At 42.5% G+C, this 72089-nt stretch overlaps 2 protein-coding genes across 8 annotated transcripts; both read right to left on the bottom strand.

The window, feature by feature from the left end:
* Positions 1 to 20019: 20019 nt before the first annotated feature.
* LOC308583428 (uncharacterized protein) lies at positions 20020 to 35542 on the bottom strand. Of its 7 annotated transcripts, XR_014006205.1 has the most exons (6): positions 34987 to 35542; positions 30038 to 30091; positions 28465 to 28646; positions 25259 to 25300; positions 23668 to 23718; positions 22636 to 22834 (listed from the first exon to the last, which is right to left on the bottom strand). XR_014006205.1 is itself a non-coding variant. In XM_081187385.1 (5 exons), the coding sequence occupies exons 1-5, from the start codon at positions 34987 to 34989 to the stop codon at positions 22502 to 22504; spliced, it is 483 nt and encodes a 160-aa protein (XP_081043511.1). In that variant the 5' UTR covers positions 34990 to 35542; the 3' UTR covers positions 20020 to 22501. The 7 variants fall into 7 exon arrangements, 3 of the variants coding, with proteins under 3 accessions (XP_081043511.1, XP_081043510.1, XP_081043512.1); XM_081187385.1 differs by lacking the exon at positions 28465 to 28646 and having other exon boundaries at positions 20020 to 22834; XM_081187384.1 differs by lacking the exons at positions 28465 to 28646; positions 34987 to 35542 and adding an exon at positions 32238 to 33110 and having other exon boundaries at positions 20020 to 22834.
* A 2588-nt stretch (positions 35543 to 38130) lies between these two features.
* Positions 38131 to 61730, bottom strand: LOC308583742 (hormonally up-regulated neu tumor-associated kinase-like). Its single transcript, XM_081187957.1, has 9 exons — positions 61393 to 61730; positions 60355 to 60647; positions 58108 to 58163; positions 56536 to 56674; positions 53915 to 54042; positions 51184 to 51319; positions 49804 to 49981; positions 41742 to 41964; positions 38131 to 40019 (listed from the first exon to the last, which is right to left on the bottom strand). The coding sequence occupies exons 1-9, from the start codon at positions 61636 to 61638 to the stop codon at positions 39253 to 39255; spliced, it is 2166 nt and encodes a 721-aa protein (XP_081044083.1). The 5' UTR covers positions 61639 to 61730; the 3' UTR covers positions 38131 to 39252.
* Between the last annotated feature and the right edge of the window lie 10359 nt (positions 61731 to 72089).

Genomic DNA, 72089 nt, shown 5'->3' with positions numbered 1-72089 from the left:
CCATTTTAAGTGAAGCATTCCCCTCCTCTTTCCTTAAAATGTGACTGGAATTTAAATACTTTGAATCCAAATTGCTTCTTCCAGAACCTTTGTGAGAACCAGTGTGGTGTAGTGGTTGAGAGCGGTAGTCTTGTAATCTGGGGAACCGGGTTCTCGTCTCCGCTCCTCCACATGCAGCTGCTGGGTGACCTTGGGCCAGTCACACTTCTCTGAAGTCTCTCAGCCCCACTCACCTCACAGAGTGTTTGTTGTGGGGGAGGAAGGGAAAGGAGAATGTTAGCCGCTTTGAGACTCCTTAAAGGGAGTGAAAGGCGGGATATCAAATCCAAACTCTTCTTCTTCTTCTTCTTTGTCTGCACAACAGTGCTCCCCAAGCCAAGCCAAGTTGGGGCTTCAGCTATGCAGGGCTCTTTTCAAGCACCAACTATCAACCGATCATGGATGCTTGGAAGCACCAGAAATCAGCTGAGTTGGGGATTCAAAACACTTTGCCAAGGACCCCCCCCCCTCCATGTATGTGTTGAAACCATTTGCAAAGAGGAATAAAGGTTTTAGGACACTTCTAGACTGTCACTATTTTGGTGTGGGGGGTGATTCAGCCACACAGCAGCACATTAAGTTTGCTCATATACGGTTGACTTGGGGTGTTTTGCACAAGAAACCCGCTCCCCCAAACGTTCAGACGTCTTGTGATAAAATGTGCTGGAAACAACTGCTTTGAAAGCAACGTTTAGTTTTGAAGCCTTGTCATTTAACCTCTCCACAAACAAATCAGGATGAATGCTCACAGAGCTACCATTTCCAGAGATCCCCATGAAGAACGACGGACTGTTAAACCACTCTGACAACTGTAGCTCTGGCAAGGGGGATAAGTGTCTCCTAGCAGCTCTCAGCACCCATAACAAACTACAGTTCCCAGAATGCTTTGGGGGAAGCCATGATTGTTTAAAGTGGTTAAATGCTGGGTGTGAATGTGACTTAAGCTGCCGTAGTGACCACCAATTAAATAGAATTATATTAGAAACTGCAGATCAATTTCTTGTGAAATACCTGGCGTTCATTTCAGAATGTGGAAAGAGCTTCACCCGTAAATCAGACTTCAAGAGGCATCGAAAGCCATCACAACCAGGGTTCAAATTTCAGTGAGAGTTTAAATGATGAATCGAGACCTCATGAAGGTGAGAACGCACAGCGGATGGAATCCATGTAACTTCTTCAACTATGCTAAGAAGGTCGCATCCATACAATACTCTTAAAGCTTCCCCCCAAGGAATCCTGGGAACTTCAGTTCTTAAGGGAGCTGGCAATTGTAGGTCTATGAAGTACAAACTACTTTTCCCATCATTCTTTGGATGAAGCCATGGCAACAGTTATAAATGTATGGTGTGAATGTGATCTCAATCTCAGCATCCATCTTTTTGGCATCACAGGAGCCACCCAGAGGCTACATTCCACAAACCTTCAAATACACACACATAATCCATGCTTTGAGAGGGTTCTTGGGTCTGTATCATAGTATTTTAAATGTATCATAGTATTTTAATATTCTTTTGGAAGCCGCCCAGAGTGGCTGGGGAAACCCAGCCAGATGGGCGGGGTATAAATAATAAATTATTATTATTATTATTATTATTATTATTATTATTATTATTATTATTATTATTATTATTATTTGTAATCAATGGGGTATTTATGATTGAGGTATAAACTATAAACCATTATGTACATATAAATTTGCCACTGCCACCATGGAAAGAGCACTATAGTTGATTAGATATAGCCTACTGTACCGAATACCTCTAGAAAGGATAAAGGTATCCCCCCGCCCTTCTCACCAGCCTGCTAGATTTCAGCTCTCACCTCATAACTATAAATAATAGCTCTGGGGTTAGTTTTGTTTCAGACAGAGACAGAGAAAGACAGGAATTAGGAAAAACAAAGTATTTCTCTCCCCCCCCCCTTGTGTCACTGGCAAACTACAGCTCTGTTGTGGTCAGTGGTAGGATGTGCAAAGTAATGTTTTGAGATTCCATAAGGGCCTGTTTTGTATTTCAAGCAGACTAGTATCATGTGTGGTTCAATTGGCTACGGTAGAGTAATGACTGCTACAAGGTGGGTGGAACAAGGGGGAAGAAATGGTGTGTGTGTGTATCTACATAATTAAGAATAAGACAGAAACTATGAACAGACCCCACCCTGTTGGTTTAAGAAATGTATGTGCACATAAAGAGGACATCTGTAGGGGCAAAAGGTCAGCTGGGTTTGTCTTTCTCCAGACTTTCTGAAGCAGCCATTGAGTACATTTTTCAACCACAGTCTGAACTTTAGCCGCTTTAGGAGACTTTTAAATGGCAACTTTTGTGGGAGGAATTCAATACTGCTGTGGCTTTTTCTCCATGTATTTGCAGGAAAATCTGAACAATAAAAAAGTTCCTATTGTAAAAGAAGAAGTTAGTCAATGCCTTGGGGTATTGTTTGTTTTAACCTACCATTTTTTCCTCCTTTCCTCCTTGATATATTTTAGAAGGGTGGAGGAATAGTGCCCTTTGTGGATTTCAAAGGTCTTTTTGTCTTGTTTAATTTATGGAACTTGATAAGGGGTTTGATGAAATCACTGGGGTATCACTCATCTATCTCAGTTGCCCAAGGTCTGGTCTTCTAAGAAGTGTAATGAAAACTTCCCAAAGCACATGATTTTTATTCTAATTTTTTATTTTATATTCTACAGGATTTTTCTCCTACATGATATTGACAAGCTGGAACATGTGCAGAGGAGAGCAACCAAGATGATCAAGGGTCTGGAAACCAAGCTTCATGAGGAATGGTTGAGGGAGCTGGGTATGGTTAGCCTGAGTATGGAGACTGAGAGGAGATATGATAGCTATCTCAAGGGCTGTCGCATGGAAGATGGAGCATTGAATTTTTATTTTTTTTGTATAACTAATATGAGGATGATTTTGATGCATGTTATTGTTAGATTTTTGACTGAATGATTTTTTTGTAAGTTATTCAACAGTCCTGGATGAAAGTGTGAGTATAAAGAATGGGGGGGGGGGAAATAAAAATAAAATAAATAAAATAGATAAAAATATTGGGGGAAAAACATGGAAGATGGAGCATGCTTGTTTTCTCCTGCGCTGATGATAAAATGCATTCAACCTAAACATCAGGAATAGCTAATGTTCTAGGAGGCTAGAATACAGGCTATGCAATACAATGCTTCAAGATTATGTTGGTTTGCAAATATTAACAGTGCTTCACCTTCAAAAGAGTTAAATGGCTTTCCTAAGCAGAGAAAAAAAATATGGGAGGAAAGCAAGACTTTGAATAAAAATGAATCTCCAGGAATCTCCTCAGCTTACTCCAAGCTACACTAAAATCAAATCTAGCCATATCATAGGGGTTTTTTTTGTTATATTGTTCCATTCATAATGTTTTTTCATATGGGATTTCAGCCTTAACTTTTAAAATAATTCTAGTTCAGGCTGAAAAACAGAATCTCCAGAATGAAAAGCCAACAAATTGAACTCCCCTGGGTTGAAAATTTCTCTCTTAATTATTTTTGTTTTAATCTAAGGTTGTTAACTGATGACAATTTCTCTTTGTTCATTTCTCTCCCCCCCCCCCCCCGAGAAAGCAGAAGGGTTTTTGTGAGTGGAAAAATATAGCAAATATTTCCCGCCCAGCTGTTGTCAAGATGAATTTCAGATGAGAAGAAATGTCTATTCTGCTTTTACACAGTAAGTGATTCCCGACAAGTTTATATTAATGACAAGAAAATGGTTTTCAAGTACTTTGGAATAGGATGGTTATAATTATGTGTCTATGAAATGATGAGTTCCAAATTTTTGGGTAACTTTTTTTGTATGCTGTTGTTTGAATAAATAATATACTTGGTAGAAGGGATAGCAGCATATCCTGTTCCTCAAGGTCTTGTCCTCCCACCTGGCCAGCCTGTGGAGCAACCATGTGGTGATTGGGCCACAGGATGGTGTTTCTGAGGAAAACTTTCCTCAGGTCAAATCTTAGGTGGGTCAGATACATTCCATAGATTTTTATATCAATATCAGCTATTTATGATTTGGCATGCATTTTTCTTTCTTTCTTGATGACTTTTGTTCTGTTAGGGTGGCCACTCACACATTACCAAAAAAGATGTGTGTCACCAAAAAGAGAAGACCAGTTTATATAAAAGATGTAAATGACAATCTGTATGTATATGAAGGGTCGACTTAACCGTTGGTGCTAGGGGTGCATGGCATGGTGCCGGGCTCTCAGGGGCGCCAGGCCAAGAGTCCGGGGCCGAGCGTTGGAGTCCGGGGAAGAGCTGCCGACAGCCGAGTGGAGCTGAGCCTGTCAGAGTGCTGCAGGTGGCTCTTCCCTGGACTCCAACGCTGACCCCCCGAACTCATGCCGAGCCACTGCTCTGCTCTGCCCCACTTGGCTGTTGGCTCTTGCCTGTCGGCACTCCTATTCATCAGGTTTTGTTGCTGTCGTTGGTGTGTGGCAGATCCTGTCAGAGATGTTTCCTCCGCTGCCGCTTGCATTCCCCATCGTTATGCGCTGGCACCCCACATTGGACAGTGCTAAGAGCATGCGCCAACAGCACAAAAGCCAGCAAAGGAACCCGCAGCTCGGCGCACGCAACAGGATGTGTCGCACAGCCCCCACAACGTTACACGATGCTCCAGGTGCAGCATGCGCAGCCGAAACAGTTAGCTGCCATGCAGCTGGGGGGTGGCGGCGGGTGGACAGTGTGGCCACTGTGCTGCTTGACATTTTGCCCCCCCCCCAGCATGGAACCCACAAACACCTTTGTACGCCCCTGTGCGTGGGGCACTGGCACCCCGTTGGTTGGAACTGTGAGTCCCTGCATCCTGTAACCGTTCTAAAGGTAAACAACCATTTCCTTTAAAAAAGGTCAACAATTTTGGGGGTTCTCTCCCTAAAAAGAAGTCAACAACTTTGGTGTTCCCCCTAAAAAAAAGGTTGACAACTCTAGGCAATCTGGGGTGCCAGGCGGATCTTTGCACCCCAGCACTGCATTTGCTTAAGATGGCCCTGTGTATATGTATAAACTTAAAAATAGATTAATTTAAATAGAAATATAATGTATCTTATAATCTCATAGGGTGAAGGGTAAGTAAGAAAACAACACAACAACAACAATGGCCAAGAGGCCTATGCACTAGCTCAGTCTGCTATCCAGATCCTACCTATTGATGGACAATTTCAATGCCCCTGCTCTCCCTTCATATTTGTAAGTAATTTCCTCCCAAAAGAGACCAGGGCAGTTCTTTGTCTTCAGATAGAAGACTCCTTCAAATACAAGCTTGTCCTTTGTGAAGTAGGGTATGTGTCCATACTATCTATCCATGCATCCATCCATGTTGACATATCCCTATTCTGCTTTAGATTAATACATTTCCCTTTTCACAAACCGATCTCTAGAGAAATATCACATGTAAATTTCTTTTGACTATTGACTAGGCATCAGGAGTCCAAGTCAAAATATTGGTTTTGACCTATAAAGCCCAATATAGGTCCATGCTGTATAATAGCCCTAAAATTCAGTGCTGTGGAGGGAACACCTTTCTCCAGGTAGGCATGGGCTTCCCATCTAATAAATGCAAGTAGTGTGATATAAAATACTTGGGTTCTGGAGATACTGTGCAGCAGGGCCTGATATATTCAGCAATATAATAAACTTGAAGCAAATAAAGACCAGATAAACTTATAGAAGACCCATCCTCACCAAAAAGAAAAGAAATAAAAACCCTGAAAGCTACTTAGGAACAAGGGTGTGTCATTGCCAAATACAAAAACCTGACATTGTGAGAGGCTAGCAATGAACTAGAAAGATGTGGCTTGCTTTTCCCTGTAATATTGTTCTCCCAAAATGTTTGGATTTTGATCTTTCTACTGGGTTACGGCGTCTTTCCCCTGTTAACCACATTTGCCCTGGTTTGCTGGGCGCAGTAAGTGAGATTAGCTTAGTTCCCATCAGTGGCGTAGCGTGGGTTCTCAGCACCTGGGGCAAGGCAAGTAATTTGCGCCCCCTAACCCGTGGATTTTAGCACTCGAGTCTCTTCTGCGCCCCCCAGATGTTGCGCCAGGTGCAGCAGGCCCCCCCTGCACCCCCCACGCTACGCCACTGCTCCCACCACAAGTCTTCAGGACAGCCATCCGAAGACTGGCGCAGGGAGAAGGTCTCTCCGCCCCACCACCAGGCTTCGGAGCATCCTTCCAAAGCCTGGCGGCGGGAGGAGGTCTCTCCGCCCCACCGCCAGCCTTCGGAGGAGGTCCGAGGACAGTGGGGTTCCTGCTTCCTCGAGGAGGGCCGGCCAAACGCGCCCCCCCAAATGTTGCGCCCGGTGCGGCCGGCACCCCTGGCACCCCCCACGCTACGCCACTGGTTCCCATGCATTAGTGCATCTAAACCACAACAAACTCCCTAAAAACAGCAAGAGTAGGGTTTGGAGGGGGAATTTTTTTTGTTCTATGAACCCCACCATTTGTTCAAATGCTTACTTCCTCTTCCCCATGCCTTGTACTCCTGCTTATCCACAACAACAAATAACTATCTAGTTTGCACCCTCTGTTTGGGTTCTCATTCTCCTTGCCATCCCTTGATATTTCCTCCTGCAATCCTTGCCAGATCTACAGTATGATCCCTATTGTCATCCACACATGGTCCTTGTTAGCACTTCATTGCTCCACTTCACAAGGCCCACTATCTGGCAGGTTAGTTTAATGCTGTCAGTGAAAAGTGTCTCTTGTTTTATGCAACTATGGAGTCCGCTTACAGAGAAGATGCCATACAGAATAGCAAAGTCTCTGACAGAAAATCTGTTGGAGCAGCACCTTCTTGGCAATGTGTTTACCACATTTTTCTATACCTGCTTTCAATTTATTGCAAGCCATCATTTTTTACAATGTTATTCAATGTACCTTTCCCAGTATACTGCCAGTGATTACATCTTCACTATTTATGCCTTTCCAGATGACTTTTCCCCATCCTACAAATGCACAGTTGTGATGTGGTTGTTTTGTGGGATCCAGATAGACTTTCCCCATAGAGGGATGGCAGACAAATCAAGTCCAGCCCACATTTAAAGGGGAACCTACCTAATTCGCACTTTCCAAAACAATATGCAAACCAAAACACAGACATCCTTTTGAAATTTGCACCTCTCTGAATTTTGCAATGCAGTTCTCCAGCCAAGTAATACGTTAAAAAAAAAGCCTACTACTAGGGCAAAAGCATACACAAAAATGCACATACTGGTGAAAATAACATACAAAACTGCATATTGGGGGAATTACTTTGCAGAACCATGTATTTTAGGAGAAATCTGACCTAAAATGTTGGTGAATTTTCATTTTAGAAAACTTTTTGCAAACTGATGTAGAGAACCAGATTTAAGATGGGGGAAATAAGAAATTGAGAGCAACCAAAATTGACACATTTGCCCGTCCTTATCTCAATATAATGCTGCTTCTCTTATAGGCACCTTGCATTTTCCTGGTACTTGTTACAATAATGCCCATTACAATGATGGATGGAACATAGAATGCCAGTGCACTTGCATTTGGAGTGCCTGCAATGTACCTCTTCCCCACTCACCAATGCCTGTGGCATTTACAAAATCAAAAGTATCACAATCATTTTTTAAAAGTTTCTTTTTTTTAATAAAAAAGAACACTTTTTAGAAGCTGAGTTTTCTCCTTGTGTAGCTCTTTACATTTTTATTTTAAAATGATAACACAGAAAACATTCCCCCTCCCACCACAGAAAAGCTGTATACTTTCATGAACTATCCTTACTTCTTTTCCTTTCTTCACAACCCATCAACACAGAGAGAGAGAGAGACACTGTCATGAAGTGGCAATGCGACGGGGATGAGGAAGAGGATCCTGGTATAGCTGGAACGGGGACACACTGGGGCAAGCTGGGTTTGGGGAAGGAGAGGTTGGCATAGGAAGTACTTACCGGATGACGGAGAACCACGAGGGGATGGGAGTCAGTGCACAGGAACTAGAGAAGCAGGACCCATCACCAGAGCCAGAGGGGTCCATATCTCCACAAACATGATGGGCTCTGAGGTGTAGAGAGCAGTGGGAGGGGTGCTCTAGGAAGCTGAGGCAGGCAAGGGCCCACAGCTCTGCTCCCTAGCTGGCCAGGTGGGGCTTGCTAGCTGTGGGAGGAAGTGTGTGATTCCTCAGCTGGAGTAGGCTTGGAACAGGTGAGGGTCACCTGCCTCGTCAAGCCCAGATGCTGCAATCAGCAGGCAAACTTTAAAGCAAAAGCAGAGCTGAGGTGCTATGCTGGCTCAGCTTCTTATGTTGGTTGGACCACAGCTTGGATGTTCCAGGGAGCTCTTCAGGGCTGTGATTGTGTGAGACTGACCTCCAGGCGCCCTGGCCCTGGATCACCTGCAGAGGTGGGAACGTCTGGACTGCATTTGCTGGCCTGCTGGACTGTGTATTAGCATCTACTGTGGGATAGTACACTCCAGTGGGGCTTGCCACCAGTTAAGAACTTTGGAGTCTCGTTGATTTCAATGGGAGAACTGAGCATGAAAGTTAAGTATTTTCTTTGTCCATCAAAGAAAAGTTAATGTGTTTTCTTTGTCCATCACACATGCCCTCTCTATTTTTAAAAAGTGGAAACGCTTCACATTCTACCACACTGCAAAGTGCTTTGCTGCCTTCTATGCACGTTCGTACCTCACTTGTGACTCCCTAGACTGCAACTGTTTTCTCCTTTTGCTTTAACTTCCATACCTGAAACCGTCTCCTTCCTGAAACATGCTGTATTGCACATATTCAAAGCACAGGTGTTTAAACTTATACATGAAACCTGAGCAGAATTGCACTGTCACACCATTCCCACTTTTAAGTTCTCTTTCATCAAAGCAAGAAGCCAGTTCTTTAGAGTGTCTAGATCAAGGGTTCGGTATTCACTGATTCGTGTGTGAATAAAGAGATGAAAAGCAGCCTTCATGGCAGCAGGTGGCTCAGGAAGCCAAAATGGTGTACACTATCATCTTCAGAAATAACCAGACTTTCCCTATTGTGTGTGTGCATTATCTCTTGTCATTAAGGTGTGAATATCTCACAATGTCAGATGATTCTGAGCAGAAGATTGGTCCAGTTTTTCTTTGTATGGCGCAAGAATCACTTGGAGATTAAACACTTGTAAATCCACAAACATGTGGTAAACAAAGCACTGGAGAGCTGTCAGTTACCTTTCAAACACTCTGCAGGGCTCCCCTTCTTTTCATTTCAACACACTCACATCAAAAGACACCTTGCCAGAGCTTACAGCAAGCCCTTTCTTAAATCAAACCTTCCCCTCGGTCAGGAATGAAGAACCTTTTGCAGGTTGAAGTTCACATCCTCACATAGCTAATCTTCTGGGGACTGCACACTAGTGGTGGGCAGGAGACGGAGTGGATGGGGACCTGATTAACTATTCCTGGTCCCTTTTGTGGATCTCTGGTATGGGGCCTGATAACAACATCTGCGCTTCACATCCTTAGTGCCACACATCTGGTTTTCAGGCTTTCAGCTTAGGCAGAAACATAATAGTTGCTACTTCTTAATCCAACCCACAACACACCTCCTTTCTTGTTGGATTTACATTGGCTTAACAATCGTGTCTTCCTTCAAAGAACTCTGGGATAAGGTTGCTTAGAACTTTCTGCTCTGAACAGATTAGCAGTCCCCAACATTCCCTGCTGGGCATGACTGTCAAAACAATTTTAAGTCACCATAAGGACTAACTCAAGTGAAGGGCTACACTTGAAGGGCTACACTTGAAGGGCTAAACTTGGCTACACATTCCTTCCCCCATTCACATATAAAATGGGGGAAAGTGAAAATTTCAACTCCGTCAAATGGAGGAAGGGAAGGACAATCTTTCATTGTGGGTACCTCCAGACGGTCAGTATTTCACAGGAAGAATTCACGTAAATACCAATAAATTGAGGTTTGCACAATTGAAGTGCTCTGCTGCCCTAGCACAACAAATCTACTTCAAAAAGAAGTGGAATTTTGCATTTATGAAAGCGATGGGGAACTGCATTGAAAAGTGTAGTATGAACAAACGATTAATGGAAAGATGTCGAAACCTCATACAAGCAAATCAAAATGAAGACTCACTTTCGTATAATCTCCCTAAAAACAAACAAATAAACACTGGCTATAATCTAACCTTGATGAAAGCTTTGTGCAAGCAAACTGGGATGGATGTTTGATAAATAGGTCACCTACAAGAGCCCTCTACATAGTCCATTGCCCCAGAATTTCTCCCAAGCTTAGGATGATAGATTGTGGGGGGGAGATCATGTGGGAGGGCTCAGCTCCCTTTATGCACCCATACCTTTTAATATTAAAATTAGACCCTCACCTTGCCCACCATACCTTATATATGAATTAAACAAACATAACTAGCTCCATCATATTTAGTTGGCTTCATAGATATGCATAACAACTGCAGGACTCAAAAGCAGGAGAAAGCAAGGTTGCTCCGTCTTCCATGTGACAGCCCTTGAGATATTCGAAGATGGCTATCATATCTCTTCTCAGTCTCTTCTTTTCCAGGCTATGTTCCTCAGAAGGTTTGGTTTCCAGACCCTTGATCATCTTGGTTGCCCTCCTCTGCACATGTTCCAGCTTGTCAACATCCTTCTTAAATTGTGGCGCCTTCCATTAATCCCACTGCAGTGCAGATGTGCTGTAAATCTGGCAAAAAAAGATAGCTTCTGCTAGTATGAGCCCTTATTCTATTTCCACAGCTCTTCAAATAGCTTTATACAAAGAAACATAAAAAAGAACATGGTGCCACTATCTATGCCTTGAGAGTAAAACTTGGCTACAAGTACTCAACCCCTCCTTTCTTACAGTGACTTTCTCCCCTCTAGTGGGGTCAAAGGGAAAATGGGGGGGGGGTGTGGACGACAACAACAGAGCAGAAGCTTAGTAGGCATGTGGCATTTCCTCAAGTCATAGTATGGGTTCGCCATCTGAAATCAATAAATAGCAGTTTGGGAGGAATTCTTCAGAAAAATCAGCCATGAAGTTGACAGTCCTGATGTACTCAAACAATTCTTACAGCTGTGGAGTCCTTAAAGTCAATGAGCTCCAGGCAAAATGACAGTGGGTTCTGGAATCTCTCCCGTAGCAGTGTCTGGGCATCAGAATAGAATGTTTACTTGACAATGTTAATTCATTAATCATTGTAGATACTTTTGTTGCACCCGCTTTGAAGCTCGCCACAACTTTTCTTTTCCTTTTCAGATGAAATGTGGTCAATTACAGCAATACATAGTCAGAAGGATCTGTCCCACGTTATGTCTATTTCTTAAGTTCATCAGCCCCCAAGCTCTCAGTTCTCATTTATTTCTCAGTTCCATAGGACTTAAAGAAATGATGCATGTCTTTGAGGGGATATAGATCTTGATGAACCAGCAGCAATCTGCAGTTGCTAGTATATATGATCTCCCAATGCCCACAAGTGGGTACTACTGAAGCACCAGTGGTATGTTAAGATGAGTGTGCTATTTTAAGCATGTTACTGGAACAAGGCGCTTGGAAGAAGCAATAAACATGTGCCTAAAGTAGGGCTGGATGAATCTGTCACAATTTTGACTTCTTTCAGTTTTTCCTTTTTCTAGTCTTACTTCCAGTCCTCCATACTTCCAATTCTTGTGAACATTCAACAGCACTTTACTGTGAATTTCTCCCAATGGACAATTTTGGTATGCAACCTTGCCTAAAATACACATTTTTGTAAAGCAATTTCCCATTTGATATGTTATTTTCACACACATATGCACATCTTAATGCACATTTTGCCCTTTTGTATGCATTTTATATAAATTGCTTGACTGGAGAACTGCATAGCAAAATTCAGACAAGTGCAACTTTTGAAGGTTGGCTGTATTACGGGTCGTGAATTGTTTTGCAAAGTGTGACTTAGGTAGGTTTTCCTTTAAATATGAACTGGACTTGATTTGTCTGCCATCCCTATAGGAAGAAAGTATATCTGGATCCCCCACAACAACCATGCATTTGTAGGATGGGAAAAAGTCACTACAGGCCTATCAGAAAATTGGGGGTAGCACTGATCAGATGTTTTGGAGGCGCAACTGGATTGTCCTCTCTCACTTGGCCTTCCTACTAATCAACTCATCAGCACAAATGGTGGCTTTCTGAAAGGGCTACGTGCATTAAGCTATGCATTCAACCTTGGTTTGGGTATTGCTAGTTCGTATGTGTGGTACGATTGCTTGTATGCAACCCATTCAGCCAAGAAAATTATGTTTGCCAAGAAGCAATATGCTGTTTGTGGGGGGAAACCTCACCTTTCCCTCCCCCTCTTATCTGGCTGCTTGGTTAAACCTCCAACTTCTGCTTAAAAATCTCCAAGGAAGAAGAGTCCACCACCTCTTGTGGGATTCTGTTCCAGTAAAAATACAGTAATAACAACTGGTTGTCATTCACGGCTCCTAAAATCGCTGACTGAGGTGGCCATCTCACTCTGCTAATGGTAGGGCAGGCCTGGCCCTGATTTCTATATCCAGCAGACCTTCCAAGTGTCCCTTATTTAGAGAAGCCTTCCCGGTTTCTGATTTGAACCCAGAATGTCCCACTTTTCCTTAGGATGTCCCTATTTTCATTGGATAAATGTTGGAAAGTTTGGAGTTTTCCAGCCGACGAGCCATCTGAAGGCAATCCTGTATAGGGAACTTTTTAAATGTTGTTTTTTTAAAAAAAATATGTTGCAAGCTGCCCAGAGTGGCTGGGGTAACTCAATAAGATGCGTGGGGTATAAACAGTAAAATTATCATTATGGAATGGGACATTCCTATTTTCATCAGAGAAAAGTTGGGGGGTATGTATTCATACGGTTTTATTTAGTGATACAACTACAGCCATTAATTTAAAACAGCACTGAAGTTCTCCTGCAACCTAAATGTAGCTTTTGGATTTATACACGCTGAATGATTGAAATCTCTTGATAATGTCCTAAATTTCCTTTTTGAATGTTCAAACCATTTGATTTTATAGGAGGGTTCTATATACTGCGCTCGCTGTCCTGTGTGCCTTCTTTTGCAATTCTTGGAGTCCAAGGAGGCTGTTTTCCATCAATTTTAAAGTTCTTTTTATCTCTATTTGCTGACATTTTAACTCGCTATGTAATGCTTGATATAGCTGTGTTTGCAAAAGACTGGCAGCCACAGGCGGAAGTTCAGTCTGCGGCATCTGCCCACCATCTTGCTGCGCAGCTGCTAATTACCTTGACGTGCAAATTTGCCAGAAAGACGTTATTAAAGTATTTCCAAGGGCCAGATCTGTTTCCTTCCCTAGGAGAGAGAGAATGCTGAAATTATCTTGACAAAACCTCTAGCTTTGAGTGCATCTGGCTTCTCTTGAACAGTCTTCAACCAGAGCCATGTCAACCAAGCTATGTTCCAAGTTATGAACCAAGCTTTGTTCGTTGGGCTTTGAAGAGTCTGCAACTTTCTTACAACTGCTTAGCACATGATTAGGTTTGCACACTGATATCACTCTCGAGTATAAAATCAAATGACCTTAGATGCTTGCCATCATGTTGGATGAATGCTCATGCCACAGGAACTAGCCAATGACTGGGGCGTCCGTCTTGCTGCAATGATGCCACAGGCACTCAACACATTCGGTAAAGTTTCTTACACTGAATGAAAGGCCCGTGTACAAATTTTGTCATGTGTGAACTCTTTCACTATGTGTGTGAACTGGCCATGAGTGTAACTAGTTTGGTAGTCATTCGTGACTGTATATGTGTCACATAGCAGCCAATTAGTAATATCCTTATCCTTTGAGCTTCCATGGAATACACAGCCACATAACACACACACAAAACTTCACATTAGGCTGCAAGGTGGCTGAAAACTCGCCACACACCAATACCGTAGATTCCGGCATATAAGATGACTTTTTAACACTGGAAAATCCTCTAAAAATTGCGGGTCCTCTTATACTCTGGGTATGGGTTCGCTGGGCAGCGGCAGTGGGCGGCCGGCTCTGCGCTGGGAGGAAGCTGCCTGGCAAAGCTGCCCAGTGATGCTAAGCCAGCTTCGCTGGGCGGCTTCCTCCCAGGGTGGAGCAGAGCCCACCGCCCACTGCTGCTGTGGCGGCAGCTTCACTGGGCAGCAGCAGTGGGCGGCGGGCTCTGCACTGGGAGGAAGCCGCCCAGCGAAGCCGGCTTAGCATCACTGGGCAGCTTCCTCCTGGCGCGGAGCCTGCAGCCAATTTGGGGGGTTGTCTTATATGCCCAGTCGCCTAATACGCTGGAATCTACGGTACATTGACCAAGCAATTCTAGCTTTCGATACAGTCTGATTTCCACCGGTATTTTCTGAGATACTTATTTTTCAGGATCGTTGGAGAAATAAGTATCCTGGAATACAGTAGGGTTTATTCCAAGTAAGTGTGCATGTGATAGTAGCCCTACAATGCAATGCTATGGTTGTGTACTCAGAGTAAGTCCCATTTAGTTCAATGAGGCATGCTTCTGAGTAGGTGTGCATGAGATTGCAGCCTTAAGCAGCTAATGAAGAGCTCTGGGACAAGAACAGAGGAAGCCTTTCATCTCTATTAAATAATGCACTTCAGAAATAGTAACCTGTAAATATTACTTAATATACTTTAGAAATATTCTGTTGTTTTGGGCTTAAAAAGAAATTCTCTCTCTCTCTCTCTCTCTCTCTCTGTGTGTGTGTGTGTGTGTGTGTATGTTTGATAGTGTAGAGAATTCTGTCTCCCTTTCTGTCTTAGGTTCAATGGCGTGAGTATGGCTTTTATGCCAAGAATAATCTAGAATTTGAAATCAGATTGAGCATTTTCTTGCTATTGAATCAACAACACAAGCAGCCTGGAATTTTACCTTTTGGGCCATTGTTACCTATTTTGACAGTTTACAGTTGCTCACTTATAAAAGGGAGAAGTATTTTGCATCTATATCTCTAGACTATATTTGTACCAGTCCTTTGTCACGCTGGCAATGGACTCTGCATGCTCCAGGGCTAGGGAAACATAGGCAGGAAGCAGGCTGAGCCAAGTGGGCTTGTAGTGATGGATTGAAGTGAGCTGAGTTTGCAGCAGTGGGTGGGATGAGCAAGAGGGGTGATACTGCGGTATGGGCAAGGGAGCAGAAGGTGGAGGCGGTGAGGGAGCTGGGCTGGTGGCAGCAGCCCAGGTCAAGCAATAACAGGGGCTCAGGGAAGTTATGGAGGTTTGACGAGGAGTAAGGGGAGGGGGGACTTTGGTGAAGAGTAGTGGGGGAGGGGCTTGGGGGGTAACAAAGTGAGAAGGTGCATCAGCCCCTGGTCAACTGATATCAGAAGTGAAGCTGAAATGTTCTCAGTTGATTGTGGCAAAAAAGTTTGACCTCGCTCTGCAAGGCATCTTGAACTATGATAGCCAACCGACCAGTCATATGAGGCGCTCACTCTCGTGCACACATGCACACACATTCTATTAGATGACATTCCCCTTCTTGCTATGGATTAACTGGCACGAACATAAAGGTCTACATCTGTATTAAAGATGTTGCTGATTACTAAATGAATAATGCAGACAACTGTCATAGCCTGGTGAGTTAGTGCTTTATGTGCATATACATCAATATTTTCTTCACATCAAGGACTGGCTGAGCATCCTAGATTAACCCTTGAAACAGAGAACCATTTTACCATAGCAAATTTGGGTCAAGAATACCCTTCAGTGAATCTTCACTAGTTACTATTCTCTTATTAATGGTAATTTACCAGCACAGGCTATGCAGTGCTTATTGTCAAGCAATTTACTCGTATTTAAGGAGGCTACTCTTGAACGTAATGGCAAATAAATTAATCCTTTGTCCACACAAACCACTGTGCATACAGTCAATTTTCTCTTGAGCGCTTTAGCACTGCTGTCATTTAAATATATATAAAAGCACCAGTGATTATTGTCAAGTGGGTGAGAAAGAGAGGAAGGGGCCAGCTGCAAACCCGTCACATGGTATTCTAACACCCCAAAGGTTCTAAGAGAAACAGGCATTTGGCTCAACCCTGCATGGAATTTTCTTGAAAGCAAGCGCCTGGATGTGGGTGTTGTGCTGGCAGGTTTGCCAGCCTTTGAATGTCTTGTTAGCTGTGGTGATGCAGGCCAACAGATGTACAGTTTTGGGGCTGCCAATTATACAGCTGGAAAGAGAGTTTTGCAATTATTTGCGTTTGGCAAATATCCAAGCAGATCCTACCAATTTTATAGGAACTTGCACATACACGTATGGCCAGAATCCAAAGCACTGTGATACCAGTTGTGTGCGTCATCCAGTTTTGTACAGCAAACTCCTTATGAAATGTAAGGTTTTTTAAGGTTTTTTAAAAAGTACTTTGTGGTAACTTGCCATGGGGGTCAGCTGCTTTAAAAAAGCATAATAATAATAATAATAATAATAATAATAATAATACCACTGGGATAAGAGTTTATCCATACCTTTTGCTTTGCTTTTTCCAGGTATGGATCCACACTTTAAAGCTCTGTGTCTGAGTGCCTTTTCCCCCTGTGAAAACTCATTCTTTAAAGCTGAATTGGAGCAAATGGAAATTTAGGTTTCCTGCAGATCCTCGTTTGCTGCGATTGAGCCTTCAAGAGAGCGTTTTCACAGAGAAACTTAAGTGCAAAATAGGAGGGTGCACTCAGACACAGAGCTTTAAAGTGCAGACTATGCCTGGATAAGTCCTAACACAGGCCCCTTTAATGCACATAAACAGATTTTTGGAGTCCAAGATGATGAGGAAGACCAGTCTTGAACATAGTGTAGAGCTTCCCTTAGTAGTGTAGTGGCCTTATTAATTGCAATGTAGTGATTTCAGGTGAACGAATGTAGATACCAATTCTTCTTTACATATGCTGGAAGCTTCCTTAGATTGCATAGGTTTACAGTTTGGTAAGGTTTTTGTGCTTTGGTCAATCTAAAGAGCACATAATATTTTAAAAATGTATTTGCTGTTCTCAATTCTAAAGAATTATTCTTTCATTGGCTCAGGGTGGGGAACATTCCATCATGGGGAACCTTGGGGGGTTGTGTGCGAGTGGTGGGTGGGGCCACAGGCAAAAGTGGGCAAAAAAAAAAGTAGATCACATTCACCCAGTGCTATACCAGCTGCACTGGCTCCCGGTGGAGTACAGGATCAGGTTTAAGGTGCTGGTTTTAACCTTTAAAGCCCTATACAGCCTAGGACCCTCGTACCTACGGGACCGCCTCTCCTGGTATGTCCCACAGAGGAACTTACGGTCTTCAAATAAAAACATCCTGAAGGTCCCAGGCCACAGAGAGGTTAGGCTGGCCTCAATTAGAGCCAGGGCTTTTTCAGCTGCAGCTCCAGTCTGGTGGAACACTCTGTCACAAGAGACTAGGGCTCTGCGGGACCTGACATCTTTCTGCAGGGCCTGCAAGACCAGGCCTTTGGCCAAGGCACAGCCTTTGGTAATTCTTCACAGAACTCTAGCCCAATGGTTGTCATCAATTTGATCTGAACTGATTTTATAATGAATTGATTTTAGAATGCTGTATTATTTTACTGTTGTTAGCCGCTCTGAGCCTGGCTTCGGCTGGGGAGGGCGGGATATAAATAATTTATTATTTATTATTATTATTATTAGTTGAAGCAATTGATGTGACTCTTACCTTCATACAGTAGGCTATTCCAGTCATGCAAAAGTCAGTAGTTTATACGTGTCCCTGCCCACATCTCTCCATCATTCAGCCAGGCGTTGCTATAGTTTCTCATCCCTTTTCAGCCAGGCTTAGTGAAGGGTGTGGCCTGGGAAAAAGGTGTATCCTAAAGAGAGCGCTGAGAACCAAATATAAAGACCTAGAGGGCTGCGTTTGAGCCCTGGGCCTGAGGTTCCTCACCTTTGCATTGGATCTTCCTGCATCTGACAAAGTGCACACAGGAACCATAGATCAGATCTACCTCTCTGGGGGCAGACAGAGAGAGCTTCAGCGTTTAGAAAAGGAGGCCCAATCTTGGATTCCTCGCTCCTTTCTACTACCAGCGTCTCTTAATCCCAGCACTGGAGCTCCAGCACCAGAAGCTCCATAAAGGCAGCATTCTGGGGCTGTTTCAGGAAGCAGGTTGGATCCAAAGGATCCTAAGGCATTACAACCCCATGGCATGCCCCAAACTAGAGAGATAGCTAGTTAGCCTTTTTCTAATGGGAGGGAAACAAAAAAAGGCATAGGAATGTGAAGTGTTTCTCTGTAATCACTTCTGCCCTGCTAGCTTGAGCTCATCAGGGTGTTGGATAGACCTACTTTTATATTTATACTACCACCGTGGGATTGTACTGTCCATACATTAATGTACCTGCTGCTTCTTTTGCATTGTTGTTGTTATTGCATTGATTTTTTTTTTTGTAACCGGCCTTGAAATCCTAGATAAATGTTTAAAGAAAACCAGTAAGTATTGGTTTTTGAGCTCCTGTAATATACTTTGGTTATCCTCAATTAAACAATGCAGTACTATGTTGATATTATCAGTCTTAAATGTGACAACTCAGCTCAACTCAACTGGGGAAATGCATTAACACCAAAATATTTAGTTCACATCATGATTCTCTCCTGCTCAAAGTTATGTCTTTTTTAGCATCTCGGAGCAGTGATGAATTATGAATGCAGTTCATCAGAAACCTGATGAGTTGCATTAGTCTGCAGTTATTATATCCTTCAGAAACATAAGTCAGGCATTGCTCTGGTTTTCATGTGTGCAATGTCAAGGAATCTCAAGTTTCATATCACGGTAGAATTATAACAAACATACAGGGAGCAATGAAACAAGACCAGTGTCATATACAAGTAGGGATGTGGGAGAAATTTGATTCATTTCACATTTAAAGGTGAGCCTAACTAATGTGAAATAATGTGTGAACTGAAACACTGCCATTCTTCAAAATTGGCACTTCTCTGAATTTTGCAATTCAGTTTACCAGATAAGTAATGCGTACAAAAATGCATATGCTGTGGTGAAGTGTGCATTAGTGAAAATAGCATACAGAAATACATTATATTAGGGGAAACTGTTCTGCAGAGATGCATATTCAGCCTCTGAACTTAATGAATCTGCTGGTGAACTTTTTTGAGAACTTTCTAAAAATAAGTGCAAATCACTGTGATAATGTGGAGAACCTAACCTGGAAAAAAGAGAAACAGAGAGAAACCATAACTGACAGATTCACCCATCCCTACCAGGTTTCCCTCAGTGGAAAAAATAAAAATAAATTCTGAATTGAGGAGTTCAACAATATTCTGAAATCCAAAAATTGTTGCTTCAAGAATAATTCCTAAAGACCTGTAAACTCCAATTTTAGTTGCAAGGCAATATATGCTCTAACTAAAAGCCCACTATAGCTCCCTTTTCTCCCCTGAACAACCCAATGACAAGGCACAAACCCTGAGGGCATTTCACTGTTTGTGGGCGGAATTCAATAATATGCAGACAAACTCAGTTTACACAATAAACATTGATTTGGTGCGCTTGTGCAACAAACCCACTTTCCACGAAATCAGACTTTTTGTAATAAAGAAAGGGGAAATGCACTGGAAGTTGTGGAATAACACATGCTTGTTGCAACATTGTCTAACTTTGATGCAAACAAATAAGAATGAATTCTCAATAAATTTCCATTATCATCTAACCTTCTTGCATATTTTGTGTAAATAAATCATGATTAATGCTGTGTAAACAGGTTATCTGAAAGTGACCTGAACGTGTAAGGAAAGTAATCCTTTATTAATTAATGTGTTTGTTTGGCTTGGAAATCCTATACTTGACTACATATAGACTATGAACACTTCAAAAGCCTGTAGATCATATTTAACAATAAGACTATGGTGTTTTTTAATAATATGTGTGTTTTATTGAATCAAATATTAGTTATTTTCAAATGCTGTCTTTGTCTTGCCCAATCTCAGGGTGGAGCATTCTGAAGCCCATAACTGCAACCCAGTGATAGATAAAAACACTTAATAGAACAAAGACACACAAATCTGCTAGAAACAGATTACTGAATCTTTAGCACATTTCATGTGGAAATAAATCCCACTGAGATCAATGTGATTCAGTGCATTTCAGTTTAGGATTGGGCTAGAGTTCACCTTGATTTCAACAGAACTGAAGTGTACTAGACTTTTCCTGGAAAATACACTTTGATCATTTATTATGATTTTTCTTGGTAGAAAGACCCGGATTCCACAAAAGTGTAAATGTGTGGTATAACATTTATGGTAAATGGCTTTCTGTATCCACCAAGAGAGTTTCATTTCCTGCCAATGACCCACCACCTCCCCTCTCATTTTCTATTTCAGGACTGCCACTCTGGAACATAGGAAACTTCCCTTATACTGAGTCAGGCTGCTGGCCCATTTCCCACAGTGCCCGAGACAGTGACAAGCATTTATTTCATTTGCAGACTGCTTTTCATTCGAAAATCAGAACAGTTTACAAAATCGGATAAAACAATAACATACAACCATCTCAGTGTCTCACTAAAATTAGAAAATACTTATAATCACGATACAAGTAGCAGACACAGGGCAGAGCACCTAGTGTCTGGAGGGTCCTAAAGTCTAGATCAGGCTTCCTCAACCTTGGCCCTCCAGATGTTTTTGACCTACAACTCCTATGGTCCCTAGCTAGCAGGACCAGTGGTCAGGGATGATGGGAACTGTAGTCTCAAAACATCTGGAGGGCCAAGGTTGAGGAAGCCTGGTCCAGATGAATAGATGCATCCTAAGGTGACAAGAGAGCACTAACGATGTTTACACACCTGCAAAGGCAGGAAGACAAAATGTGACTCTATACAGCTAGATGCATGAATACAGCTTGTTTGTTTTTACAGGTCAACCTTTATTGTCCTTTTCTCCTCTTCCCCATTTTTGTGAGAGAAGAATCCCAAAGGTTTTGTGTACATGCAAATACCCAAGCTCATAAGTTACTTTTTGTATGCAAGTAACTATATCCAGTGCTAGCCAAGCAAAATAATTGTCATGCAAGAACATCCCCTGCTGTCCCCTCCCCATTGCAGTCCCTTGCGGCCCCTGCTAAAAGCATCCCATGAGTAAAGCTGCGCTGCACTGGGAGAGGCAGTTTGCAGTAGTGGGATTCTTCCTCCTTAGTGTGACTCTACTGGATACCCAATGCAAGGCATATACAAGGAGAGGGAAAGTAAGCCTTTGCAGTGCTCCAGTGCATGTTCAAGATTTGCAGCCTACAGCATGTTGGGCATGTTGGTGCATTGACAATCTGTTACAAGAGAATGGGCAGAAATGTTACATCTTGGAAAGTTGCAAGGGCAATTTCTGGAGACGAAAACCATACCATTGGAAGCAAATATGTGCTTAATAAAACATTTGGAGTCTGTTAGTTTTAGTGTGTTTTTTGCTTGTTATGAGTACACGAGGTTCTAACGTTCTCCTAAACCCTTCTTAGCAAAATAAGGGTTATTTTGCTTTCCACTGCACACTAAGTTCCCACCCTCATCTGAGACATGTGTTGATTGGCAAGGATTCTACCTTAATGTGCTGAGAAAGAAATGATTTCCTGCAGGGCTAGATCTCACCTGCAGGCTGCTCGTCATTTCAGAAAAGAAAGAGGAAGCTGGAAAAGCTATGACAGCCTGGATATGCCTTGGGGGCAATTACATTGCCAACCCTGATCTCATGGTTCTAAATACACTTAGGCATAGGTAAAGGTGTCTAGAGGCCTCCCCACTTGTTAACTGAACTGAAATAATGATTATGGTGTTATGTACCCTGAGCTGATGGGATAGATTAGGAGTCTATCAAATAATAAAGACATCACAGAGTTTCTTAGTTCACATTGCCAGTGAAAGTATTTCATATCTATGATTGTACACACATAAATTTCAACAAAGAACTGTAGAAATGTGGAATGGGAAGAGCGAGGAGGTATGAGTCTATTACTGATGAAGAACACAAGAGAACTTTCTGAAAGTTTCTCATAAAATGACTGGCTGCCAAAGTACACCCCCCCCCCCAGTTGCCAGCCCTGCAGCAAAGGGGGATGTACAGATTGTGGTAACTTGTTGCAAAAGGACTTGTCTGCAGACCACCTTGGTCAACTCCTGCTTTACTGCTGCTTCAAAATGGCTGCTGACCACGGTATGAATATTCGCCTCCTTTTCAGTTTCTGCAGATCATGAAAGTGGGTTAATATCACTTGTGGAATTAAAACAACGAACAATTTGTTTTAAGAAAATAATTCGGGAGCGGTAGCTCAAGCCACTCATTAGGTGATTTGACTGTCGTTAAGCACCGAGGAGGAATGAGAGGAGGGGAAGAACCAAACTTGCTTCAGGGTGACACCAGGTCACAGGAAAACACAGCTGAAGCTCCCCAGCCCTGTTATAATGACACACAAGGGAGCAAGCACCAAATTAGCTAGGCAGCGGACCTTGAGATGTAGTTGAGCGGCCAAAGGGATCCTGGGACAGGCTGAGCAGATTCTGTTTGTGTCCAAAGAAAACTGACACAGGCAACACATCTGCTGATCATTAAAGAACGCTCAATGTGGCTGAAAGGCTCAATAATATATTTTAAATTGTACGAACAAATTGTCACTGGCTCTTGCTTTCTCTTCACGACAGTGAGTAACAATAAACTTCCAGCCAAGGTCAGCACAGCCAGTGTTTCATTCAGGAAAGAAGAACGGGCCTTCAACATATTTTCCGTTAACAGACCAATTGTATCGCCCAGTATGAGAATCATTAAAGCCTGGCAATGGAAAAAAGAAGGGTTGTTGTTGTTGTTATGGCACATTTAACTTCCTGACTTTAAAAACAACTAACTAAATGGAACCTAAAGTTTCTGCTCTAGCTGGCTAGGCATTACATAGTGTTGTATGGAATTGCCATGTGTGTAAGAGAAAGTCATCAATTCAGTAGGATTTTAGTAACTCCACCCTTACCCTTGGAGAATTGCTGAATCCAGAAAACTGAAAGAAACAGCAGGTGTGCCCCAGAGACCAGCAGGGTCTCATAATTGGAAATTGGTTTCATAAGGTTTGCTCTCTTCTTGTCCAGTAGATGAGAATGGGGAAATCGATCAGTCAGAATTACAGCAAAAGCAATTCTTACACGAAACAGCTGAAAACAGCATTGTATTATAGTTAAGCTGGAAAGGTGACTTCTTCTGGTTTGACTGTTGTCCTGTTTTGTGTGCAGGGAACTCGAGAACTAGATCAGGGACAGTGCTTCCAATTGCCCATACAAAGACATTCATGTGTACAATCACTAAAGGAACACTTGCATAAGGCACAGCCTATCACCTTCTCCCTGAGCCCTGATTCTCGAACTTCATTTTAGAAATCTGACCAGTAAATTCTTTAACGGGCCAACAAATGATTATATACATGGCTTGAATCAGATCAGAGACATCACACACTATATTCTGCTGTACTGTCCTTTATATGATTCACCCAGGGATAGATTCTTCTGTTTATTTCAGAAAGTCAGTCAGATGGTTTCAAAATTAGATGGCTGCTGGCCAATGAGACATTTTAAGTTATGAAAATTTGCAGCTCTGAAAATATATATGTTTTGACTTACCCTTGGACTGTCTTGGTTGTTTGGCAGGATTTGTACTGTAATGGCCACTGGCTATAAACAATAATAATAATAAAAACTTAGGCTGTGTACATGCAACATATTATTCTAAACTCATTGGAGCCCTGAGTACTTCCACATAGTCCACACAAAATCTAGATCTGTTGTATATTCTTTCCCCCTGAAAAGCACTTCCTGAGAAACTATTCCTTTCCAAAAACGCAAGCTCACTGCAGATTGATTCTGCATGACTCCACTGTTTGCCCCTTTGAAAGCAGATGTAACCAATGGGTGTATGCCAAGATGGCAATTACCACTTCCTTCCTCATTGACAGAGAACACATGTAGGGAGGAAAAGGTGCGGATCTATCCGCTTGTCCCATGCCTAGAAAGCATGGGGCCATACAATTCCCCCCCCCTTCCATTGCTTTCTAGGCATGGGTCTGAGAGGTTTTGCCTTTGGCCTGCCACTTTCATCCAAAAACCTGCTCTTTAGGACTAAAGTGGAACAAACTGCAATATGCAGAAAACCCAATTGCCATTCTGTTCTGATTTAATGCTAGAAAAATGCAACCTGTGCTGCTGATAGAAGTGGTGTGACTCATGCAACACGTTGGCAATTAATATACACAGAATAATAAATTATACATTGTTTATCAAGCTTCTGAGAAAAATACAAAACATTGAACAAAGCCACAGAGACTTGCAAACTACCCAACCTTGCAGGTAGCACACACCCAAGATAGTTTTCTGGGCTTCTTCAGTGGTCTAATCTCAAAGTCTTGATACGTATATTGATATTCAGTCTTATAGAGAATACTCTTTCTTGGCTTAAGCTTAAGAGACTACCTGCAAGCCCCAGTAAAAGGGCCCCATCGGGGCGAACAGTGGCCTCTTGATTACTTGGACTGCCAGGGCAAAACAGGTGCAAAACGCCGGCACCCTGTCGTCTACAACTTCATTAACATCTATCTACAACTCCACTAGCATCTCTGGGTATTGCGAATAACACCAAACTTACCTTTTGTTGGTATCTTCATGAACTTATCTAAAAGACTGAGTTAAGCATTTGAAAAATCTATTGAAACTAGACGTTATAAGTTCATCTTAGGTTGGGTAGTTCGCAAGTCTCTGTGGCTTTGTTTAATGTTTTGCATTTTTCTCAGAAGGTTGATAAAGAATGTATAATTTATTATTCTGTGTATATTAATCACCATTCTGTTCTGATTTAGCACTAAAAATGGCTTTCCCCAGGGGGGAAAGTGGCAGGAAAAATGGAAGTATGGATAAACCCATGTGTCATGAAGCTATACCCAGCCTTGTAGACAGCAGGCTCTAGAATAATTCTAGATTGAAAGCAGCATGTTGAGGATGAGCACCAATGATTCTAGATGGAGAAAACCCACATTTTTGTCCTGTAAACAGGTTAGTGTGTATGCAGCCTAAAAATAATGTAGGATCTCTACAACAGAAGATTGGAGAGGAGGTACCTGTGAATGCATAGGTATGTGATTATTGCACTAGAAACTCAATGCACATAATATCAAGAAAATATATTTTTGAAATTGAGAGTGCAAGATAGCAGAGTGCCTACCAATAACCAGCTGTCTCTTCCACTTCCATCATCTATGGGAATCTGATTCAAAGAAAAGAAAAGAAAAAGCGGGGTAGTATGCATATAGTATTCAATATACAGAGTATATTGAAAGGGAGCTAAATAAAGTGCCATTTATAAAAAGGAAAGGAAATACAGGATTATGGACAAAAGGCACTGAACTGGGCTTGCAGTATATCCAGATTTATCTAAAGAGCAGCCTTTGTCTTTATTTCTGAGAAATAAAGACAAGCAGCACTAAAAAGAAAATGTCACAGATTCTTCAGATGCAGCTCTAAAGTTTTGCCCAACCCAGCTTTGAAAATATAGCTAATAAAACTGCACGTGCTTAAGGTCTCATATGGGATTTCCATAAAGTAAAATCCTTCCCGAAAGGTGTTTCATATTCTCTGAAAGCCAAAAGGATGCAAGATGAAACCTTAAGAATGAAGCACCTGAAAACAATGACACATGTTATTTCCATTGCGTCAGACCATTGCGGTATCTAGTGGAGTATTGTCTACACTGACGGGCAGCAGACCTCCAGGGTTCCTGGCAGTGGTCTCCCCCTGCCCTACCTGGAGATGAGCTAGGGGTTTCTGAATGCAAGGCAGATGCTTTGCCCTTCCTCAAGCTGTGTTCGATGAAAAAGCCATCCCCTTTTCCATCACACTCCCCTTCCCTCTTTTGATTATGGGCCTGTGGGCAATGTCTTTCCTCTCTGTTGATCTATGTGTATCTCTTTTCTTTTTAAAACATATAAATAATAAATATTATTAACAGCACTACTAGTTTTGGCATTATCATCTCAACTTCCTTGACAAGTGATATGAAACAGAAACATGCAATCTGAAGAGGTTTTGTTTGGTTTTATTTTCTGTTCTATCTGGCTAGCATTAGATAGTGGTGGTGGGGGAGAGTGTGCACTTTTATTTAAAGACAGCTTGCAATGTAAGAGACTGTGAGAAGTGAAGAAATTGTTTTTAACACACAACCTTAGTGATTGTCTTTCTCTTTCTCCTAATTTGTTCTCTGGAGCCTAATACATTTGTTCTCTGGAGCCTAAACAGTGCTTAAGGCTCCTGTTATTTGTCAAATGCCTGTCGACTGGCCAATGTGAACTCACTCAGGTCACCAGTCATTATCTCTCCTACTCCAGGGAAGGGCTGGCTGGGACCTGTTGAATGGGAATGGCTCTATTTTGAGCAGTAGGCTTGAGGCCTCCCTAGCTGTGGCTCTGCTCAGGAGTAAACACTCAGACTTGCTGAAAAATAGATGTGCTTAAAAGCACCCCCCAAATATTGGCAGACATAAACTTCCCAGCAGCAGAAAGACCCACTGAGAGCAGTGATCAGCAGGACATTTAGCTTGTTCCTTTTCCTGGGGCATGGAATTGATTGGTGTGAACATGTCCCAAAAATATGAGTCCATTTGGGGAGGATTCTATAGATAACAGCAGCAGAGAAGTATTAATCACATCAGGCTGTGCCGGCTTGCCCTGTGTTTCTGCTATACCTTTTCACTTGCCCTGTGTTTCTGCTACACCTTTTCAGAGATGTGTGTGAAAATATCCCGAGTTTGTCTCAAGGAAGGTTTATAGAGAGAGTTTGCTCTCATTCACTCATCACCACATACTTTGGTATCCATAACAAGGGTGTGGAAACAGATATTGCTATCCAATATCATGACCCCAGGACAAGAAGATCAGTGGCTGATGAACCAATCTGTCAACAAGTTTTAGAGCAGAGGAGCCCTATGAAAATAACCAGCTACCAATTTCATTTCTTATATCTTCTATTTGAAATTATGGTATATCATAACCAGCACCCATATAAACACTGTTCCATTTGACCACCACCTCCAAAAATGGAGAAGGAAAGCTTGAGATGGAATGAGGCAATTGGGTCCTGGGACAGTCGAATAGTCAGTTTTTTTGTATGTACAAAAATTATCAGATAAAATGAAACAGAGTGAATAGGGGTGTGGATGGCATGTTGCAAATGCGTAGATAAAAATAAGGGCTCTGGTAATACAAGATGCTGCAATGACCCTGAAGAGGTACAGAAGGAAACACCTGTCCACACCAATCATGAAAAATGTTGTACCACTAAAGAAGCACAAATTTTTGCATGAAAAAAATCCAGGAAGTGCAATGGTGTGACAGTTCATGGGCAGTGATGGTGTGAGCTGCTCATGATATTTGTTTGTTTGTTTGTTTGTGTCCAGTTGCTTACTGGTCAATAGCATTTGAGCGGTAGTTTCCAAAAAACACCATGAGTTAGATCAGGTGTTGAGAACCTGTGTTTATCTTGCTGAACTATCAGCCCCAGCAAGCAAGGCCAGGGAAGATGGGAGCTGCAGTTCAAGTCCATGGACAAAGTCATGGTGTATACTACTGAAGGGAGAATGCCATTTAACAGATCTGCCTGTGTCTTCATTTTATAGCTTTAAAAAACAACAACAATTCCTGCTATGTGGCTCATTCTGCATTCCATCACACCCCAGAAGGAGCAAACACAATAATAGCTAACCATGTTCCTCAAGCATTTCATCTTGACATGTTCTGACTTGTATATTGAGAAATCAGTTATGATGTGATGTTTCAGTATGGCCTCTGTGATTGGGACATATCTCATTTTGAAATGATTTGCAGTCTGTACTTTCTGGAGATTTTCCTTCCTCATTTCCCCACTTATAAGTAGACAAAACCAGTTTGCTCTTAATACACTAAATGTCTCATAATGCAAGATGCTCCCTGTTAACAAGGCTGTATCTAGATCAGGGACTGGAGAATCTATGGCACTCCAGGTGATGTTGGACCCCAACTTCCTCAGCCCCAGACAGCATGGCCAATGGTCAGAGATGGACACTGTAGTCTGACAGGGTACCTAGTTCCTGATCTCTGATCTTGATGGTGAGACCAAACATTCACTTTGTATTGTACCTAACACGAGCAGTATATTCCCTTGTTTTTATTTAGGCATTTGTCTTTTTTGAGCCTTTGCATCTAGGGTTTAAAAAATGTGGCTTTGATGTAAATTGCATCAGCTGATAGTCAGGGTTACAGCAGACTTCAGGAGCACCGACATGTTACATTCAATGAGTGTACAACCTGTGCACCTGTATATACAAATAGTTGATCTGTACAAATCAACAAGCGTATGCTCTTTCACACAACCGTGTACATGTATAGAGATAGCTTGCACCTGTGTTCAGTGTAACTTGCACTAGGGAGAGATTTGAATCTTTTCCTCCTGCAGAAAATCACATTTCCAAAACTGATACTTTGCTTGGGGTGGTGTTGGTCAAATCCACCACTGGCGTAAATGCAAAAATATGCTTAATGGAATGTCTACTTTGGCCCTTGATTATAAATGAGAAGAGAAAGCTGGAACAAAAAAGAGAGACAAAAAACAGCATTTCTGAGACTTCCTTTCAGCCACTAGGACTACCACCTTTTTTTTGACAGCAGCTTTGAACTTTTAGAAGCTGCCTGAGTAGCAAAAAGTTCAGCAGCTTCTGCTTTCCAACACCTCAAGACAGGAGAACGCTGTAGTTCTTTCTGCTTGTGCCTTTGCTAAAGTTGCAGTAAGACTACCACGGGTGGGGGAAATGATCACCCTGTAAGCCATGCAAGCGTGGGTGGGCCTCCAGATGTTGTTGGGCTACATCCCAAGATGACGCAGCCAATAGCCAAGGATGATGTGAGCTGTGATTCAGTAACAACAGGCGTGCCACCCAAGGATACTTATGACAAACTGTGGTGACAACATTGTGTAAAATGAGCACTCCCTGCCCCCCATACAGATAATATCTGAAGTGCTTTAGCTGGTCAACCAAATCAATGCTTGTTCCAGATTTGGGGGTCTTTGGGCGAGATTCTCTCAGTGGACCCACCTCACTAAGTACCCGCCTCTTCTGTCTACAATTGTTACTGCCCATTCACTGGTTTCTTCCTTTGGGCCTAGTTGTAAAGTAAAGGTAAAGGGACCCCTGACCATTAGGTCCAGTCGTGACCATTAGGTCCAGTCTGGGGTTGCGGCGCTCATCTCGCTTTATTGGCCGAGGGAGCCAGCATATGGCTTCTGGGTCATGTGGCCAGAATGACTAAGCCGCTTCTGGCGAACCAGAGCAGCGCATGGAAACACCGTTTACCTTCCCGCAGGAGCGGTACCTATTTATCTACTTGCACTTTGATGTGCTTTCGAACTGCTAGGTTGGCAGGAGGAGGGACCGAGCAACGGGAGCTCACCCCATCACGGGGATTCGAACTGCCGACCTTCTGATCGGCAAGCCCTAGGCTCTGTGGTTTAACCCGTACCATCTCCTAATGAAGGTGTGTTTGCAAGATGTGCTGTGGTTACTGCTCCTTGTTTTGTTCCTCCCAATGCTCACTCACTTGGTGAGGGCAGGTGAACAGGCGGTGGCAGCAGCAAAGAGAAGGAGGAGGCCAGGAGGCTCTAGGGATTGGCTGTGCCCCCCCCAATTGGGGCATGGGCCTAGGAAGGTGCCTGACTATGTCAGCCTCTGGTGCTGGTCCTTAACCAAATCCATGATGACCAGTTAAGAGGATCTGTTGGATGCTTTCACCATTTGTCAATACAGGGAAATATTAGAGAACCTATCAAAAAAAGTGGGGCAGATAAATGCACCTTTAAATAACCACCTGCTGAATCCCCAATACCATTATGGGAGATTGCACAGAGCAGCTTTCCTAGGTCCCATGACCAGTTGATCACAATAATCTCTCTCTTCTGGTATTATCTTGTACAGTCATACCTCGGGTTGAAGTTGCTTCAGGTTGAGTGCTTTCGGGTTGCGCTCCGCAGTGACCTGGAAGTAATGGAATGCATTACTTCCAGGTTTCGCCGCTCGCACATGTGCAGACGGTCAAAATGACATCATGCGCATGCATGGAAGCAGAGAATCGCGACCCACGCACGCACAGACATGAGTTGCATTCGCTTCTGGATGTGAACGGGGCTCCGGAACGGATCCTGTTCATATCCAGAGGTACCACTGTATGTGGTGATGTTTTAATAGACTTTGATTTTAGGTGGCTTTAAAATAATAGGCAAAAAAATGTGCCTTAAAATCACCTGGACTGCAATCCAGCACACACAAGCCGTTTAAATTCTATCACAAATCAATTGGATTTTAGAGGCCTAATTGTGTGCAGGATGGCAGCCAAACCATTTAAAAAACAGATCCGTCAGAGCTGAGCAACTGCAGAGATTTGTGTCTCTTGAAAAACAGTTAATCCCCCCGCAGTGTGTGTTTCTAGTAAAAGTTTAATAATTCAACTTATTTAGGAAGATAACTCATCTGGAATGCCAACGATGATCTGAAACACTGTTTAAGAAATGTTTAAACTATGTGTGCAAAACCTACAGGAATATGTCTTTAATAATCGTCTGGGATTTTTTTTCTTTTTTAAAATGCAGTTAGAATCTCATTAAATCTAAATAGAAAGCTTACTCGGGAAACAATTTAAAAATAGATATTGAAACCCAAGAATTCACACTCTTCTGTATTTGTTCTCATTACAATGCACACCTAAGAATTTGGTAATTTTTTCCAGGTGCTTGAAAATAAAAACTGGTTTGCATTTGTAGTTAGTTTCAGATTTTAAAGTAAACAGGGTACTTGAACTGAAGGACATGGTTTGTCCATAATATACATCCCATCTGGGAATGTTTAATTTTAAACACATCATTAAAAAGCAGCCAGTTTAATGTTTTTAAAGAAATTCCCTACCATGGTAAAACATTTGGAGGAAATTTCCTTTTAGTTAGGAACACTAAGAATTTTTTCTTTCTTTTTAGAGCTCTAGTTCAGACAGGCACAATGGGGTGAAAACACAGATGTAGTAAGTGGGAATTACTTTTCACAAGGAGGAGGGGAGGGAAAGAAATGAAGGTGAAAGGCCCAAAAACCTGAGGAGGAAAATGCATGTTTGGGTATGCTGAGGAAAAGTTAATGCAATGTGATGCTTGAACTCACTGTAGGAGAAACACCCTTCACCTGTGAGGATTTTCCTATCCAGATATCACAGCACTGTTGTACTGTGGCTTAGTCTGCAAACACTTGCAAGTGATCATGTTTATCTCACTGCTGTAAAAAATCAGGGCTAGCCAAAAGTAGTCCCCATTTTGCTGGGTGTAAAATCAGCACCATTTGGGTCAGTTTGGAGGTGTGGGGTGAAATTTGGAGGTGGAGAAATCACCTATCTTTAGGGCTGTTCCCCCCCCCATCTTTTTCACTGCCCCCGGAAATTTAAACCAAAGCCTATCATATGAGAACTCTCAGCTCAGCATTAGTACAAAGCTTCGGCACATAGGTGTGGAGAGAGAAAAGGAACATATTTTTTTTTGCACTGATATTTCTGCAACCTGGGTTTGTAGGTTACACAAGCACACCAGGGTGAAATGGCAAAGCTGCCACTGAGTTGCCATTTTGGTGTGCAGGTGTGTGTTGACAGATGCTGTGAAGGCTTTAATCTGTCAAGGTCTTGGTACAATATTTTCTGTTTGGAATATTTCAGACTGGTCACCAGTGAAGCAGCAATCTTGATATATGGTGGAGCATTCACAAGGTCAATTGTCAGGCAAAATTGGCAATGCACTGCAACCTCCCCTCACTGCTGTCCTATAAATATAAGCCTGTGAGTGTGCGTTGAGTGGGCTTGGATAAAATGATTTTTAATTGAGTTTCAGGCATTTAGATCTTGGCTCTAGCCAAGCCCCTCCCCAAGCCTAATGACTAGCTTATAGTGCAAAGTGTAGTGCAAAGTGGTAGGCATCTTAGCTATATGACGGGGTGGGAATCATAAGAATGAATTTATAAAACTGTACTGATTGTAGGAACTAGGAAGCTCTAGGGTACAGAAGTAGTACCCAGAGGCGTACAGAGGGGTTTGTGAAACTGTCCCTGCTGAGTATATAGGCCAGGCACACCACCCTCTGCAAAAATAACCTACCAAACTATGGGGTGTATAACATATATGTTGGTGATGTGCCACCATTGTCAAACACAGGGGAAGCCTCCCATCCTTCTCACACCATGGCACAAAGGTGTGTGATCTTTTTCGCCCTTCCTCCTCACCTCGCCCTCACTCTGGACACTTCAAGTACTTAGGTTGCATAAAATGTAGCATTTTATAATGTGGCTATTGTGGTAAAATGATTTTTTTGTGGGGGCATTGATATAGCTCCTTGCCAAGGATGCAAAGGACCCCAGGTACGCCTCTGGTAGTACCATGGGGGGGTAGTTTAGAGAGGAGTAAAAAATCCACTTTGATGTCTAAGTTGATTAGCTTGAAAAATGATAAAAGTAGGGACTTGTGTTTGATTTTGTACCTATTCTGTAAGAAAGCATGAAGACTGACAGTCAGGCACCTGTAAGCCATATGCTTTAAATAAATCTTGTAGCTAGTCTTAGAGCTACTTTCCCTCATATTTCTCTCAGGAAAAAGAAATCACACAAGATCTAGAGTTGGATTTCTGTAGCAGAAATTAACAAAGGCCTAAGGGTGCAATCCCAAGCATATGTACTAGGGGTGTTTACCAACCACAGTATTTGACTTGCATCTGTAGCTTTAGGAAACTGTCTGATCTATCATAAAATAAAATACACATCCCCCCTGCTACTTCAACATCCCCTCCTTCCTTGAGCTTTGAGCATTTCCCTCAGGAAATTGAGCTTCATTTCTTGGGATGGGGGTAAGGGGTGGCTGTGGCAATTTTTTTGGGAATGGCCGTTCCCACAGAGCCACCCAGAAGCTGAAGGAGTCTTTGAGCCCCCTTGAGACACTTTGTTAGTGGTGCAACCTGGCTTGGAAATTTGATCACATGACAGTACACACACACCATTTGAATGGCATTGCCCATCAACTGGGGGGGGGAGCCCCCCTCAAATATTTATTGGGGGGGCAAAGACCCCTTAGCCCCTAGGAGTTGGCTCCTATGCGCCTGAGGCAGTTATGGCAGTTGGTACAGTTATGACAGTTATGAAGAGTCTTAACTGTTAGAGCAGCAGGTATGCTCTGTTGTGCTGCTGTCTGCCTCAGAGTTAGTCAGTCTGTAACACTCTGCAACCGTATTTATCTTTGATACAAAACTATGTAATATGTATTAGTAACATAAGTAACACCCAGCTGCGTTGTATATTTAATCTGCAAGTGCAAGTACACAAAGTAAAAGTTATTTGTTATTTAAACTTTAAAAGAGAGTGTCTTGAATAGTTTTTATCGGACGGAAAAGGGGACCAATTATAAGGCCTGTCTTCTGCATAACTCTGTAACGGGGAGCTAATTCCCATAAAAAGGTAGCTCCACTGAAACAAATGAATGCCATTTCTTAGCTAAACATTTATAGAGCTGGGCTACTGATTGATTGTGGAAATCATTGATCTAGCTGAGCGCTTAGTCACCCTGTCACTTTAAAGTGTCTATCTGAGTGAAAAGCAATGCCCATCAATGTTAGAGAACCTATTGCATATAAACTAAATTTTCATGGCCCTTGTATTACCCATGGCTCACCAATATTAAGGCAAAATTGGGTTCTGTTGCTCACTGGGTACGTCTCCTGTGGAAACAGCAGTAAGACCGCTTGTAACTTTTATTGGTTTTAAAAGTTTTTATACATGAGGCAAATAGCACCACATTTTCTAGAGGCTGGCATCCTGGAAAGGCTTAGGAGTTTTCCACCTGCATGACTGGAAAGCAGATGATTAAGTTTAAGTGCAATGTAGCCCTCGCTGTCACCTTTCTGAACCTTTGACCCAATACAGTTAACAGAGCATTAAAAATGTAACAGCGTTCATCTTGTGGCCTCCCACAGAGATCTCATCTGAGGGAACATTTCTGCTCCAAGCTGGTATGTGTCCTAGCTTGAGCGGAGAATGTGTCCGGAAGGGCAGGAATTCTACTGGCTATTTCTGATCCATCTTCTTCTCTGTTTCTCCTAACTACTCTTATCCCTCCCTAGACCACAGTTCCCAACCCCCACACCACACATCACCATTTCTCCTCTTCACCCAATACCTGTCCATTCACCCGCTTTCACCCATCGCCCTCCTTTGTATCCATGACTATCCCCTTTTGTCTCTCATCTCTTAACCTAAACAATGGTCTCACTCCTGCAAATCACAAAGCTCTGCAAATCCTACAAATCACAAAGCTCTGCAGGAAAGGCCCTCCTGTATACCATCTTCTCAAGAGGCCCATTCTGTGCAGTGTAAGAACTGGGTCTTCAGCATGGTGGAACCTACCCTTTGGAACTTATTCCCTCAGACCAGAACCATTTCTACTGTCATTCTGGCACCTATTGAACACCTTCCTTTTCCAACAACTGAAAATCTTGATCCCAGTCCTGGTCTCTGTTGGATTTGTAACTGTTCTTACATATGAGTGTCCATAATTGTTTTTAAACTGTTTTCATTTATGTAAATATATGAAATTGTAATTTCTTTTATTACTGATGTTTTCATTGTGCAATCACTTTTAGATATTTTCTGGGAAGCAATGAATAAATGGCAGTTCATGGGAAGCAATTAATAAACGGCTATAAATAAAGAACAGCTCCTCTGTGCCATGCCTCTTCTGTCCTTCATTTCTACCATCTAGGGGTTGCCAGGTCTCTAGGTTTGATTTAAAGTTTCAGGGTTTTAGATTTCAGGGTATACAAGGGAAGGGCTATTATCTGTGGGCCAGAATCACACAGGCTTACCATTTCCTGTAAGGTTTTGCAGTTTGCTTCTCCCACAATCCACCAGGCTTCAACCTGAAGCACCAGGCACAGCCCAACCTTCCACCTTACCACCAGGAGCAATCCTATGCCCACAACAGAAACAAGGCTCAATTCCTATCCCACCAGGCACCAAGCTAGTTTTGGCAGGCACTGTGGCATTTGCCCTCCTAGGTGACATCATGCTGGGTCATAAGGAAAGGGTTAAATGAGTGTGAAGTGATTGGCCAGTGGGAACCCAAGGGGAGGAGTTAGAGTTAGAGTTAGAGTTAGAGTTAGTGTTGTTAAGGAGTCAGTCGGGTGTTAGAGAAGAGAGAGGGAGGATAAGTCTGTGGGTTGGGATAGTTTGATGTGAGAGAGTGAGAGAATCTGTTAAGAGGAGTCAGATAGACAGTTGGGATAATCAGTTAGAAGTTATTAGGAAGGTATAGGCCGGTAAAGAAACTAAGATTAAGAAACTGACAAGAAAAATTATCCGAAACCATAAACTTGTTAATGCTTATACAATAAACTTGTTTATTTGGTTTAATGTTAACAACTGTCTAGACTCCGTGTGTACCCAAGAGAAACAGGTTGGTGGCAGCGGGGAAGCAATCACAGTGGTGGCACAGGGACCAATAGACCGTCAAACATCCGGGGACCCTGTGGGCACCATTCCTTAGCTACCAAGCCCATCTTCTCCATACCTAGCCTTAAGAGATTTTGCAACCCTACTCTCCCTTTCCCTTCTCCCTCATCTTCTTTGGTTCATTTTAGAATTTCAATGTGCTTCAGTTTAAAACAAAAACAAAAAAACCCTTCAAATATATATATATATATATATATATATATATATATATATATATGCAGAAATTCACAGAGTCACTACCAAAGAATTCATCCTTTGATTTCTATCAGCCATAGATTTTCAGCAGATTGCGTGTAAGAAGTGAACAAATGGGAAGTGGCTTCTCTCACTGGTGAATATGAGCAGCCGTCTTCTTTTTCATTGGCTTCTGATTTGGAGAGCGTATTCATAAGCCGTAATGCGAGAGTCTTCGGGGGATGGTTCATTCATTTCAATCTCTCTTCACCATTTTACACGAGGTGGATGTCGCTGCACTGAAAAAGCTATCTAGTGTCAGAACGCCTTCTCAATTATTCAGAGGCTATTTAGAGGCTAAACAAAATTTCCCTGACTGCTAAATTATTAACTGTACTGTATTTTTATGGCTAAAAGAACAGTGTGGTTAGGGATGCATTATAAAAAGCAATGGATAGTCCTGAGTAACTGTCTTCTATTTAAATCTATCTGTCTTAGGCATCCCTTAATCAGGATGGATGAATTGGTCAACACTGGCTTATCTTGGGTTCTCATTCCTCCAGTCTTAGGTTCAGTTCACACCATTTCCACCTCAGTTTCTAAATCTTTGCTAAATGCCTTCATAAAAAGATTATATGCATTTTTGTGTGCATTTCACCTAATTTACACATTGTTGCATGTCATTTGCCTAATGTACATGTTTTTTGCAAGCAATTTCCCTAAGATAATCAATTTCTATATATCATTTTAGCTAATGTAATAATATTTGTGTGCACTTCCTCCAATATAGGTTTCTTAAACTGTTTTTTTTGGGGGGGGTGGGGGTTAGAAGCCTGCGCTTCAAATTTTGAAGGATACATATCGCTGGATTACATATCGCTTTGGGAAGTGCAAATTAGTGAGATCTGCATAAAAATGTGAAACAAATAGGTTTCTCACCCATCCCTACCTGAGCAGAGGAGAGAGAGAATGAGAGAGAGAGAGAGAGAGAGAGAGAGAGAGAGAGAGAGAGAGAGAGAGAGAGAGAATATGATCCAATGGAAAGGAGGACAGAATTATGATATATAAGCAAATATGTTTTGATAAGTGAAGCTTTTTCACCTCTGAATGGCAGGCTATGCCTGAAAAACAACAACCTTGCATCTGGTCACCAGTGACAGAAAAATGACATACCGTATTTTTCGCTCCATAAGATGCACTTTTTCCTCCTAAAAGGTAAGGGGAAATGTCTGTGCGTCTTATGAAGTGAATGCTGTGCGGAGGAGGGACAGACGGGAGTCATGCCTCCCTTCTGTCCCTCCTCTGCGGCTCATTTTAAAGTAGGAAAGGAGCCGCTTACACGGGTGTAAAGCAAGCACAGTGGGAGCTGTGTAACCCCTCCGCCCCCGTGCTCGGCTGCCCCATTGGGATAGAAGTGCACGCCCGTGCCACCCCCTTGGGACAACGCTCGCGTGGGCAATGTCCCATGTCCCCACTGGCGACGTGCCGCCACACAAGACCCTCCCTCCACCACTGGTCTTGCTGGGACAGTAGTGCCTTCCTTTGCAGAAGTGTGAAATTTGAAGGGTGGCTGTGGTTTGGTCCTTGTGTTGTGTACGAAGGTGTGAATTAGATAGGTTTGACTTTAAATGGGAATTGAATCAGATCCCTCCCTCATTCCTCCCTCATATGAAAGCCCCCAGAGCAATCTGCAATGAACAAAAAGGAAGAAAGTCCCACTTCTTTTGGCTTTATTAAAACAATTGTGTAAGGCCAAACCATACAGTCCTTAGATCTAAGGGACTCAATGTGGGAAGCTCATATATTTCCATTGCCTGCCCCCCTTACTAGGGGATAAAGTCTCTCTTCATTTGTTAATGACAGTGATGATGTTTCTTAATGCCACTGTTGACTGCTGTTCACTTTACATGGTTGAAATATTATTCTGATATATCGGTAGTTTATTAAATAGTTTAGTACAACATTTGATTCGGAATATTTTTTTTCTAGTTTTCCTCCTCTAAAAGTCAGGTGCGTCTTATGGTCAGGTGCATCTTATGGAACGAAAAACACAGTATATTATTTTGGGGGTGGGGTGGGGTGGAAAAATTGGGGGTGACATCCATGTTGACATTTGAAGTCAAAAGTGGGTCCTGGATCAGGAAAGGTTTGAAATCTATGAGTCTCTGTGTTTATGAGTAAAGGGCAGAGGTGACAGAATATGGACATTACAAGTGCATGAAGTGCCAGAGTCCTAGCAGATGTCACAATGAGTAGAACTTTGATTTTTTAATTTTTAAAAACTATTTATTTTTACAAAAAAAAAATAACAGTGCAACATATGGTGTATTATATATTCGGATTTGACAGAGGTGGTTACAAATAATTTGCTTATGAAACTTTGTTCATCATCATTCCAAAAAATTGTGCCATGTGTACCAGTTCACTTGATTTCTTTCTTCATTAAATAAAGCCACACCATACAAAATCATCTCCCTAGTCCAGCCATCTTAGTATTCAAATTTGTTTAGACAGTTGTCAGCTAGTGAATTATTCCAAACATAGTTAAACCATTCTTGTACCATACACACACTCTCATGTTTCCAGTGCTTTGCCTTTACCTCTCTTGAAGTTTACAGTATAAAAGGTTAACATCTCTTTAAATGGTATTGTTTGGGGTAATGTTGGCCAGGGAGTTGCAGTTGAAGTCAATTCATGAGTTCTCCAATATGAGCTAAGATTTTATACCCAGGCTCCCAAGTCCAACTCTGGGATTCATCCAAACTGTGAAGGGATAGATCCACATGGCATAGGAGGTACATGAGCAGTGGTATTGCATTCTTGCTATTAAAAAATATCTGCCACAGGCTCACGATTACAATGCAAGTTCTTTGTTGGGAAGTATTCATGCATATGACTTAGATAACTTATGTGTAGCAGAAAGTGCTCACCAATAAATTGTTAGTCTACAGGACACATTTTTGCTTTTCATCATGAATATGGATTCTCATAATAACAAAGAAAGAAAGAAACAGTGAATTTCAAGTACCTACAGTTGTGTAAACATTTTTTTAAAAAATAAAATAACCACATTTAACTATTTGGCACAGGATTCACAAATGAGTTCTGTGAAAATAGGAATAGAAAGAAAAAAACTGCCAGCTATTGAATATTCATTTCCTCCTTTGTGGATGTTAGTTGCATTTTGTTCCATTGAAATCAACCTATTGTGGGTCTTGTGGGGTGTGTGTGAGAGAGTTTTATTCTTTTGTTATAATGTGCACAACTAACTTGGACCCATTTGTTCTGTACTCTGCGTTACCAGTTACTCCCACTCCATTTCCCTTCTCCTGTCACAATCTTACTAGCTATTTGCCAAACACTTTGTCTCTTCACTTTTTTACACTTTTTTGCACACACACACATACACCCCACTGCTACTCATTTAGTATATTGCATTGCAAACATTATGCAAAATCTAGTCTTAAAATCTCAGGTTTTTTCCCTGACCTTGTTTGATATGGTGGAGATAATACTGGAAGATTCAAGTCCACATCCTTAGGTGTGTGTTTGAGTTGTACAAAGTTCCTCTTAACCTTGCCACTGTTGAAGAAGTCTTTTGACTTTTCTTTGGATTGCCTCAAGCTTCTTACCATAAGTGTTTGTTGTGGGGTCATGGGGAAAATTGGCGGTCTTGACCCGTTGACAAAAAATGGAGATGAGCCATTGGGTTGTTGCTGTGATAGTCCCATCAATGAAATCTTTTTAGTGATGGGGTCCCTCAGGGCAACTTGTCTCAGCCTTGGTAAAGGTGAGAGGTGTGGTGATTCCATAATCAAGAGAGCTGAGCTTTCCTTTTCCTGGTATTGCCATGGTAGAGATGGAAGATTCTCATCCATTGCTTTCAGAAGATCCTTGACTCTTGTGTCTGGGCAAACCATAGGACTTTGGTCTACCAGTCTGTTTTCAATTGCTGACCTTGGTGTTAGTCTACTTGCACATGACATTAAGGACCTCTGAGCCTGGTGGTTCATAGAATATGCTGGGTTATTTCCTAAAGCAGAAGGTGGCTTCTCAGATAAATATGATTTTCTCTCTTCTGAAAAACCTTTAATATCTTCTATATTTTCCTGCGGGTCCAGTTGTGTGTGATTTAATGGCTCACATGAAAAATATTTATTTGGAGATTTAGGAGGTTCAAAATGAACCAATTCTCTGTCTGCAAACTTGGAAACTAAATGGAATATAGAGTATATGAAATCAGTTTATGTAGAAATTATAGTTGCAGTAAAGAGTAGAGATATCACTATGTGTTATACTTCAAATTTGTGATTGACATTTGGTATGATGATAAGATTTTTGGATGTTGATCTTTCAAAATGATAATAAAAGGTAAAAAAAATTTGGTAAAAATAAGAAGGGGTACACTAAGTGTTGGGGGAATACTGTTTAGTTCTATATTGCCCCCCATGTCATTCAACATCTACATGAAACCATTGAGTAATGCTAGTAAATACAAACTTGCACTTTATATTTTGCAGAGAATAATACACTCTGACTTGTTTTGCAATGAAATACTCCCTCTTACAAGCATTAAGGGTGCAATGTATGTCCCTTTAAGATATTTAAAAGTGAGAGCTAAAACCTTTCATAGTTGCCACTTCCAATATTTAAAAAGACACGTGCTGAAGTGTATACATATGCACCTTCCAGACTTCATGAGAGGCCCAGTTATATCATCTGCTCATCAAGTTCAGATATAAATTTTATTTCATGACTGACCATGAGTCACAACACATCTGGGTTAATTGTAGATGAGAAATGACAATGAGTTGGATTGAGGGTTCCTGTGAGAGTATTTCCACTCATGGGACACTTCTACTGCAGGAAGAAGGAAGCTAATGTTTGCTGATTTCTCCTTCTCTTGGTATTCCAAAGGTGTTCTGGAAAGTTAGGGGACACTCTGGAACAGTTTGAAAGGTGGGCAAGGGGGCAAAAGGCTAAAAGAGGAACTATTAAAAAATCCTCTCCTTCCTCTTGCTCATACTGGCCTATCCTTTCCCTTTAAAACAGTAAGCTAAGGTGCTCTGATGTAAGTTAAGGTTAAAAACAATTAATTTTCCAAAAAAGAAAAAGAAAGAAAGAAAAAATTCTTAGAATGACATAGATAAAATATATATGCTTTACATATCTACTTTTCAAATATAATATCTATAAAGCACAAAACCAGATTGATAGAAACCCATACTATATTTTGTTTGCTTTTTGGACAAAAGAAACCACTATGCTCTTGCAAGTACCTGTATTGGTTCTCTTGTGCCTCTAAAGAAAGTACTGGAATTGTTTCATCTTTGTTTTCCTTCTTTCATTCTGACACAACAAATCAGTTTTGCTATTAGTGCACACTGATATGCTTTAGCTAGCCACTTGCTAATGGAGGGCATTACCTGCAATTCCCAGGTATTTTTGCATGGAGTGCCCCTACAACAGTAGCAGTAACAGTGCTGCCTACCATTTAACTTAGGGGTAAGAAACCTTTTTTTTATTTTGAGGGCCTCATTCCTTTCTGAGGGCCACATGCCAGTACAGTGTGGGGCCAGAGGGGAAGGTGTGTAGAGCACCAAATGCAAACTTTACCTTTTTATTGGAGGCCAGTTTCTAAACACACACTCCCCTCTCTATCTTCCATTCAAACAAGCAAGACATTACCAGAGTTCAAGGAAACATTCTAGCCAGGCAAAAACATTCAGGGTGTGCAGAAGGGTCATTGAAAGGTATGGCCTGGGGAGAATTCTGAGAGCCACATCGAAGCCTGGCAGCCCCTGGACCTGAAATTCCCCACTCCTGATGTAACTTATCTCCCTTGGTTACCTTAATTTCAATTAAAGTCCCACTCACCCCAGCCTTTGTACAGTTAACCGCATTCCAGATTATGAAGATAAGCAGCACATATTACCTTCTGGTAAAATTCCTTGGTTTTCCAGAGTGATGGCAATTTCATCTTCCTGGATAGCATATGGCATTTCTGAGTTCAGGACAGAAGGAAACACTTTATTCTCACAGCTTTTCAAGTTTTCTGTTGTAACCTGTTCTGTCTTTTGAGAAGCTGGCATATCATCTGCATCTTGGCTTAGGGTCCCAGGAAGTTTAACATCAAACTTTTCTGAGGTACTTTCCTTCTGTAGACATATCAGACACCAGTAATACTACCATACATGGAAAAGCTGAAGTGATAAGAAACTGCAACGTGGTAAGTTCAGACATCTAGGTGGGATGTAGACTTTGTTACTAGACTAGGGTAGGTTAAGAAGAGGGGTCCAATGTGAAAAGCTAGTCGTGATCAAGTTAAGTCCCTTTGGTTTCAGAGGGAACTAGGTTCAACAAACTTAGTCTGCAGCTAAACTGGCTAACTCTAAATCCGTGGAGACTGGTATTGTGACTGCAAAGACTATGGAATAGGATGTTTACATTTTTTGCAATAAATAATCTATGTACAATAAAACCAACAATATAAAAACAAGGGCTGTTATGAGAAATTCCTTTTCTCCAGCTGCACTTGGTATCTGCTGGTAGAGCCATAACCCAAATACAGGAAACCGTCTTATACTGAGCCAAACCACTAGTCCACTGAGCAGAGTATTGTCTACTGTGACTGGCAACAGCTCTCCAGGCTCTTTGGCACATGTTTTTCACACCACTTACAGCTGCAGGTACCATGGAATGAAGCTGGGATCTCTGCATGCAAAACATCCTCTACTACTTAACTACATGCCTTGTGTCAGGAGCCGGAGTCAAGGGCAGGTCAGTAACAAAACACCTGGTGTCAGTGAAGTTAACTCGTTATTCAAAGAAACCAAAGCAGTGCGGGCCTAGTGATCGCAGCAACACTTCCCAGTAGGTCTAGCCCCGATGAGACTCCTCCCCGTTCAGGTCCTACCTTAGCAATCTAAGGCAACTTCATCTTGTCTCTCTTTGCTCCGCCGTATTCATTCCTCTCTGTGTTCTGGGAGACCGGGTGGGAGGGGAACTGATCACAGCAAGAGTAGGAGACTCCCTGGATTCTTCAGCAGCCTGTCTCCTGGCCCTCCTCCTCTCCTGCCTCTGAGTCTGTTCAACTCTCTGCGACAGTTTCCTCCTGCTCACGAATCCTGCTACCTCTTCAGCTTCTGACACCTCCTCCTCCCACTCTGTTCCCTCTTCTCCCTCTGATCACTCACCATCGTCCCACCACCACGCCCCTGGCTCTGAGCCTTCGTCCCTGGAGGGTTCCCCAGCTGGGGCCTCCCACCACTCTTCTGCATCTAGCCAGCCCATGACACCTTGTTGGACACACCTTTTCATGTAGACATTCGGGTGAGGACTGACGGTTGGATTTGGCCCCAAGGGCTGAAATTTTGCAATTGGTTGAATGGTTTTTTTAAAATTGATGTTTTGATTTTATTTGCTATTTTATGTACTTTTGTGCACTACCTGCCAGATCCTTGTGGATGAAGGGCAGTGTAGAAAAACAGCCGATAACTAAATGCATAAACAAATCTTCTGAGTAAAAAAAAGCCAAAGATAGCACCGTTGATGTATAATGCTGACATGTCTTAATAGATAGTTGGACACTGAATCCAATATAGTACAGTATTAAACCTTGACAGCCACTGTTTTTACAGGAAAGGTTTTCCTTGTTAATCTATCCTATAGAAATCTTTATTCGAAACAAGTAAAATTTATAGGCTGACTGGCTCTCCCAATGCTTGAATGAATTTTGAGCCTTAGTAGAGTACATTAAAAGACTGAGTCTCTTGGAATCTGAAACACTTTGGGAATCTGAAACTCCTGTGGGTTCATCTGTCCCTATCAAATATTTTCAAAACTTGCAGAAATGCGGTTATATCCGTTATCTTCAAGGACTTTCTGTCCTTGAGCAATTTGGGTAAGTTTTTTTTAAAAAAACCCACCAACAACTGCACTGCTCAAACCGCACTGCATCAGTGGGGAATAAGAGATGACATAAGTATTTTAGCCAAAGCAATCAAAGCGTCTCTCAGGATTTTGCACACTCCTGGTTAAGAAAACAAATTTTCATCTTAGATTTTGCAAACTGTCACGTTATATACAGTACATCAGAAAACTTGCCATGGTTCGTTTTTATAGCCAGGCCTCTTAAGAGCTAATTGGTTAAGCACCTGGGCAGGAAGCTTTTTGGCAGGAACACTATTTCTGCAAGGCTTAACTATAAAGTTTTGGATGGCAAATTGTAATCATTAGGCTCTCTTTTCTACAACAAAACACATAAAATGCAAACAGGTTGCTTGGAGAAATCACAGTGTGTAAAAGGACAGGCCATGTTTTATGCTTATCCAATAATTTATGGCTCAAGCCTGATCGTGGAAAAACGGTTTCGGTTGCCTGTAGTCATTTAAAAGCCAAATTTCCAGTAGGTTTTCCCACCAAACAAAATTACTATCATGCCTAAAACTAAATCTTTTGTGACCAGCTGTTTGCAGTCAGGATTTTAGAAAGTGAGAAGTTAAACTTTAATAAATCGAACCTTTAGGGTCTTTCCAGAAAAGAGTTTTATTGGACAACCAAAGCACAGTTATGACTTAGTTGATGAGGGGGTGGGGAATCAAATCTCTTTCCTCGTGTCTACTATGGGAAATCACATTCTCTCAATACTCAAACAGCATTTTTTTTTTTTGGCAATGAGAAAATGTCACACACACCACTCAGTTAGCCTATCTATTAGAACCTGTAGTGTTCTGTGTAGTGTATTTACATCACTTTCATAGGCAACTACTAGCTAGTTCTTGTGACATCACTGGTGTTGAGCAACACTTAACCCTCAACATGTCTGCACAGGCATTTATAGTGTGTGTGCTGTTTTTTTAAATTGTTTTTAGGACAATTATTTTACTAGTTTTTAAAAACTTATGCAGAAGCTGACTGCTATATTATGTCAGTACAGTATTGTTCCTCAGCAATGCCCATATGCATTATTATTATTATTATTATTATTATTATTATTATTATTATACCGTCCTTCACCAAAAGATCTCAGGGAGCTGTACAACATTAGAAACACATTGCAAAACATCAATGATAAAACATAATAAAAGCATAGTAAAACGCATACTGAGAGACAGCCTAATAGTAAAATGGCATCTAAAGACAATGTAATGATGGCACCAGGCGAGCCTCTCTAAGGAGAGCATTCCACAATCGGGGAGCCACCACAGAAAAGGCCCATTCTCTTGTTGCCACCCTTTGAACCTCTCTGAGAGAGGGGACACAGAGAAGGGCCTCAGATGACAAGCACAAGGTCTGGGTCCATTCGTATGGGGAGAGGTGGTCCTTAAGGTATTGAGGTCCTGAGCCATGTAAGGCTTTATAGGTCAACACCAGCGCTTTGAATTGGGCCTGAAAACTAATCGGCAGCCATTGTAGTTGTGCCAGTATTGGTATTATATGCTCAAACTGTAGACCAAATGGCCCCTCTCTTTCCCCCGAACCCATTCCCCAGGGTCTCAACTCAGCAGCTTGTGCATACAGCCTTATGGAGAAGCAATCAGGAAGGAATGGATTCTGCTGGGGTTTTTTATGTGCAAATGGTTAACGGCTTGATGGCTTGATGCAATAGTACATAAAATGCAGCAAAACAAACTTTTCCATTCTCCCCCTTCACTGCCCCAAACAGTTCAATAATGTTGAGAACAGCCACTCCAAGACATGTTGCTCTCTGAGTCAAAGCTTATATAAGTCCACTGGACTGACAGTTGACTCTTACTTTGACACAGGCAGTAGGACACCATGGTCCTTAATAATTGTGGGCAGTAGGCCGCATGGAACATAAATCTCTGTCCTTCAGCAGCTCACCACTGCTCCCTGCCCCTCAGTATTTGCTGTCTGAGATGGTTGCCCCATTCTACCTAATGGCAGAGCCAGCTCTAATGCTGAAGACCAGTGAATGCTGCTGCCCTCTGCTGAACTGTATTATGCCTAAAGTGATGTGAAGTTGTACGAAAGTTCTGCCTGTGGTTTTTATCACTGATGACCATTTCATACATTCAGTCTTAGCCATCAGATTTTGCATTCGCTGAGTGAGGAACAATAGATGTGCGAACTTGCTGCTATCCTGAGAATTTATTGTAAGAGTTGTCCATATATCTTGGATAAACAAAAGTCAAGGGGAAAATAAAGTTAGCTGGATGGCTTTCTTGATGAGCCTAAAAGCCGACGTGAGAGAGAGAGTATTTATGGCAATGTAAAAGAAGTACAACTTGGAATGACAGATGAAATCCACAAGGGAACTGTTTAGAGTTAATATCAGAAGAATTTATGAAGAGAAGACCTTTTGACTTTTTGGTTAGTGCACAAATGGAGTTGAAAGCACTCATGAAGTCCTCACTAAGCACTAGTTAAAGGACCACAGGGAACAGATCTGCTGGGGTAGCGATACAGAGAAAATGAGGATAGTAGAAGATTTCAGCCTTGAACTTCCAAGGTTCTGTTTTTTTCTATATGATTCAAATGCAGGTCAAGGGATTCTTAAGTTGCTCCATATTGTCCCCATCGGAGCATTAAGATGCGCCTTGTTTAAATTCATATTGCATTTTATTTTACAACCCAAACAGGAGGCTAGTGAAAGTATCTGGCTTTCTACGTTATCCATGTCAGAAAATAAATCCCAATGACTTTTTTTAAAAAAATGTTTTCCTTTTTATATAGGATGCATAGCTGCTTGCAAAGCATTTATGAAATCCAATCTAGAGGGAAAATATGACTTCAGCATAGGACTTTACTGGAAAGTTATTTAGCTTATTTGAAGCTTTCAGTTATTTATTCAATAGCACTTTGTTGTAAATTATTTGTTTCAAGTGTTCAAATATCAATGGGTTCATTGTGTCTGCAACTCACTCCAGGCATGGCAGAATGTCAAGAGGATGAAGCAAAAGTATATCTGGCTTGTTGTCAACATTTAAAGACAACAGAATACTGGCATTTGCAATATCTCTTGCAAAAATGAAGGTGGTCATACTGATATCTGCCATGTTTCCAACAAATCTGTCTTGCATTCATCTTGCACCAAGGTGTTTTCATGGTAGTCATGTTTACACATTCACAAGAATGAAAATTAGGTATTATTATATTGGTGATCACTTTCACAGCATTTCACCCTTTTTGCCAAATCATCTTCTGCAATTGTGCTAAACTCTGCAACGGGGTTTATATCAACCAATGTGATGGCACTGTTATATCGTGAAATCCTACAGTATCAGTTGCAGAATGAACTTTGCGTGCAAAATGGTAATCTAGCCTTAAGACTACAAAACCCATGATGCCATACATCCTGGTGTGAAACAAACATGTGCTTGCTGCAACCACCTCCACGCTATAATGTGTCCATGAGCAAAATTGCATGTAGAGAAATCATAGAATTGTAGCATTGGAAGGAACCATGAGGGTCATCTAATCCTGCCCCCTGCAATTCCCCTGGCATATTTCACATGTCACTACATGATCCCCTGGTTGTGTTGGAATACAGGAGAACAGGCAAATATCAAGTGAGTCTTTGAAACAGCTTCATTACAAAACGCCTGAAAGTTCCTATGAGCAAGAATTAAAACCCTAACAAGGCCCATCTAATTTCTGAACCACTCTCCACCTGAGCATATGTAGTAACCATTAGGCAGTAAAAATAATGAAAAGTGCCTAAAATCTTTGGAGAGGCTGCACACAAACCATAAATTAAAGCATATTTCATGCACCTTTAAACCACAAGACTTTCCCCAAAGAATCATGGGAATTAACAGAGCCACAATTCTGAGTACCCTTAGCAACTTACAGTTCCCAGAAGTCTTTAGGGAAAGTTGCTCACATTACTCCTTTTGTGACAAGAGCTGCTTCTGGAACTACTCCTGTGAGCTGACTTTATGAAGACAACAAACTATGTTTTGACCATTGGTCCTTCCAGCTCAGTATTGTCTACCAATTGGCAGTGGCTTTCCAGGGCTTCAGACCAAGAGAAATTGAACCACCCTTGCCCCCAACTGAACTTTAGAGGCACCTGAACTTTCCGGGAAGGTTCCAAAATAATTAAGTATGCCAAAGCAATACACTGAAAATTTGCACAGAGCCATAACTTCATGAGTCAAACTTATCAAAACAAGCTTTCGCCCTGGATTGGACATTCTAATGTGTATTCTAAGAAATGTTGGTTTTGGTCAAATATTTCCAAACCATTTACACTTTTAAAGTTAGATTTTGGCTTCCTGTCTACACAGAGCAAGATGTTTATGACTGAGCTGCTAGCCTCTTAAGAGTGATGGTTACCAGTGAGGGAAAACATAAAGATGCCTAAAGTAATTTGGCTCTAAGTAAGTACCAAGATGTCCCCCTCCCTGTCTATTTGTTTAATAAGCCCTGAATCTCTGCATTAAAAACTCAGGGCTAAAACGAAACATGTACTATATGGCCTTGCAACCTCTCAAAGAAAACAATGAGAAATCCTTAAAATGTTTGAGGTTTCCAGTGTGATCTGCTTCACACCTTCCCTGACACTGAGATATTATTGTTTTATTCATTATTTCACTCCAACAAGCAGAGCTCAAAAGAGCTTAAAATGTCCAAAACCAGCACCAAAACATACAACTAACACCAACATAACCCAACAAAAATGATAACGTAACAGCAAGGTAAATTGCCAAGGCAAGGCAGAAGCTTGCATAACATACACAAAAACAACTTTTGTGTCAAGCAAGAAAGCTTTTCTAGCTACTAGCAAACACAAGTTCATCTGCTCCAGGTCATTTTAAGCAATTCTTTACTTTCCAAGTGGGAAAGTTACTTGCTTTAAACAAAAATGATACCAATGAACACGCATGGGCTGTGTGTACACCATACATTTAAAGAACATTGTTTTCTACGTAGAATCCTGGGAACTTTAACTCTGTGAAGGGGTAAGCTACAATCCCCAGGATTCTTTGGCAGAAATGATGTGCTTTAAATGTGTGGTGTGTATGCAATCTTGGTGCTCAGCACTTCCCAAGTACCAAAGGACAGGGCTTGCAAAGCCCCTTGTGCAGTATTTCCCAAGTGTCTGACAAACAGCTGTTTTTCGTGTGCTCAGAAAACGCTGCACAAAAGGATTTGCAAGTCTTATGCTTGGTGACTGGGAAGTGCTGTGCACTAAGTTTTCGATCACCTGACATCATTATAATGTCAGATAACTAACTGGTGGATGGTCCAACCTACCTGTCAAAGTTGGCCCTTGAGGATGGGGAATTTATTGTTTTTTTTTTTTTTACTTAAAATCATTTATAAACAATGCAATATTTTCAACATCTCTATTGATCTGGGCCACTGGGCCAAAAAGGTTTCCCACTCCTGCTCTAAGTTAAAGTAGTATTCAGTCTAAGAACCATGATTGTTCCCTAGGACAACTCAGATTTCCACCCCACACCTCTGTCATCTGACAGACATCTCCCTTAGAAACTGCAGAGAGACCATGTCTATTAACAAGCCAGAATATCCATCCTCTGCTCCTGCCAGATGTTGCCCACTCCATCAATGTAGGACCAAGCTGGGCAGGTGCAGTATCCACAATATTTCATCGCCCTCCATTAGAGATGTTTGGCTTGCAGCATCCTTAGCTCTCACCATTGCCCAAACACCAACCCTTCAACACCAGGAAAAGGAATGATAAAATGCAGCCATATCTACTCTCTGGGATCGAGGACCAACAAATGTGCATTGCAAGCATAGCTCCCCAATGGTTCTTCCACCTCTACCCCCTTCTTGGGATGCAGAAATCTAAACCAGGGAAGGAAGATCTAGTAAACCCAGGGAAGGAAGATCTAGAAATTAATAACCTGACTTACAGCTAGCTAGAAATGCATTGACTAAAAATCCACTGAGAACTGGCTTCCCCGGAGCTCAAGAAACTATGCAGGCCCCTGGTTTTCAGAACTGCAGGCAAGGTACAGGCAACATGCATTCACTAATCCAGTCATTGATTCACACCTCACCTTCATTGTCCCATGTTCTTTCTGATATCTAATTAATTTCTTCAATAGCAAGTAGTATGTTGCCATTATATAAGATGGCTTGTTGTTTATCAAGACATTGACAACATCCGAAAGATTGAGCTCCAGTGTTTCCGTCATGTAACTCAAAACAACAGGATTCAGCTCATCGGGGCGAAGTCTGAAAAACAAGATGCTTTGGTAACAGGGATGGAGGGAACCCTTGGGCTCAGTCTGGAACTGAGCTCACTCAACAAAGTTATCCCCCTCCACAACAAAAGAACCCTTGTTTTCTTCCTGATCCCAATTTCAAAATTTATCTGAACACCTCCTCCAAATCTCCCTTGAGTTCCCCAACCTGCCTATAAGCTCCTAAACCCTGCCTCACCCACCATTTCTCCAATCTTATTGCTGGAGTAGAGCAACAATGGTAATGGGTTGGATCTCAGTAGAGGTCTACGGGTAAGAAGAAGAAGAGGAGGAGGAGGAGGAAGAGGAGGAGGTGGTGGTGGTGGAGGAGGAGTTTGGATTTGATAATCCACTTTATCACTACCCAAAGGAGTCTCAAAGCGGCTAACATTCTCCTTTCCCTTCCTCCCCCACAACAAACACTCTGTGAGGTGAGTGAGGCTGAGAGACTTCAGAGAAGTGTGTCTAGCCCAAGGTCACCCAGCAGCTGCATGCGGAGGAGCAGGGACGCAAACCCGGTTCCCCAGATTACGAGACTACCGCTCTTAATCACTACACCACACTGGGTAAACGTACATATTATGTCACTTGTATAATTACTGCCACTCAGTTATATGTTCAGCAAGTAACACTACATCAATGTAAATTTTTTGGGAGAACAACTCTGTGACTCAGTGGCAGAGCATCTGCTTTGAATGCAGAAGGTCCTTAGATCAATCCCTGGCATTGCCAGGAAGGACTGGGAGTGTCTCTCTCTGAAACGCAGGTAACCCACTGTCAGTCACGTATAGAGTCCCCACCAGCAATCTGAAGTGGAACAGCTCAAGCAATGGCTGTTGGCCTCAGCCAGTGAAAGTTCTGTATATTAATTTAAAAAACACACGTTTCAATCCTAAGCTTAGGGGTGGGGCATTTCTCCTATAGAACAATGTTGTCTAAGAACTCTAATCAAAATAAAGTAGGATGGAACCAATTTATTCAAATTCTGCCAGTCTTTAAAAGTTTTAAGAGGAACCAGGAAGTGCCTTCAACAGACTTGGATTGCACTTTATATGTGCCCCATTAAAATGACCCAGTTCTAGTTTTGTTTTGTTTTAAAGGAAGGACGAGAATTAATTGCATTGGCCTTAAGCCTAGGAAATGCTATTCATAAGGCGAAAATGAACAAAGAAGACAAAATTCAAAAAGAATTACCTATTTTTATATGTACACGGATTCAGTGGTTTCCTGATATTACCGTCATTCAGCCATTTGTCTTTCATTGCCTCTTTAATAGCAGGTCTCTTAGCTGGATCAGGTTCAAGTAAAGAGTGCATGAAATGAACAGCTCCTGGGCAGAAATTCCAACAAAACAATGTTAGCTATATCAATAGCCTGCATTACAGTTTGTCTTTCTCTGGCTTTAGACATCATACTTGCTAAGTTCACATCAGCAGAGATCCCTCAGAGGATTAAATTTTGTTAACTATTTGATAAACAGGTGTTTAATGTCCCAAGTTCAATTCCCAGCATCTCCATGTATGACTGGGAAAGAGACTCCCTACCTAAAAACCTGGAGAGTCACTGCTAGAAAAGTGTGGTTCAAGGGTTCCCAAAGTGTGGTCTGTGGACCACCAATGGCCCATGAGCATCATTCAGACTCATGAATTCATGCATTACACAAGAAGCTTTATACTTCCATTTGTACTTTATATATACTTAAGTTCCTTTTAGAACCCATTGTAGGTGGCCTAATTTTTAATGCTTAAAATAGTAAGCTTTGCAGTTCTAAACACTGACACCACAGTATAACCAGAATGAATCATGGGGTGCTTTTGCAACCCACCTAATTTACCTAAGCTGTTGTAGGGACTCCAAAGCTTAAATCAAGAGCTCTGCAGCCTGTTTAACTAAATGAGAACACCAGGACAACATTTGTTGAAATATCAGACCTTCTTTCAGGCACATAAGGAAACAGAAGGGAGAACAATAAAATTCCACAGTTGACAGGCAGTATGGAGCCTCTAGATTGACTATGTTTGGCACACACATTATGAACATGACCTTCATCTGGTCAAAAGAGCAGTGAATTCTGCCAGTGCCTTCAGGCCTGGATTTTAGATCTTCCTTAAGTCTACCTTCAGCAAATTACTTCGAGAACCCTGGGGTAGGGAAGCACATTCCACTCCCAGCCTAAATTTGGGTAGAGCTGTCCAAGTTTGGCCTTGTCTGGACCTGACAACACTTCCAATAACAGTGGTACTCAATTTGACCTGGGCTGCTTGGTAATTCAATAGATATAGGAGGAGCAGAAGCATTAAGCTGCCTTGGCAGGTCACTGCCCTGTTTTCAAGTCATGATGGGTGACCTCACTACATGTTGGGTTAGCCAGATTGAGATGCATGCAGAATTGCTGTGAACATTGTAGTAGTAGGAGCCAACTGCTACTTCGCAGGTAAGATTCACCTTCTGCTGTGTGGGCAGGACGGTCCCTCCCCTTACCAGACCAATCCCCAATACCAGGCGGGATTGGGCGATTGGCTGAGGTAGGTGGAGATCTCCAGGTATCCAGCCTGGGGAGGATGAAGCCAGCCCGAACTACCAGGAGTCGCCCTGGGATCCGGGGGCTGCGCGCAACCACATAAAAGGTGCCCCCATATGATGTGGGAGCTGTCATTATTTGTACCGCACCCATCTGACTAGGTTGCGCCAGCCACTCTGGGTGGCTTCCAGCATTTACAGAAACATAATAAAGCAACAAACATTTTTTTAAAAAAACTTTGGTTTTGTAACAAAAACCAACCCAAATCTTTTTTGAATGGAAGATGTGCATAAATGGCTTTCCTGTTTTCCAGCACAACTTGTCTCTCACTGCAGATGGTGTTTCTGAGTTGTCCCATCCACCTAGTCATAATGATTTCATAATCACTGTCATTAATACATTGCCAAAGAGGAGGAGAAACTGCATCAGCATTTTCTTTCACACAAAACTTTATTAGCATAAAATTTAAATAAGCTTATATATTTAAAATTATGGGAAAGCCATGAAGCAGTGGCAGGTTGTTCAAAATGGTACAGGAAGGTGGTGTTTTAGCTGTGGCTCATTTTGCAAGACGCCATGAGTAGCACCCAAAGTGGTGCTCGTGACACTAGTGATGCTAGCCTAGCCTCCATCCTCAGAGAAACACGCACAATAGTTCTCTTTGCTGGACCAAGCATCACTGTCATTTGACAGCTGTCATTGGTGGACTGAGCATTTGCAAATACTGTTTAATGACAATGAATGCCTGCTGGCTGTGGCAGGGTCACCTGGGAGGATTAACAATGTCAGGGCAGTGTGCCCAGGAAATGCCCTGGGAAGATCCAAAGATGCTTGCAAAGAAAAAGGCACCCATTTCAAAAAAAATCACAAACAAGTGCTTCATAGATGTTGTTACTCCTTAACAAGATTGATGACAGATGAAATCACAACTTATTTGTGTCACATTTTCAATGAACATTAAGCATTACGAGGACAATCCAGCCAAAGTTAAGTTCAGAGAGTTCAACGGGAGTGTTAAGCATGTACCTACATCTTTTCCAAGGAAGACAAGCCGGTCCGGTCCTACCATTAGTCAGAGTTTAGTAGGTGGCTCAGGCAGATTATTTTGCGTGTCCTGAAAAGGCAACAAATGTCTGCAATTTATTATACTATGGTTGTAATTTGACCACCAGGGAAAGGTATTTGTGCTTTTGAGTTTTTCTGCTCAGGTGCCAAAATAACTTAGTGGGCCTTGGGTAGTATGTTCCTTAATCTGTGGCTAGGGCGTGAGGGTGTGTGGCATTCACAGCTCTGCCTCTGGCAACAAAATGTCTTCGGCTGACCCTGAAGTCAAAGGAACTCAAAAGTGCTTACTTTGGCTGGATCAAACTCCATGTGTATAATACAAAGCCAGGTATGGTTTACCAGTGGAAATGTCGGGTGGAAGGGGATTCATTTCACCGTTCACCATCTTGAGGTGCAACTGCTTGATATTAAATGGTTCCACAGTGAAGGGCAATGTGCCGGTTAGCATGGCAAACATGCTAACTCCTCTGCCAGGGAGAAAGATAGTAACAGTCACATCAGTGGAGCAAGAAGAGTTTCATAAAATGCATGTGTGATGCTTGGGAATACAGTGGTACCTCGGGTTACATACGCTTCAGGTTACAGACTCCGCTAACCCAGAAATATTACCTAGGGTTAAGAATTTTGCTTCAGGGTGAGAACAGAAATCGTGCTCCGGTGGCACAGTGAGAGGCCCCATTAGCTAAAGTGGTGCTTCAGGTTAAGAACAGTTTCAGGTTAAGAACGGACCTCCGGAACGAATTAAGTACTTAACCCGAGGTACCACTGTACAGTGATAGATTGATGTGTGTTAGCATTATATACTTTGTCAACCAAGTTGCTACTATCAGCCAAACTTGATGGTTTCTGCTCACACCCATACACGATAGAATAAGCAAGCAATCTACAAGAATCTACTCTAGGCCCTTTCCACACAATTGTTCTTTTTTCAGCAAAATAGGTGCACCTCCACCCCATTACATACTACATGACTATTTAGAAGCAAGCTGTGCATTTAGTGACTCTTAGAATGGAATCTGCCAGTTGTTAATTGTAGAATATGTTTCCTCCCATTCCCCAGCAGTCTTACCTCATCCCACAGTGTACAGGAGCCTCTGGCCATCCAAAGAGCCCCTCAAGGGGGTGCGGTTAAAAAAAAAAAAGTTCCCTAATTTCCTCACATTAACTTAACTTAGGTTCCAAGCCTAAAAGAAACTGCAGCATCAGATTTAAGACGCTTTGGAGGACTGTAATGTGATTAGCTTTCATCCACCATCAGCTGCATTTACAGAACACCTGTTTTATTCCAGTTTTCATGCCCCCAGTTTCAGAGGGATGGAAGAGCTGTAGCATGTGACAGTCAATAAATCCCCATGCTTCATGTCTTGTCTGTTTCCAGTCACAAGTCAACCTCACAACTTATTGTTGCTCCCTATTAACATCTTGTATACTAACGCCTCTCTCGCCCTCAAATTTTCCATGCTTTAGGAATTCCACATTCTGGTAGGGTGTTGAAAAGAGGCCTTGGTAGTCCTAAAAGCACTCACTTTCATATATCACCAACACCAAGTAATTTAACATATACAATGATTGCAGTGTAAAAATCTAATGCTATGTGAGTCTAGAGATGAAAGTACTCTTGTTTTTACTCTCATTGTAAAAATCAAGAAATCCACTTGCCGTTCCTGAGGTGCATTTAACTTCATTTAGTATACTGATGTCTAAAGCTCCAACTAAATTTTTCTGTTTCTCTCTCACACACATTTAAAATTAAAATTATCATCTTCGAGCATAGCTGTCAAGTGTCCCTTATTTGAAGGGACAGTCCCTTATTCCACGCCATGTCCCGCTGCTGTCCCTTATTGATGGATGTCCCTTAAATGTCCCTTATTGATGGATGTCCCTTAAATGTCCCTTAAATGATGTCCCTTAAATTTCAAACGAAGCGGCTCCTCTCCCTCCCTCCCTGCCAGCCAGGGAGGAGGGAGGCTCCAACTGTGTTGCTTGGCTGTGTTGCTCACCCAATAAGAAGTCTAAGAACGACTGGGGGGTGGAGCTTGCATGTCTTGTGTGTGGCTAATTAATGCAAGCTGAGGGGGTTTTTGAATGCTGGACGCCATTTTGTTGCACGTGCTGCTGCAAATTTTGCAGTGCAAAGCCAGGCCAGGGAGCCATCTTAAGTTGAGGCTGCATAGGCCTTGTGGTGCATGTGATTCAGATTCTATTCAGTTGAACCTCTGGTTACAAAGTTGGTTGGACAGTGTTCTCGAAGCTACCAGCATGAGTTTGACCAGACTGCAGGAGGACAGGAAGACTGGAGTGCCTGGAACAGATGAGGCTGCAGGTCCCTTATTTTGGCTGCTGGTCCCTTATTTTCAAGGCTGCTGGTCCCTTATTTTCAAATCTGTAAGTTGACAGCTATGTCTTCAAGGCCCCCATTCTCCTGAACATTGCTGGGATATAATTGATAAATGTAATTCTTGGAGACTGGATGTGACTAGATATTACCAGCAATGTAAAAAGAAATATCTGAAGAAGTGTGCATGCACACGAAAGCTTATACCCAGAACAAACATAGTTGGTCTCTAAGGTGCTACTGGACATTTTTTAATTTTTTTAATTTATTTCGACTGTGTCAGACCAACACAGCTACCTACCTGAAAGTAAAAAAGAAATAGTTTGACTTATAAATATCTGAGTTTGTTTGTTTATTTATTTATTTAAGATATCTATACCCCACCCTTCATTATAAAATTCCAGGGCACTGTACAGAATAATTTTTCTTACAGGTCCAGATAAAGTACATGTTCGAGTATATGATGTGCATGTAAATTTCTTGAATACTTTCTTTGTGGGGGAAGAAGCGGCTGCCAGGGGAATTGTTCAAAATCACAAGCCCATCATCTGCTTGCAGCAGCACCACATGACTAGAACTCTACTAAAGTGCTGTAGGAGCAATAAAATATTCACAGTCTACTTACATGGACCAGACATCGACTTTGGGTCCATATTTTTTATGAGCCAGGAGTTCTGGGGCTGCATAGGCTGGACTCCCACATTGAGTGTTTAGCAGTTCTTGAGAAAGGCCCTCAAACTTCATGATGTTGCTCAGTCCAAAATCTGAAGAAACAAACACATAGAAAATTATACATTTTCACACACAAACATACATCTTGGGGATATCATTAGAGTTTAGATTGACCAGTTAACCAAAGCGAGCAACATTCTAATCAAAATGAGATTGGTGCAGCCTGTTTTCATATTATATCACTCCCCACTTTCTCCTGGATGTCACTAGAGATGGACCATGGAACAAAGTCCAGGGCGCAGCAGCCCAGTGTCCACTATATGAGGGTGGCAGGTAATGAGGACAGTGGCAAGTGTGCACCTTTCCAAGTGATGACTCTTCAAAAGTCAACGTGGGCAGCATCTTACCATTCAAAACATGTGAGGAGAAAAAGAGGGGAACAATTGTTTATAAAAAACATGAAAGCGTAGGGCTAAGCAGTGTGGTCTGCCCAGTAACAACACTTGGTCACTGGTTTCATTTTTGTGAAACATGAAGTCTAACCCAACTCCTCTGGAGTTTCTATAGACTGAGGTGGACTTTTGCTTAAAGACTTTTGTTAATATAAAATGTGTTATTTTGGGTATGAGCCTAGTCTGCTCAATTAATTTAAACAAGCAGAAAGAGAGTGTGGCAGAATCCTCCCTGGGTACCAGGAGAAATGAGTAATGTATGAACAGGGGGTGGGGAAGGGAAGGCCGCACCAGGGTCTTTGGCTGTTGATCATGGTGTGCAGTGATGAGGCCATTACCTTGCGCCAGGGCCTGATCTAAGCCCAGCCTGCAGTCCAGAAAACTTTTAGATGTTCAGAAACATATTGAGCAAATTAATCTGTTTATTATGGATTCTTTCTGGGGTGTACTGTTGTGATGGTGGGGGAGATGTCCTTACACTCCTAGGTCCTTCTGTCCAGAGGGCATACATTTATCTCATGAGTATCCTCTGCAGTAGGAGTGGTGATTTTTTTTTCATCCGCAAGCCTGCATACCCTTGTGGGAAGCTTTCCAGGGGCCACACGACAGTGGTGGCATTGGGTGGGGCCAGAGGCAAAAGTGGAAGTGTTTAGAGGCCCCCCAAAAAGAGTGGGTGAAACAAGACCTGTGACTCAAATCTTTGCGTAGTAAGCTATATTCCAGCCATGCAAAAGTCAGAGGTTTCTATGACAGCCACCCATATCTCTCCACCCAGGCAAGGAAGAAGCACAGTTCAAAAACACATTCCAGCCAGGCAAGTACATGTGTGAAAGATGTGGTCTGGGGAGAGAAGGGGGTAGCCAGGGGAGTGGGCATGGCTGGGAAGAGTTCTGAGGTCCTAGCAGAGAGGCCTGTGGGGCCACTCCGAGCCCCCAGCTTTAGGTTCCCCAGTCTGGCAACCCACAGACACCATAGCTGTTTATTTGGCCACTAGTTGTTATATATAAGTGCAAGGCAACAAAAAAACAATCTCTGCATAAGAGAGTTGTATGTCTGCCATACAGTACACCTACCAACGATTCTGATGTTGTTGTTTTCATCCAGAAGAAAATTTTCAATCTTCAGATCTCTAAACAAAGCAGGAGAGAAAGTAAATGTGTTGTGTTGAAATACATGATTGGATCCAGAGTTTCTGTGAGTAAAATTCCATTCATTGGGCATGGTGGGGAGGTGATTTTAGTCAGTTCAGCATGCAATTCCCTTGGACACTCCAGACGTATGGCAACACATGTTGGCAGTGTCGTTTTTGGCGAAAAAGCTCAACAATTTTGGGATTTTCACTTTTTGAAATATGGCAACCCTAGGTTGGCACTGGGGGATGTGGAGAGGATGAGAATTGGTGGAAATCCAGAGCAAATCTGGATCTAGCGCATAATATTTTGCTCTGCAAATAATGTTAAACTAACCTTTCTGAGTGTAATAACTTAATTGCACTAGAGCTCCCCAGAGACTTGTTGCCTTATAACAATATTTTCCAGCATAGTATGCAGTTAATGCTGGACCTTGGCACTGAAGTCCAGAAACCTGAAGCCTCTCCCCCACCCACCCACCCACCCACCAAGAAAAAATTACCACAGAGTGACATATTATGGGGCAGTGGGAAGCAGGCCTGGGATCAGCACCTGGGCTATCACAGGTATGCCAGGCCTTAACAGGGACTGATGATGGCTTTCTCTATGAGGCCAGAATAATAATAATAATAATAATAATTTATTATTTATACCCCGCCCATCTGGCTGGGCCTCCCCAGCCACTCTGGGCGGCTTCCATAAAAACCAAAAATACAATAAAATGTCACACGTTAAAAACTTCCCTGAACAGGGCTGCCTTAAGATGTCTCCTGAATGTCAAATAGTTGTTTATCGCTTTGACATCTGCTGGAAGGGTGTTCCACAGGGCGGGCGCCACTACCGAGAAGGCCCTCTGCCTGGTTCCCTGTAGCTTTGCTTCTCACAATGAGGGAAGCGCCAGAAGGCCCTCGGCGCTGGACCTCAGCGTCCGGGCAGACTGATGGGGGTGGAGACGCTCCTTCAGGTATACTGGACCGAGGCCGTTTAGGGCTACAATTAGACTACAAAGCTCATGTTCCAGGGGGAAGAGAAAGTGGGAGTTTCAGGAAGGTGAGTTGGAGGAGGGAGAAACCTCCTCAAACAACAAATTGCTGGTGACTTGAACAAACTAATCCCTTCTATCTCTCAACTCCAGTTTAGCACCTGAGGCAAAAAGTTTCTGCTAGTGGTAGCAGAAGTAGCAGCAGCAGCAATAATAATGATAATAGCAACAACAACCAGAAATTTGCTTCCCTTTCACGGCAGCCAAAATCAGTTGCCTGAGGTAACTACCTCACACTGCCTAACAGAGGCGCTGACCCTGTGCTCCACATATAATGACCCACTTGTCAAAATGATGGACATTTTTGCTCATTCTCCTAATAAATCCCAGTTTGCACTCAAAACCATACTTGTTTACTTTAACACTGTGTGTGTGTACACTGAGCTAGCCTGAGACATTTCATTACCTGAAGCAGGAAATCCAAATGTTGTGGGGTGTTTTTTTTCTCTCTCTCTCCAACAGTAAGGATGTAATAACAAATTAAATGACAAGGTGCCATGCTTTCATCTGTCCCTTGAGATAATTCACTTCACCCTAATGGTTTCACTGCCTTAAGGCTGCGTGGATGCTCTCTGTGAGTATATAATTTGATATTTCTGAAATACAGTGGTGCCTCGGTTTAAGAACAGCCCTGTTTATGAACTATTTGGTATACAAACTCTGCAAAACTGGAAATAGCGTTCTGGTTAGCGAACTTTACCTCGGTCTACGAACGGAAGCCAAACAGTGGAAGGGCACCGGCGGCAGGAGGCCTCATTAGGGAAAGCGCACCTAAGTTTAAGGACGGTTTCAGCTTAAGAACGGACTTCCGGAACAGATTAAGTTCATAAACTGAGGTACCACTGTATATACCAGGGTGCCCAAACCTTTTTCAAAGAGAGCCAGATTTGATGAAGTGAACATGTGTGAGTTGTTGGGCTTTTTTAAGGATTGAAGTTGCTGAGGTGTTGTTTTTTTTAGGATTTTACCCCGAAACGGACTTTGGACATGCCTGGTATATACATATGGCATAATTGATCAAAGTTAAGCATTTAATAATCCCACTAATTTGAAAGGAAGACTTCATCAGATACTTTCATGAAACGAGTGGGGCTGAGTTTTATCATGCCCCCTGAAATATAAATCTGAGGGAAGGAAATTTGCTGTACCTGTGGACAATCCCATGATGATGCAAATGTTCTACTGCAGACATTATCTGCCTGGTATATTTCTTGACTTCCCTTTCTTCCAGTTTCTTTTTCTCGCAGATTCTGTCCATGAGATCTCCCCCTAGGCACAGTTCCATCACCATGTAATAGGAGTTTTCCGTCTCCAATGTTTCATAGAGCTGAACAATATTGGGATGTTTAATCATCTGATGTATCCTAGGTTCCCGTTTCATATTTTTTAAAACATAGGAGTCTTGCTTGGCTTTTTTCTTGTCTATGACTTTTATGGCTACCTAAATAACAAAAATGCTGTCAATACATTTTTTATAATACAGACAACCCACTTTTCTTTAGCAGCACAGTGTCAAAGACAAAAACGTATTTTATATATATATTATTTAGCATTGATGGGATCAAGATGCAGTTTTTCTGCTAGTGGTTTGCATGCAATAAGTCATAATATTCAATGTCGGTAGCTTTGTAAGTTTTTGATTTCAGTTAATATATGCTAAAATTAGATAATGATATAATGATGATCTAATAATTTGTTCCAGCAAAAGTGTTCCTTGTACAACACACAGTGGAATGTCTGCACGTACAGACATACGCTGCCTCCCAAATTCTACACTTCTGCTAGATAACTTGAATGTTGAATTTCTCAAGGAAGATAAGCAGTGTATCCATCAACACATTTACAAAATTTAGGTGAACCGCCACTTCAGATACTCAGAATCAAATAGGAATCAAACAAGTTTCATTGGTATCACAAATAGGAAAACAGTGATTCATAAAAGTTAGGAAAAACATCTAATTATACACACAACATACCTAACACAGTAATATTAACATATTAGATCTGGTGCAATATTCCAGAGCATGATAGCAGGTAAATATATTACTATTATGGGCATTGCTGCTTCAGCTAAATAAAGCACCAGGTTGCAGATGAAGAAACAAAGCCCTAAAGTTCTTCAGCATACATCACCATGAAATTAGTGGCAAACATTCCTCACTCTGTTCTTGCCACTCTCCATTTACCTTCTCCCCAGTGGGGATGTGAAAGCCCTCCATCACTTTGGCAAAGGAGCCCTTGTTGATCATTTTGCCCACTAGGTAATTCCCAACTTGCTTGGTATGGGGGAAATTCTTCCTAGACTCTTGGGACATCTTGCTGAAACAAACAGGTATATCCCTATGGCTTGTCCCCCACTCTGGTAATATCCTTTCCTGGTTTGCATGATCCATTCCTCTGTCATCTGGAGCAGCTTTGATTGCCGCAGGCATCCCTGGGGGAGTGAGACTGGCTGGTTGCACCCCAGTTCCCGAAGACTGCTGCTTTCCAGAGGCAACACAGAATGGTTAACAGATTCTGTGCCTGTAGGTCTCGAGGTACAATGGCCAAGTCGTTGGCCGCGCCGTGTGTGATCATCCTCCCTTGGAGGCTAGTTTTTCATCACTGATCTCTATCTGCCGGCATGCAGGCCTGCTCAAGCAGAACCAAGCTGGAGATTATTAACCTAACCTGATACACGATGTCAATTAATGCCCCAGAACTGACAGCTCCGATGTCACATAATCTCATGGAACAAACCCTTCCCATTTACAGAGGCCAACATTAGCACCAAGGGCTCTGTTCACCAGCCCTGAACACCAATCAGCTAAATTAGAGTGTCGCTCACTTTACCTGTATTTCCAGAGATAAACAGCGCGTCCACTCCTCGTGTAAAGGCATCAGGGTATCTTAAGTGAACGCAGAGTTTAGTTAAACAAAAGGTGGTGCTAGCATGTGTTCAGAACGGCTTGACCCCAATGTGCTGCTGGTCCTCTGCCCTCATCCACCTCAAGAATCCTCTGGGGAACTGCGCTCTCACCTCACACTGGCTGAGAGATTCATGCTGTTCTCCCGGATGCCCATGAACTCACTAACTGATTCATACCTCTTAGTAATCGCTGGGAACTAACTACACATGATGTTAACTGCATGGCTTGCAATCACATTTCCACCCCTTTATTCCAGTGGGTTGGACGTCCCATTTTCGCGTGCTTTGTTCACAATGAACATCACATTGATCACCCCCCACAAAGGGGGTTGGGGGTGGAATGACAAAGAGATCGCAAACAAGACAATTAAACCCTCAGGCCCTATCTGTGCTCTACATTGATTGATTGATTGATTGAATAAAGTAATAGAATTGTAGAGTTGGAAGGGACCACAAGGGTCATCTAGGCCAACCCCTGCAATACAGGAATTGTTTGCCCAATGCGGGACTTGAACCCACAACCCTGAGATTAAGAGTCTCATGCGCTACCGACTGAGCTATCCCAGAGGAGATATTTAAATCAGGGTCATTCTACTTTAAACAAACACAGCTCCCCGGGAACTGGGTGGAGGATAGAGGGGTGTGTGCAAGTGTAGGAACGTAGCCTCCGGTGCTTCTTCCCCTTTTGCCTATGGCTCCACACACCAATGACATGTGCTCCCCTCCAGAAGGTTGAATTGAAGAGAATGTGGCCTTTCCCACCATGGACCTATTCTTGGTGTTTCCATGCTCCTTGGTTTGAGAAACACTCAGAAGATCCACACCATACATTCAAAGCACATTCATGTACAAGAAATCCTGGGAACTGTCACTTGTAAAGAGTACATGAATGCAGTGTAGTTTGTAGAGGCTCTGTGGGGGCCGAGACACTGCAGTGCCAGGATTTTTTGAGGGAAGTCATGTGCATTAAATGTATGCTGCGGATCAGTCCATTCTTCAAGCAAAACAATCACACACAAATGAAAGGACCATGAGGGAGTGGTGGCTTCTTCTACACATTCTTCCACCCCTTCTAGCACCACCTAATCCATTTGCTACTCTTCTGAAAACCAAAGTAAAAAAGACGATGGATGCAAATAGTACCAGTTAATAAAGACAAAAAACCAAACACAGCATGAAATAGAACCCCCCATATTTTTTGACACATTTCAAAAGAAATCCAGGGAATGGGGTGGAAGCTTCCTTAAATACAGAACAAACGTTAAAACATGATACACAGCTAAACTAACTATTGCTATGTTTGGGGAAGAGCCCAACCTGACACCTGGGAGGGGGGAACCTGACATTGCACACACTGCTAAATATTTTTAAAGCCTTTTTTTTGTTTGGAACATGAGAGGCTTCAAAAGGAACAAATAAAAATGAACAAATATGCCAAAAGCAGCAAAACTCAGCATCGGGGAGTATATTACAGGATGAATACAGACCAGTTAATGAGGAAATGCTACAGAAGAATCATGCAGCTCAAAATCAAATGCAACAATGATCACATTATTCTTAGAGAGGGGCCTGACCCGATTTAAACAGGTACAACAGAGTCTTGGAGGTTGTAGCCCTGCAAAGGGAGCTAAGGAACCATAACAGGGATCCGAAACCAGGGAGAAGAGTCGGTGGAAGAAGATTGGAAGAAATTTAAAGACTATTTACAGAAATATTGTAAAATTAATGAATGTTAGAATGATGTTGGATAGAAATTAAGGGGTTTTCAGCTGTAATACTATAAAGGAATATGAAAAATGGATTATTAATAGGTAAAAATTTAATGTTACAATAGCTTAAGATTAAAGACTAGGATAAACAAAGAGGGTAAGGACTTGCTGAACCAACAAACTGAACTGGAATACAAAAAAGGGAGGCGTGAGGAGGTCCGGGAAATAAGCTAATGAAAAATAAGTAATGGAAAGAATGAGTTGTTTTTAACTATTTTTATTTTGTATTTTTTTACTTTTTTATTTTTATTTTGTAATACTTTGAAAATTTTAATAAATATCTTATAAAAAAAAGGAACCATAACAGGGAATCCTCAGAGCCCTCGTGAAACTTTGACTTTAGTCTAGACTTTGCTCCCAGTGGCTGACTCTCCCACCTGCACCTCCTTTTGCTCTTCAAAAACCTGCTCCACAGGGCAGGGGGGAATCCTCTGGGATATTGAGGTGGGCATCAGAGGGGGAGGGATCATAAAAATTGCCACCTCCCTCCACCCTTCTGCTAGAGGAATCGCTTCACTGGAACCCATGCTTTCCATAGATGGAAGAAAGGAGCTCTTTCATTGGTGGAAAGCTAAGTTTGGATCCAACTGTGGATGGGTGAACCAGTCTGTTTTGGTTTCTCTCAGCTTTTCATTTTTGAAATCTATAGCTCAGCCACACACTCAGGTGTGTCCACACATCTCCCTGTGTCCACACGTGGTTTAAAAAGCACAACTTTAGGTAATATGGTGCAACTTTGCATCCAGTCAGTAGCATTCTATATTGCTCATAGCAAGTGTGCATGAAAGAATGTATTGAGTTCTCACTGTCATGTACGAAGGAAATCTATTTTGAGGTTGAGCTGGTGTTTGCTTTTTATCTCCCATCCCCGTACTAGCTTGTAGTTCTATGGACAATCCTGACTTCCCAGCTCTTGAAGTTTCCCTTCCTCTCTGGATCAATAAATTCAGCAACACATCAGTCCTAGATAGCAAATGTGCATCTGCAAAAGATGGCAAATTCCTGTGGGTTTCTACCCTGGCACAAAGAAGTGTTTGATCTGTATGCGATGTCATGGCTGATGAGTGATACATTATCCTCATCTGAGATTGTTAGTTCAATAGCAGATGGCCCAGTCCTTAATTTTAACATCAGACCGAACTGTTTTTGATTCACTGAGAGGCTGGCTTTCCAATGTATTATAAAGTGCCCTTATCTTTTAATTTTTCTTCTTCCAGCTACTTGTTTTGGGATAGCTCTTGTGCTTTTTCCAGCTGGAGCAGCGTTGTTCAATCCATTTTGGATGTGAGAATTTGCAACAACAATAACAACAAATGTCTGATACCTTTCACACTCCATCCTGTGTAATACCTAACGTGCCTAGAGGTAATGGTGGAGCTGCACATTTCATGGAGCTCTGTATTTTTGTTCTTTTTCTTTTCTATTATGCAGTGTAACAACTGAGGTTGCAGTTGGAAGGATAGAACTAATGTACTGTAGTGAAAAAGAGACGTCTTTAAAATATCATCTAAAAATCCTGGAATTACCCATTCAGTGCAGAAAGATCTTGCAACATCGCTGCTACATGTGCAAAATATGCTTTTCATATGTGAAACTTAATTTGCTTTGTTTTAAATCTGTTCCTAAGGTGAATACAAAAGCTACATAGGCTGGGAACTATTTGAGTGAGATATGTTTAGGTTTACTTTTAAGAAGTCCACTTTCTTTCCTGAAACTTGGCTGGATGTGACTCTAAGTTTGAGAGAGGAATCTTCCGATATTGGATTTAAAAGTGGGCTAAGCTAATTTGATCCAGGTGGATCATGACCTAGATTAGATCATGAGTCCATTTTATATCATGAGTTCAAAACTATCTTTAAAAGCTCCAGATTATATTATCCAGCTGCCCTCAGCCTGGAACAGCTCCTGCATGTAGCTCCTTGCTGCCAGACTTTTTTTTTTATTTACAATAGAGTAAGTCCCCCTGGGAGCAACAGGACTTGCCCTATTGGGGCAACCATATTTTTTGTGTCCAATTCCCTCTTGGAGTGATGTAACATCATCAAGTCCCACCACTCCCAGAGAACTTGCTTGCCCTCTGGTGCCACCTATGGCTCTGTTATTAGTGGGTATAGCCAAAGAAGTTGTCCCATCAGTGGCGTAGCGTGGGGGGTGCAAGGGGTGCAAGCCGCACCGGGCGCAACATCTGGGGGGGGGCGTGCTCGCTGCCTCTGGAGTTGCCGAAGAGCCTCGGGCGCAGGCTGTAGCAGAGCCGCATGTCTCGCGGCGCCCGGCTGAAGGCGCCCGGCAGGCAGCGGTTCTCAGCGCCCGCCAGGCAGCCCTTCCTCACAGCCCCGCCTCCGCCGCTGCTGCTGCAGCTGCTGGGCCGTTGCATTTTCCTCGCCGCTCTGCCCCCCTCCTCCTCCGGGCAAGCGGCGTCGTTTGGGCAGCAGCGCCAGCGGCAACTCGCAGGTTAGGGGTTGGGGGGGCGCAAATTACTTGCGTTGCCCCGGGTGCTGACAACTCACGCTACGCCGCTGTGTCCCATTAATGCAATAACTTTTACTTGTGCAACAGAACTTCCCCACCATCTCCGGCTCCTGCATGTGCCCCCAAATTTGTTTTGAAGTTTCCCACAATGCTCCAGAGCAGATATGTGGTGTGGCAGGGTGCATGGGAACTGGAGAAAGAGAGAAAGCAACAACTTGAAATTTAATACTGTTCCTAATATGTTATATGTATTTGGTAAATAACTCTTGATTTTACTTATATGGTTTCATTTTCCTATGAGTTGACCTGTTTTTTCTTTGGGTCAGACCTTTTTCACCATATTTCCCCACAAGATTGAGCAATATTTATCTAAGCAAAGGCACCACTTGCCTATAGAATGGGCACGTGTATTCACACACACACAGCTAAAGCTCAACTGTACTGGAAAAAGAGTTTTATTTGAGGCAGTGGGGAAATGGATCTCACAGCCAAGCTGAATCTCTTTCAGGGGGATCTATAAAATTAAAAGATAGAATTTATATCCATAGCTAAACTCTAATACAGTCGTTATGACTTGTTTTTTTATAAATGGTTCAATGGCTAACACACAATTCTACAAAAATAAAAATTAAGGACCAAAAACCAAACAATCTCAGAAACATACGAGGCCAAAACAACAGCCCTACATCCTAGGCCTTACTCAGTCATTTGACAAGATGCCAAAAGTGGTCTAGATTTGAAATGGATGGGGGGGAAATCCAACCAAACAAAAATCTTTCTTAAAAAGCAACAAAGCATTTTGACATTTCTGAGGAGCTTTATTTGAAAGAAGGACATTACAACTGTATAAAAGATGTTTGGTTGTGTGTGTGTTTTTTATCAGCCTTCGTAAAACCGAGCAGTGCTTATACATGTGTAAACAGAAATCCCAGAGCTGAGCTGGTGATTTGCTTTATAAATCAGATAATTAAGGATGTGGCTGAGGGAGGCTCAGTATTTACCATTGCCTTTTATTTACTATTTAATAGCTAAACGTGTTATGCTGTATAAATCTTGAAACAGCTTGATTGTAAAACATGTTCTCTAAAGTCAATGGGCCTTCCCTACTGAGTCCTAAAACTCGTGAAAAATGGGCAGTATCAATAAACACCAACCTTTGTACCAATAAATATGTTCCCCTCATTACTTGGTGAGCCAGAGGCATGCAGATATTAAAGGCCCCATTCTCCCTTATATAGCAATTACATGTGCAGTGAGGGAAGAAATCCAGTTTAGGGCAACACTTTGCTAAGTTTCTGGTATTACTTTCTAGGGTGGAGAGAGAGGACATAATCATCCCATACAAAAGAAGCCAAGTGATTTGCCTCCATTTCATAGGTATTTACCAGAAGAAGATGTGGGTCACTGTTCCCTCTTCACCCACGCCCATTGTGCCCCTCCATTGCTCCTTCTATCACTATTTTTTCTCTGCTCTAAGAATGAGGGAGAAATTAGATTTTGTTTTCATTTTAATGAGAAATGGACTAATTCACACTTCTGGAACCAATATTCAAAGCAAAACATAGTCACCCTTTGAAATTCACATTTCTCTGAATTTTGGGATAGCGTGCTCCAGCCACACAGTGTGCACAAAAATCCACATAGTAGAGGAAAAGTATACATAAATTGTATATATTGGTGAAAATAAACAGTCACAAATGCATTGCATTGGAGGAATTACTTGTAAAAATGTGCATATTAGTCAAACTGCATATAAAAAAAATGTGTTTATTAGGGGAAATTTGCACTAACATGTTTACAAATTATCATGAGGATTAAAAGAAAAATTACCGAGTGCTGAGGCGATGCAGGGAACTGAATTTAAGATGGGAAAAATGAAGAATCAGAGGAACCAAAACTGACAAATTTGCCCATCCGTAATAAATCATCCCGAAAACATGTGAGTATACTAAACTCCATAATTCAGCCTATGGCTGACAAACCAGTAGACCTACAGCTTGCCTGGGTTCTTCAAGATGTGGATCCTTATATTACCCTACAGGTTGCTAAATTCCTAACAGCTGTCCTCTCGTACAAGAGATGGAATGGAATGTTAGCCAATTATTGATAGTTATAAGAATTTTCTACAATGACATCAGATATTGATTTTAGTGTAGTGCCTAAATCTTAATCTTAAATTTTTCTTTTGAATTGCTAATATTTGTCCTTGTGAGCTGTGAATTGTGTTATATTATTGGTGGCTTGTACGAGTCCACTGTTTTATTTGTTTTGTTTTGTTGTGTTGTGTTTTATGATGGGCGTAAAGCCGAATAAACATTTTCATTCATTCATTCATTCCCGAAAACATGTGTGTGTTTTTGCACAGACATGTAAGTTACTAATTCACAACACCTCCAGACTCACTTATAATAATAATAATAATAATTTATTATTTATACCCCGCCCATCTGACTGGGCCTCCCCAGCCACTCTGGGCGGCTTCCATAGAAAACAGAAATACAGTAAAATATCACACGTTAAAAACTTCCCTGAACAGGGCTGCCTTAAGATGTCTTCTGAATGTCAGGTAGTTGTTTATCACTTTGACATCTGCTGGAAGGGCGTTCCACAGGGCGGGCGCCACTACCAAGAAGGCCCTCTGCCTGGTTCCCTGTAGCTTTGCTTCTCGCAATGAGGGAACCGCCAGAAGGCCCTCGGCGCTGGACCTCAGCGTCCGGGCAGAATGATGGGGGTGGAGACGCTCCTTCAGGTATACTCGACCGAGGCTGTTTAGGGCTTTAAAGGTCAGCACCAACACTTTGAATTGTGCTTGGAAACGTACTGGGAGCCAATGTAGGTCTTTCAAGACTGGTGTTATATGGTCTCGGCGGCCGCTCCCAGTCACCAGTCTAGCTGCCGCGTTCTGGATTAGTTGTAGTTTCCGAGTCACCTTCAAAGGTAGCCCCACGTAGAGCGCATTGCAGTAGTCCAAGCGGGAGATAACCAGAGCATGCACCACTCCGGCGAGACAGTCCGCAGGCAGATAGTCTCAGCCTACGTACCAGATGGAGCTGGTAAACAGCTGCCCTGGACACAGATTTGACCTGTGCCTCCATGGACAGCTGTGAGTCCAAAATGACTCCCAGGCTGCGCACCTGGTCCTTCAGGGGCACAGTTACCCCATTCAGGACCAGGGAATCCTCCACACCTGCCCTCCTCCTGTCCCCCCAAAACAGTACTTCTGTCTTGTCAGGATTCAACCTCAATCTGTTAGCCGCCATCCATCCTCCAACCGCCTCCAGACACTCACGCAGGACCTTCACCGCCTTCACTGGTTCTGATTTAAAAGAGAGGTAGAGCTGGGTATCATCCGCATACTGATGAACACCCAGCCCAAACCTCCTGATGATCTCTCCCAGCGGCTTCATATAGATGTTAAAAAGCATGGGGGAGAGGACAGAACCCTGAGGCACCCCACAAGTGAGGGCCCAGGGGTCTGAACACTCATCCCCCACCACCACTTTCTGAACACGGCCCAGGAGGAAGGAGCGGAACCACTGTATAACAGTGCCCCCAGCTCCCAGTCCCTCAAGACGGTCCAGAAGGATGCTATGGTCGATGGTATCAAACGCCGCTGAGAGATCCAGCAGAACTAGGAAACAGCTCTCACCTTTGTCCCTAGCCCGCCGGAGATCATCAACCAATGCGACCAAGGCAGTTTCAGTCCCATGATGAGGCCTGAATCCCGACTGGAAGGGATCCAAATGGTCCGCTTCTTCCAGGCGTGCCTGGAGTTGTTCGGCAACCGCTCGCTCAATCACCTTGCCCAGGAATGGAAGATTTGAGACTGGGCGATAGTTGGCCATCGTGGCCGCATCTAAAGATGGTTTTTTAAGAAGCGGTTTAATAACCGCCTCTTTCAGCGGGTCTGGGAAGGCTCCCTCACGGAGGGAAGCATTCACCACCCCACGAAGCCCATCGCCCAGTCCTTCCCGGCTAGCTTTTATAAGCCAGGATGGGCAAGGATCCAGGAGACAGGTGGTTGGTTTCACTCGTCCAAGCAGCCTGTCCACATCCTCGGAGGTAACAGATTGGAATTGATCCCACTCAACTTGACTAGACAGAACTCTAGCACTCTCCCGCCCCGGCCCTGCTCCCACGGTGGAGTCTACTTCTTCCCGAATCTGAGCGATTTTATCTGCAAAAAACTTTGCAAAATCATTGCAGGAGAACATGTGGCCCGTACTGGGCCCCGATGTTGCAGGTGGTTCCGCTAAATTGTGAACCACCTGAAAAAGTCTCCTGCTGCTGTTTTCTACAGATGCAATAGAGGCGGTGAAGAAATTCTTCTTCGCCGTCACTATCGCCACTTGGTAGGCTCGACGTTGAGCTCTAACCTGTGTCCGGTCAGGTTCGGAATGAGTTATCCGCCACCGGCGCTCTAGCCGTCTCAACGATTGTTTCATTGCCCTCAGATCCGTGGAAAACCACGGGGCTGTCCGGGCTCCATGCAATCGGAGAGGGCGCTTCGGAGCCAAACAGTCAATAGCCCTGGTTAACTCCACATTCCAGCGGGCCATCAGGGAATCAGCTGAAAGGCCATCAACATGGGATAAAGCATCCCCTACCACTCTCTGGAAACCATTTGGATCCATTAAGTGGCGGGGGCGGACCATCCGAATTGGTCCCACCTCCCTGGGTCGCAGAGAAGTCCAGTTGCACCAGGAAGTGATCTGACCATGGCACTTCTTTCGTTTCGCTTTTACTTAGTGTCAGATCACCAACATCCATAGAGGTAAACACCAGGTCCAAGGCATGTCCACGGCTATGGGTTGGGCCAGACTTATTTAGGGACAGCCCCATGGAGGCCATGCTTTCCACGAAGTCCCAAGAGGCCCCTTGTAAGGTCGTGTCGGCATGGATGTTAAAATCCCCTAGGACGACCAAGCTAGGTGTCTCCAGGAGAACATCCGCCACGACCTGAAGCAGCTCGGGCAGGGAATCCTTGGTGCAGCGGGGAGGTCGGTACACCAAAAGTAATCCTGTACTGCCCCTATTGCCCAACTTCCAGAACATGCACTCAGAAAACTGGGTCTTCCCAATAGGTCGCCTGGTGCAAACTAATGACTTCCTAAAAATCACTGCAACCCCCCCTCCCCGCCCACATGACCTGGGTTGCTGTGTGTAAGAGAAACCTGGTGGACAAGCAGCGGCAAGGACAGGCCCATCTGCTTCATCCAACCAAGTCTCTGTTACACATGCCAGGTCAAGTCCTCCATCCATGATCATGTCATGGATGGCAGTGGTCTTATGAATCATTGACCTGGCATTGCACAGCAGCACCTTCAGGTCATGTGGGTATCCCTTGCTGATTCTAGTATCCATCCAGTCAGGACCAGACCCGGAGGCAGGAATAGTCCTCAGACAACGACTAAACCTGCCCCCTCTGTAATGACAGGGTCTAGTCTTAGCGTAACTCCTCCTCCTACCCGTGATCACTGAGATCAGTTGTCCCAGTGCATCCCCCCTTGTGGAACATGCCCCAGCCATTTTGTGGGCTGGGGCCCACTCCCCGGCAGCCCTGACCCCTCCCCCTAAGAACAAAATAACACCTTAAACAAACAAACAAAACCAATAAAACAATACAAACAAAAAAATGTAAAAATTACAAAAACATCAGAATAAAAATAATAATAATTCCCCAAGCACAACCAAACATCCATCCCACCCCCACCCCCCACATACAAAAAATCCAAAG

This window comes from Podarcis bocagei, assembly GCF_964188305.1.
Source record: "Podarcis bocagei genome assembly, chromosome: 3".
NCBI lineage: Eukaryota > Metazoa > Chordata > Lepidosauria > Squamata > Lacertidae > Podarcis > Podarcis bocagei.
Note: the sequence above shows the minus strand (reverse complement) of the source record. Positions and strands in the feature narration are given on the sequence as shown.

What these genes read in the sequence shown, in the direction of transcription:
- LOC308583428 (XM_081187384.1), bottom strand. Translation starts at nt 32,282, where the DNA reads ATGGTGGCACATCACCAACATATATGTTATACACCCCATAGTTTG. An exon ending in GTTATACACCCCATAGTTTG is followed by an intron (nt 30,092 to 32,237) that starts GTAGGTTATTTT and finishes CATTACTTCCAG; the next exon opens with GTCACTGCGGAGCGCAACCC. An exon ending in TGAAGCAACTTCAACCCGAG is followed by an intron (nt 25,301 to 30,037) that starts GTATGACTGTAC and finishes TCTTTGAATCAG; the next exon opens with ATTCCCATAGATGATGGAAG.
- LOC308583742 (XM_081187957.1), bottom strand. Translation starts at nt 61,638, where the DNA reads ATGCCTGCGGCAATCAAAGCTGCTCCAGATGACAGAGGAATGGATCAT. An exon ending in CAACAACATCAGAATCGTTG is followed by an intron (nt 56,675 to 58,107) that starts GTAGGTGTACTG and finishes TTGTTTCTTCAG; the next exon opens with ATTTTGGACTGAGCAACATC. An exon ending in CCGTGTACATATAAAAATAG is followed by an intron (nt 49,982 to 51,183) that starts GTAATTCTTTTT and finishes CTTGTTTTTCAG; the next exon opens with ACTTCGCCCCGATGAGCTGA.